Source organism: Gavia stellata, chromosome 3, assembly GCF_030936135.1.
Source record: "Gavia stellata isolate bGavSte3 chromosome 3, bGavSte3.hap2, whole genome shotgun sequence".
Taxonomy (NCBI): domain Eukaryota; kingdom Metazoa; phylum Chordata; class Aves; order Gaviiformes; family Gaviidae; genus Gavia; species Gavia stellata.
In genome coordinates, this window is record NC_082596.1 from 9,331,810 (window position 1) to 9,403,898 (window position 72,089).

A 72,089-nucleotide genomic window follows, 5' to 3' on the forward strand; every position below is an offset into this window, starting at 1 on the left:
CTCAGTGAAGAACCTTTTCCTAATATCCAATCTGAACTTCCCCTGACATGGTTTCATTCCATTTCCTCGTGTCGTATTGCTGGTCACCGGAGAGGAGATCAGCACCTCCGCCTGTGCTGCCCTCCTTGAGGAAGGTGTAGACTGCGATGAGGGCACCCCTCAGCTTTCTCTCCTCCAAGCTGAACAAACCAAGTGACCTCAGCTACTCCTCATAAGTCTTGCCCTCTAGGCCTTTCACTGTCTTGGTTGCCCTCCTCTGGACACACTCAAATGGTCTGATGTCCTTCTTATATGGAGGCACCCAAAAGTGCACACAGGACTTGAAATGGGTTCAGTAACACTCAGATCTTCTTGCGAGGAAGTTTACAAAGAAGTCTAATGAGGACCCACCATTTCTATTCAGGACCTCAACTAAATTCTGCCTTGACTGGTGGATTTGAGTATTAGCCTCTTCCTTTCGTTTTCTTTCTACGATAAAATAGTTTTTAAAGGAGCAGTATGTTTGGATGCAAGATGGGAGACTTGTGGGTTCTAATGGAAGCACTTCTCTTTTCCCCTTGTATGCTTTTCCACTGCTCTTATATATTGATGTGACATTGTACAAAATTCCTCTCAAGTATATTCCCATGTCTACATCAAGTTACATACCAACCAAATTTCCTTCTGAAACCATAAGATCAAAGAGCAAGGAGGTGTAACACAGAGAAGTATCATTGTGCCTTGTAGGTTTGCTTGATTTAGATCCTTTCTAAACACTTTTTGTCTATCTGGACTGTGTCCGTAGTGTAATAGAGGTAGCTGACATAGTAGTATTGCAGGTAAGCTCTTATTGAGATCCAGGCAGCGTGGATGCATCGGCAAGCTCAGAGCTAATTCTGAGTTCTACAGGTCTATGCATTGTACTTCACCATGCAAAACAGAAATGCCCTTTGTTGCCTGTATTGCAGGAGCAATTAAGGTAAAATAAGGAACTTGGAAAAAAAAAAATCAAGCCTGAAACTAAGAAGGTCTTTAATAGGGTGGAGAGGGATTTCCACCTGATAACAGTAAAAATGAATTTGTTCCTCTTTTTAAGTACATTAATCTTTGTTCATACAGCTGACTGGGTAAGGTTATTAAAATAGTATATGATGTGTCAGTTCTGTAAACTGCAATGAAATGCTAACTTTGTGCAGGATCAGCCTTCTCTTGAAATAAAGTGCCTAGATTTGTGAGAAATTTTTTTTAATTAGCAGGATACCTCAAACATTGCTAATTGGTTCTGCTGCATAAAGGAATGCACTCAGCTTAGAATGTTATCATTCACAAAGGTGAATTAAAATGAGTCTTATTTTTCCCTGCAGCAAGATTGCAGGCAGGGAGAGTTTCATAGACCTTCAGTTTGACTCAGCGTGGCTCCTCTGAGGTTCTCATAACCAGCCTGTCCCCTGGTAGTTTTTTGAATGTTTCAATTAATTTTCAGATATCTCAGAATATTTTTTACTTGTTGAGTACTATATAAATAGCATTAGCAAAAAGCCATGATATGGGACAAATGGCCTGTTTTGATGTCACTGAAGCTGGTGGAAAATCTCAAGGCTGTGAGCTTTCCAGGAGGTTCAAAGAGAGTTACAGAAGCGTCAAATTACTTTCAGTTGTATTCAATCAATAATCACTCTACTCCCTCCACCATGGCCACTCAATTCACTCTACCAGGCAAAATACCCTTTCTGAAAATTGTGTGTTTAGCATAACAGTGCACTGCACTGAGTTGCAGCAGATTGCTGAGATGGTGTAATATGTGCTAAAAGCTCATCTGAACACCCACAAAGGAACACAGAGAGACAACAGCTGGAGGGGGACCCCAAATAATACCCTGCCCCAGCTGCTTCCAGGCCCATCCCAGGAGCCATCAGCCCATCAAAGGCCCTTCTGCACCAGCCCGGAGGAGCACAGGGGCACAATGGCGGGTGGGAACCCAAATTAAGGACTCAGAAGAAGGGACACCCTGTCTGGGTCCCTCCCAGGGCTGCCCCAGAGGAGCCTCAGCCCCAGTGTCCAGGCACAAAACCCATCCAGATGAGTCAACACCAGAGCACCTTTGGGACCGAGGCGGTTGCTGCCTGGGGCCATGAGACACACTATGGCCAGGGGTGTCTCTAAGGGCGATGCTATAGGGAGTGGGCTGCTGAGGACCAGGGGAGTCCCAGCCAGCTGTGCCTGTGTGTGATGGTCTGTACCACCAAGTGGAGGCCTCAAATGTCCAGGTGCCAGCAACTGGAGAGACTGGGATCTAGGGGCGGCTACTGGGGAGACTGAGTGCTGAGCCCAGCTGCTGGAGGGATCCAGCTTGTACAGATGTATATAAGTCTGTATATTCTCACTAGTGGAACTCCATCCTGTTCAGCCAGAAATGTGAGAAGGATGCTGTCTGTGAGTGCTCTGTATGTCTGTCTTTGTTATCTGAGTTGCCAGCTGTGTATGTATGTATATATCTGCTGTATACATGTGCTCTGTGTGCATGTGCCTACCGGGTATACATGCTCAGGCTCGATGCTCGTGGGATTTCAGGCATGAAGCTGCCCCAGCCTCGCCTCTCTTGGGCTGCCAGACCCAGCACAATATGTTTTCCACTGGAAATATGCTTTCTCCTTTATTTGTAGTATTGTCAAAAGTAGAGTAAGCCTGGGAGAGGAGTAGAAAGACATGTGGTATTTAGTACTGTAATTTCTCATTTCCTTCCTTTTGTGGGTTGAACTTGTAATGTATGCAACAGGCATAAAACTACTGCACAGCAAGCTTGTTGGTGTAGTCATTTCCTAGAATTTGAAATTTGACAGTTGAGATGGGGCTTGGGGTGGGGTGGGCAGTTTGAAGAGCAACAGCAAGGGCAACAAAAAAAAGCCGTATATAAACCTTTGTGTGTGTGTATATAAACTATAGGCTAGCACCCACCTATAAAATATTCACTAATGCACAATGTTTATGCATCAAAAGCTTGTGGAACAGTGAGTTTCAGATATGAATGGTAGCGATTAAAAAAGAAAACACCTCTAAGTCTAAATATGATATAGACACAATATACTTTAACTATATAGACAAAGATGAAAGGCCAATGTCCTTCAAAAAAGCAACCCAAGCTCAGAATTAACTGCTTCCTGTTGAGAAGAATATGAAAAGAAACCAAAAATACTCCCAAGAAGTAACCTGTGCTGTAAATCAATGTATGTATAGAAATTCTTCAGTAGGTGACCTAGTTTTAAAGACCATTGGTGAATTTATGTCCATTGCCTGTAAAGAAACAGGGTGGCCTGGGAAATCCTACTGTGATGAAGCCCGTGCATCCATGGAAATAGTGTTGGACTAAATTTCCTCATTGGCATAATTCCACTAAATTAAAAGAAGTGACGTGTGAAGAACAAACATGGCCCTATGTTTTCACGTTTGAGCAAAAGGACCTTCAAATATTCATTTTAGTTTAGCTCCCAAATAGAAGCTCTTTCGTAACATCCTAATTGCCTAATTCCTGGTTTTGTTTCTTTTTCTGTGAGGTGAGAATTTTACATTCCTTTGTTATCAGTGGAAGTATTTTTCCTTCTCCAGAAAAAAAAACACCATTAAATCAAAACAAATCAATCATATTTTATTAGATTTATGCTTTCTTTTCATCAGTGATACATACAGACATCAGGAGAGATACCTGCTGGCATATTTTATCTATTTGTCTGGAGATGAAGTTTTGCTTCCTAAGGTTGTATAATTTTTCAGTGCCAAGCAGCTGATTTATACTACTTTTGTGTATAATAGCTCCACAGCCAAATCATTTTGATTGCCAGGACATCTTATTCAGGCTGTTTCTCTTATGTGGATTTGACTTTATTTTTGTATACTTTAAGGTATGATGAATTGATACCTTACATAGTATGAAACATACAGAGTGGAACAATTAATCTGTTTACAAATGGCTTTATTCCTTTATCCTTTCAAAGGAATTTATCTTAACATTGCATGATATGTATTTGCAGTAATGTTTTTGACCATGACACTTAAACAACTCTGAACTCTCACCAAATGCATCTTCTGTATGATAGTGCTTTTGCAAAATGTCTTGTTACTATACACGGACTTTTTTGGTAGCTGGATCATTTTCCTACATCAAAGCCCGTCAGGCTCAAAAGTATTTCAACAAATGGAGTGATTTGGATATACCACTTTAAAGTTTTCTGAGTGAGGTAGAAAAGTAAAGCTGAAACAAAAATCTGTGTCACTGTTCTTTATGAGAAAAGGTTCTGTTTTTGTCCTCCGTATCATCATTGGAGCAAAATGTTATTTATAGTGTATCTTCTCTTTCGCAACAGCCTGCAAGAGCGTTCACTTGGCTAATCTTAATCTTCGGTTTGCTCTTCAAAATGAATGCTTCTGATGTGAGGCTACTTCACAGGAAGCATGACCTCATTCTGTCTCTGTGCCACTGATTGCACGGGCTGTTTTCAAAAGGAAACAGGGGACTTGATAGACCTGCCTTTCCGAAGCGCCAGGGCTGAGCTCTTCCAGCAAGCTGCAGAAGGAGCACCCTCCACTTTTTTGCATACATGTGTTAATAGTGAAATGGATTTTCCAGGTTTGGAAGATTTTACGTGTATTTATCTCTTAATATATTTGTCAGCTGAGGAATAACTAAGCTTTGGATTCATTTCTATACTGCTTTTCAGGAAGTTTTGTGGTTTTGTGAATGCTGTTATCATTACCTGCAGGGAGAAAAGACTAGGCTGCTCTTCAAAAATGACTGATATGTGTCAACAAAGACAACCACCTTTGTAGACACTTGTGTTTGGTAGGTACAAGAGAATAAAGCTGGTTGCCTGGGCTTCAGCTATTTTAATAGTTAGCATTATGTTTTGGTACATACTAATGTAAATATTTACGATGTAAACATGGACAGGGGGTTGCTGGCTACCAATTGAGGGCATCATTGGCTTAAAGATTAATTTGATTTTTGGAGAGAAAGGTGATTAAAACTGACTGTTTTGGACAGTGACTTTTTGTTTATATTACTACATGGGCTTTTGAGTGTTTTGAAATTCAAGGGGGGTTGTTGTCTTAAACTTTTGAGTTCTTGACAAAAAATATTGCCATGTTCACCTCAGATTCACTTTTAGTGAGATCTCTTAAAGCTGTTGGCCTTTTCTCATGTCATAGTTTAAAGGTTCTGTATTGATGCTCATTTTGTGGATTACAGATACGATACTACCGCTTCATCGTACAGTGGTAGTTGAGATGCTTTGTTTTGGCTTGCTTATATTGTTACTATAGCTTCTCATGTTATTAATAGCCCAGAAATGGGACTGAATGAATATTAAATGAAAGCAGAACACTGTGCAGCATTGTCTACAACACGATGTTTCCACGCTTTTCTCCTGTATTGATTGAATTAGGATTTTCAGGAACCGTCTTCATTGACGCATGAGAAAAAAATTTTCATGATCAAGGGTAGCAAAAAAATCCGTTGGACTGCCTGTTCTATGGCTGTTTACAGAAGCTTGGTATTATCATTACTTAAAAGAGTTTCAACGCAAATTACAACTGCTTATTAACTGTTCTTCAAAAGAGAGAAAGTCATCGCCTCCCCAGTGATATGTTTGCATATGTGTATTTCTCACTTCCTTTTATAAATATACGTATAACCTCTATTTTACCTTAAACATTACTTCTGCGGAGGGTGGCGGATAAACAGGGGTCCTGCAGAGACATACCTTGCAAATTTATGAGATAATTCAAATTAGTAACGAAAAGACTGTGGTTTGTTCTACCACTTTGATCAGTATGTGTCAACACGTTCTAATGAAAACACTACCCATATGTAAACTACTATTCTTAAAAGTTATTCTTTTTTAGTGGTTGCTACTTTATATTATCACAACTGAGAAAATCGCTTCTAATACAACTGTGTTATGGGTTTCAGTTGCTGGAAAGTTTCACTCTCAGATTATTAGAGTTGTAGTAGGTATAATTGATGCTGAGGTATACTTCTGCATCCCTTTTCAAACACATTTGCTCTAGAATCAATCACTTTTGTCTAAGCAAGAATATATTCTAACTAATAATAATGATATATATTGATGATACTATCTTACCATCCTAATTTTCAAACAAGACAAAATAAAACACACTTCTATTTCTTTTTAAACTCTTTTACAGATAATCTGTATTACCGGTTATCCCAGGGTGTATGAAACAGTCCTTTTCAAGATGTATGGAATATCACATGTTGCATCGACACCAGGAGCAAGTAAATTTGTTCACATTCATCAGAGCTTTTGATTAAAAAAAATCTGTTGTGAAGGGGATTTTGTTTGACTGATAAGATTTGGGATTTTGCAGGTTTTAGTTTATATCCAGATCTACAAACCACCTGTCGAGTTTTTCTTGTATTTTCTTTTAGAGTTTGGATGAATTTCTTGGTTTTTACTATAATATTTTTGCACAATTAAAAATCATGATTTTGCCTAAAATAAGAGAAATTATTTCAGAAGCTAATTGTGTATGAAAAAAATAGGTCTACAACATCTCAGTTTATGAAATGCACCACCACTCCCACTTTTTGTACAACTTGCTGTCTGACATTCTGACCGATGCTACTTGATCTCTTTGTACCTCCACCCAGTTTCTTCCAGTTGTCTCCTCCTCAAGCTGATTTTGCCAGGGTTAGAGCATGATTTTCTCGTGCTAAAGTGAAATGTTTTTCTTCCAAAGTGCAGGGGAAACAGCATGTATGGCAATAGGGTAATAGGACTGATTTGTAAAAAAATACCATAGAAAGTTTTACTTCCCTTCTTTATTGACCCTGCCTGGTCCCAAGGCTCAGTTAGCCTTCACATCCAGGCTGTGACTGACAACTGAGCTCCAAATGAGGATAAACAAGATTACCAAAGTGGAAACACTGACTTTCATGTCTTTTCTTTGCTTGAGATCATAATTGAATGTTAAAAAAAATAATCCTCTTAGATGGGCATGTACTAACAGTGTCATAAGCATGATGCTCTAAAGATACAGGAGAGGTAAGGTTATATAGGGAAAGATCATATCGTTTATCATTCCATGTAATAACAGATATAAATTCTCCCTGTGGATAGCCATTGCTCATATTTCGTAAGATTGATTCTGTCAGATGCTGAACATCTGGCAGCACTTTGCAGACTTGAGCCATGGTAATCCAAACAAATCCTATTTCTTTAGTGTCCTGCCACAATATTATTGTCAAATCTTTGTCACTGTTGCTATCCCTATGCCTGTTGCACTATGTCTGCAATTTTCATCTGAAAAATATATTGTAATGGTAATGGTGGCCCTTCCATTCTACTCTGTAACTATTGCCAGTACAGGTACTATTTTGGTAATGAAGAAGATTTCTGGGAAAACACCATTAAAATTACTGCAGCTATTGCATTTGTGTCTATTTCTCTCAAGGTTGTAAGCTGTGCGGAGTACAAGTATCTGATTAAGATTGGCTCTGATTCTGTGTTGGCCTGGTTGAGATGAGTTTCCTATAAACACTATGTCTCTCCTCCATTCTCATCTGATTTATTTATCTCCTTTAATCTCTCCCTTAATTTCCTTTTCTTTTTTAGCGTCTTTTATGATCTTTTGGATATGCACAAGGTCCCTGTCAGTGAAGAACTGTCAACTTTTTGAGCTGTCAGTGGATATGATAATGACTCCTTCTTATTTGGCATTTGCCTCTGCAGGTTCAACAGCATTTGATGGAGAACATAGACGCAGCCTCCCACAACGTATTTTTCCAAGGTATTAAGGAAAATTATACTTGTTTAATTTTATTTTTATTGTGTTGGAGATTTTGTATATCCTTTTGGACCACTTAGAATTGTAGTGGTGATATTAATTTAATGACTGCTTTAAATGGAAGTTCAGAAGTACTGCTATGGAAATTGGAAGCACTGGCTTTGCAATTACAAGGTTTTGGAGTATCTCTGTTCTACCTGCTTTCCCCTCCACTGAAACCATGGTATCCCTCTGTGACATGCCATATGGGATAGTTAAACTTGCTACTGAAACCCATGTCAGCCACTGAATCAATCCAGTGTCTTCCTTTCTTTCCATGGATGTCACTGCATGGCCACTTGGAACTCAAAGGTGTTGAGGAGAAAGGATTCACCATAAATACAATTTTACTTGAGCTAAGTAAAAGTTCTACAACATTTAGATTCTTTCACCTCTGTCACTACTCACTTCTATTTTAAATACCACATAGTATATTTTTCTGTGCTATATTTAATCTCAAAGTCAATTGTCTTTCAGTGCTGGATGAAGTTATCACCACGTGTAGACTTTATCCCATGTTGTTCTAGCTGCATGGTACTCTAGGATTTGTGAGAATTAGAAGTCATGTATCTTTAAATCTTCATTAAGTATGGCTAGGTTATAGAAAGCAAATAAATCCTGCCTGGTTCAGAGGCACTCAGGCTTCTGCCATGCAGGGTAACTCAGAGAAGCAAAATACTGGAATACCTCTGATGGCTCCAGGTGGCTGTAGATCTGCCAGGACTCCTTAGCCAAGAGCACTGCCACGGAAATACACCATGCACTTCTCAGTTCAAGCTGGCTCCATGTATTCATGAAATGCTCGATCTGGCATGAAGCTCTCCTGTAATCTGAAGCTCTGGAAAGTGTGATGGAGGCACACTCTAGCTGGCTGAAACCCCCTAGGTCCAGAAGTAGTATCATTATAGCCACATATTTTAAATCTATGTCATTACCAGCACCCATCAGCTGGTAATGTAAATTCATTATTATAAAAACATGAGTTTGCACTGTGTAGACATTCACTAAAGTTGAGGGTTTCATTTCTCCTTTTCAGTTATGCTTGTGCCTTTTTGGATGATGGCCCTGCCTACGAGTGTTGTTCCACAAATCCTCTGACAGACTCCCTTTCCACATGTCGCCGCAGCCCTCGACTGCTTTCTAACGGTTATTACATTTTGACAGAAGACAGTTTTCTGTCTGGTGAAGAGGGCAACATAACACTGACACCATCCCAGACAAGTGTTACATATAAAGAGAATTTAGTTCGGTAAGTGAACTATATGCAGATTTTACTCAATGTTGGCAATTGCCTCCACATCTCAGGACTCATCTGGAGGTATCTGTGTGGCTGTCTACATTTTGCTTGGCATAAGATCAGCATTGCTTCTCAATGGGAACATCTCAATTGATTTAGTTTAGAGAGTGCAGTGATGGACTACAAGAAAGACATTGAGGTGCTGGAGCGTGTCCAGAGAAGGGCGACGAAGCTGGTGAGGGGTCTGGAGCACAAGTCTGATGAGGAGCGGCTGAGGGAGCTGGGGTTGTTCAGCCTGGAGAAGAGGAGGCTGAGGGGAGACCTTATCGCTCTCTACAATTACCTGAAAGGGGGTTGCAGAGAGGTGGGTGTTGGTCTCTTCTCCCAAGTGACGAGTGACAGGACTAGAGGAAATGGCCTCAAGTTGCGCCAGGGGAGGTTCAGGCTGGATATTAGGAAAAAGTTCTTTACTGAGAGAGTAGTGAAACATTGGAATAGGCTGCCCAGGGAGGTGGTAGAGTCACCCTCCCTGGAGGTATTCAAGGAGCGCGTGGACGTGGCATTGTGGGATGTAGCTTGATGGGCATGGAGCTGTGTGGTGTTGGGTGGGTTGGTTTTTGGTGTGTTGTGGTTTGTTGTTGTTGTGTGGTGGGTTTTTTGGGGGTTTTTTTTTTTTTTAGGTTGGACTTGATGATCTTACAGGTCTTTTCCAACCTTAGTGATTCTGTGATTCTGTGAAATAACTTGATTTGGCATCACAGTATTCAGTATCACAACGCATGATATGTTGCCGTGCTGCTAAAGCATTACCCAACATTACTGCAGTATGCAGCAGTCATTCTTGGTGACATACCCAGGGTCAAGAACAGAGCTAGGAACAGCACCCAGAAACTGGTTCTTTCATGTCAGTCCTGCAAGCTTTAGAGCTTTGTCCCTGCTCAAGAATAATAATTAACTCTATTCCTTGACAATGCGTCTTTTCTTTCTAGTGTATTCAGGCGAAGGAAGAAAATCCGTCGCTCTCTTGCCAGCTTGTTCAGTCTTGGTGCCTCCAGTTCATGGCTTAGCAGCACCGTCCTCAGCAATATGGATTCCTCCCATGTAGATGATCCTTGGCCTGATGGATGCAATAAACTAGAAGCCAGTCAGAGTGATATTGGTAAGCCCTGACCAGGTACCAAGCAATCGAACTACAACATTACAGTGTATATGTAGTGGGACTTGGGTATCTCTTTCCATAGGTTTTGCAGGCCAAGATGTGCAGGTAAAGGATGAACAACAGAATTGTAAGTGGTGAATTGAGCTCCTGGCATTAAAGTTTGCAGAATCCACAAAGACCTTTGTGCCAAAAAGGCATTTTTAGACTGAGTTTGAATCCAAAGTCATCACCAGTGATGTTTGTGCTGGTGTCATTAATGTCTGGCACTGTCTCCTTCCACCTGGCTGTTGTAATAACTTCACTGTCTTACAGTCTATGCAGTTTTGCCTTTACTCAGCATATTTTCTCCTGCATACATCGAACCTGCCAATTCCGAACCCCTAACAATTTGGAAACCTCCCTGTGATCAAGTAATTAATGGTTTTCCCCCCATAAAATTCATTAACACAAAGTCTCAAAGCTCTTCTTTTGTGTGGTCTCAGTTACATATGCACTTTTTTGTAGGTGATTCAGACTTTTCTGTTGAATATAATAGCCATGTGCCGCAAAGGCAAACTCCAGCATCTAATGGAGCCTCTCTCATCAAAGATGAGGAATTTCTTCAGCCTGGGAAACCACTTTGTGCTTCACAATCCTCCCCTCCATTTATGATAAATGCAAATGAAGAGACTTTGAGCAATGCAAGTATGTTACATTCTTATTTCGATATGCCTCATTTTTAGAGTGAACTGAAAATACTTACATTAGAATGTTGATATGATCCCTTGCAGAATAGAATCTATTTCTTGAAACTTACATTTTAAATGACTGATTAAAAATAATAAAATCTTAAAATTGGTATTTAGTTGTTCACTCCTCCCTGCTCACATCTTTTCCTCTCCTATTTTCAGTCATAAATGCAAAAAGAAAAAAGTGGTGTGAAGAGGAAAATGGAGGAAAGGGCATGGGAACAAAAACTGAAACAAGCAATTATTCAGAAAGGCTTGTTTTCTGAGAGCGTGGAGGGCACAGTGTCTCTACGGTCGTGGGGGAAAAAGACTCCTGAGAGACCCAGAGCATGAAAATTAGGTTTCCAATTTGAATCACTCTAGGCGAAATTGCTTAAAAAGAAACTGAAGAGACTGGCCTCACAGGCTGAAGGTAGTCTGTGCAAACACCTCCTGTCGTATGTTTACTTTCCTGAAAACTCATGGAAATTATTTTCCTGATTTTTGTTTTAGAATCCAGGACAGTGCGAAATGTCCTTTCTCAAATGGTTGCGCTGTTCATGTGTTTAATCGTTTCAATATGTACAAGGTAATTTTTATTTCTTTTATTTGTTGTTTCTGATATTAATGCTAACTCCTTTTCAACTGGTGAATAAAACATAAATTAAGGCTCATAATTTCAAAGTTAGATATATCTTACTGTGAAAATATATTTTCACATGACAGTTGATGCAGGCAAATATCTGAGCTATACAGATATGAACAAAAATAAGAAATATGTACACAGATATGAAAACTACTTTGTCAAGTGTGTTTGGACAGGGGTTTTGAAAGGGTGAGAAGATTCAGAACAGGATCCATGTCTTTCCAAGTGAGCAGTATGGGTGTCTGCCTCAGCCTGGGAATGTTGAGTTCTTTATTTCTGGAAGATTATCCTCAATAGCTTAAGTAATTTAAAGTTCCAAATTGCAGTTCACCTACCAGAGTTCACCTACCAGAGTTCAGAGGGTTCATCTGCAAGAACCTTCTCTCCTTCCACTGAGGCTTCACCTCTATTAACCCAATATGCATCCCTTGGTTTTTTTCTAACCTTTATGGGTATTGTTATGTTCTCAGATATTTTCTGGGAGGAGTGTCTGCCACTTTGTTGCTGATAATTTTAGTTTGTAAGTACAGACTTTCTTTATATTCAACACACAATGTTTTACTAAGTCACATCTGAGGACCAAAATCCATCCTTGGATGTACATCCACGGCTCTTATTGATGCTAATAAAAGCAATATATGGGCGTATGGGGACAGAATGTAACCTTAATCAGTTACAGGATTTTGCATTTAAATTTCACAGTTCTTTTGTCCCAAGATGCTGCTGTGTTGTCTTTCTTCAGTCTCAACACATCTTTCAAAACAACTAAGTTTTGGTAAGTGGCTCCAGTCTCATATGATGAATAGAGAAATTCAGAAATTTTATATTAAGAAGAGGAAGGAGAGATTCCTTCTGTTGTGTTCATGTCAAAAGATAGAAGGCATGATCTGAAGTTATTGATGGAGGATTTGGCTTTTCCTGTTACTGATTTGTATTCATAGAAACTTTCTGTTTATTTTGAAAAACTGCCTTTTCATAATGTGCAATAAATGTTAGAACACCTATTTGTTAGCAGAAAAGGAAGATAAACCTAATATGTCACAACACAAAGATGCATAGACAGAGCAAGGGTAGTAACTTATTACGAATCAGGAGGTGTGCTTTCAAACCTTGCACTGAAGTGCACTCCCAGCCCACCAAACCGAGACCTTTTTTTTTGACTGGAATAAACAAAACCAGCTAAATATGGTGCTAGTCACATCACCACCTTGCCGGGACTACAGAATTGATATGACTTGGCCTCGCTAACCCAATATACCGTTAGATTCAGGACAGAGCTTTGCTGTTGGCTTATTCTGCAGTCTGATAAATGTCTTAGAAAGAAGTATTTAATCAGTCTGATCAGTTGAATAAAGGTGCTGATGTTGCTGTTTCAGATTGATTTATTTTAAAGTTTTGCACAGAGCTGTAGCTTCTAAATCCTTCTGGAGAAAAGGACTTACATATTGAGAAGGTCTGAATTGTATCTCTAAAGCAGGCTCATACATAGGCCTCCATGCTGCAAGCATGTCATTCTTTCATTTTCTATGCATCAGAAAATTCTTCTGAGTGTGTAAAATTCAAAATGCTGCTAAGACTAAAAACATTTGGGCTTATCTGAATTTTTATGTGGCAAAAGTGAAGCTCAACAAGGACGTTGTTTCTGAAACTGTGTCAAGGTTCCAGAGTTCAGTGGATCCCAAGGGCAGCAAGACAATCTGGCAGACCTCTTAGCCTTTGAATTGAGTACAGTGGAAGTTAGAAACAAGAAGGCACAGCTTGGAGAGCCATATTACAATGATAGTCTCAGATTTTGAGCATCCAAAGATCTTAGCACAACACCTCAGATAGTCAAGGATGGTACATTACACTTTGTCACTATGTCTTTATTCCCAATAAAATCAAAGCCACCAGGTTAGGACTAGTGTTTTGCAACCGCATGCTCCAAAGTACTGCTTTCTGACTTCCTGCATAGCTTAGCCCTGAGTCATACACAAAGCTGTTCTTCACAAGAGGAAAACAAATACTCTCTGAGAGCTTTTCAGTCATCACAGAATCATAGAATAATAGAATGGTTTGGGTTGGAAGGGACCTTAAAGATCATCTAGTTCCAACCCCCCTGCCATGGGCAGGGACACCTTCCACTAGACCAGGGTGCTCAAAGCCCCGTCCAACCTGGCCTTGAACACTTCCAGGGATGGGGCATCCAGAACTTCTCTGGGCAACCTGTGCCAGTGCCTCACCACCCTCATAGTGAAGAATTTCTTCCTTATATCTAATCTAAAGCTACCCTCTTTCAGCTTAAAGCCATTACCCCTTGTCCTATCACTACATGCCCTTGTAAAAAGTCCCTCTCCAGCTTTCTTGGAGTCCCCCTTCAGGTACTGGAAGGCTGCTATAACGTGTCCCCGGAGCCTTCTCTTCTCCAGGCTGAACAAGTGACCGGTATACAGAGAATACTTCTTTTATGCTCATCCCAAGAGAGAAGTTACCTGCTCAAACAAGTAGTCCTACAGCTTAACTAAATTGGGCAAATCAGAATCGACATAAATATTCATTATAACAAACTGTGGTTTAAATCAGGACATACAAAAATGTATGCTTTATTTTTTATCCCCCAGGAAATAATTGGAAAAAAAAGAATAATTGGTGAGTATATGTTTAAGTTTAGAAAAAAATCCGTACTTTTTGTTATAAGCCCTATTAGGAAACAGTGTTCAAGCATGCCAGTAAGGTTCCCTGGACTTTTCATTAAAAGAAGGTTTAGCTGCGGGAGCCTTGCCAGTTTCCACTGCGAATTACTCCACTTTGCTGTCTAAAACTTCTTTTTCATTTTATTTGGATGAAATATTTTTTTATTGTTTGACAACAGTTGCTAAATAGTGTAAGCTGTTAAACAAGTGCTGTTCTTTAGCCCAGAGAAAACATGTTTTTCAGTAACGGGCAAAGAAAGTTTAAACTGAACAGCAGGGCCAGGTGCTGTACTTCTCTAACTTGGTACCATTCCACTGAAGGAGTGAAGCAGCATCAACATCTATCAGTTCAGAATATCTGAAAAACACAGATTCTTCTCTTCTCTGTTCTTTTTCAGTTAAGCCTCATCCTCAGTCTCCAGTTTCTGTTTATCAAGCATTTCTAATTCTTGGTGCAGCTCAGACCCTTAAAACAAGAGCACTGATTTATTTGTACTTGGAGCTGGCCATCCCAGTCCTGGCTTCTGTATTTCCTTTATCTCTTTACTTTGAAAAGATAAAAATGAAAAGAAGGAACTAAGTGGAACTGTGCCCAGATTTGTATTCCTTATAGTGTGGATAAAACAGCCTTGTTCATTAGCTTGCTGGATGAACGCAGTTCAGCTTCTGAGATCTAAAAGCAGCTGCACAGCTGCAGACGCAACCTGGAAAACCTTTCAGTCAGTCCTCAGAAAGAATATGTTCAGCCTGAGCATTTTAGAATGGTATGCAGGCATTTGATCACTTTGCAGACTTACTAAAGCCTACGTCCTACTGATCCGGTGTGCCAAGCAGTGGACGCTAGATATGGTGCTTCTTAAAGTCAGTGGGACTGTTTATGTCAGGGCTGCAACACCAGAGCTTTAAAGATGACTCTGATTTTGAAAGCTGGTATCAGTATTAACCAAAGCAGGTACTACAGGATGGAGTGGAGAACTTGGGACTCGTTGCCTAGCAGGAGTGAACTAAATATATGCTGGCACAGGATACTGTGAGACAGGACCTCCAGAATTTCAAAACAAGCTTGTCTCTTGCCTTTCTTAAAATCTTAAAGGCAGAGTAGTTACTTCTGTATATTTTGAAATGAGTTCACTAACAGTTTTCATTTTTCCTCCTCCTCAAATTTATTTTCCTTAGGTCTTCAGCATCAAACTACTGGATACCTCCTTATGGCTACCGTTAAACATTACTGTGGAAAAAAAATAACAGAATTGTTGGTATTCTTCCTTCAAAATACAATTAATTTTAGCTTTATTTTTATTCTGGTCAAACTGTGGGTGAGGCCATACTTCTTGGTGACTATCTGAAAGCAGTCATGCAAAATGATTGCTGTGTCTCTAGTCTCTTACGTCAATGAAGTGCTACAAGCATGGGGTCCTACAAGCATGGGGTCCTACAAGCATTTTATAGTAAATTGATGGTAAATAGGGTTTTGCAATTCCCATTCAGTTTTTGGTAAACAGCTGATGTCTTCCAGTACTTTATATATTAATTTCTTGTAACAACATGCTGTCAAAGATAATGGATTTGGATAGTGGCTGAGTACATGCAGTAATATATTTCAGAAGCTTTATTGTATCATGTGTGTGCGCTGCCTTTTGGCCTTCATGCTGCACATTAAGAAAAGAGAAAAAAAAAGGAAGGAAGAAATATTATTGGAAGGAAAGCGCTCTTCAGGAAACCAGGAATCAGGATGTGGAGAAGCAATGATGAATCTGAATTATCTGGATTCACGTACAAAAATATGAGACCTGCAGGTATTAACTCTACACTGAGCCCTATTTTTCAGCTTGGATCTTTGCTACAACAGCAAATTACACATAGAACCTGTGGGTAATCAAAAACTGTTACCTTGTGACTCCAAGCTTTTATTAATCTACTTCTTAAAATATCTCCATGTATGCCAGTTTAGCTAGAACAGCATGCATTTCATCTTCCCATGCAACAAAATGATGATAATGTGTGAGGATGCTATTGCCCGCCAAATCATTCTATAACTAGTGCTGCTTCTAGTCTACTTGTCCCCTGTTGTGCTAAAAGCAATGCTAGCACAGCCCCAGCTGGTAAATCAGATGTGAAATGCTGCCTGTGGAAGGGCTAGGTCTGCCCATGGGGTACAATCGGGCTGGCAGGCATAATGACAGAGATTTGAAAACTCTGCAGCGAACGTGCACAAACGAAGGATTCTGGTGGAAGAAAGAATCAACAAAACTGCAACACCACTGTCTGTCCAACTCTGTGTCTAAGCCAAACTCAAGGAGGTTACAGCTGTATTTCTAGCATCAAAAAGCCAAACAAATGATGCAGTGAGGAAAAGGGTACTTGAAAATAAGTTAAAATGTACATTTCTCTTTCAAAGGGTAAATATATGCTGGTTATATTTTGAAGATAAGCATCAATAGCTCAGCATTAAGAGCTCAAAGAGGGAAATTTCACCCAAATTACCAATTTTGCATAGTAATTTACTTTTGCCCAGTGCATTAAATTGACTTTATATGAAGACGGACCATCTGATGTAACAAGACCAGGATTTATAGTTTCAATAAATAGTGACAATAGAATGTTCTTCTTCATAAAACTGATATGTTATGTAACTGTAAAAGTAGTTAAAATAATAATTCTTATATTTACTTGTAGTTAATACACTTGAATAATTTTATCAGTATTAAATAATTCTGCTTCTTTATTTACTCTAACCGGGGAGACAACTGAGAGTAAATATCATTGTGTAATATGTATAAATATTTTGTTACCTATTTTATTGCTACTTATAACAGGTCCTTTACTAAATGCACTTTTTAAACTAAAGGATTATAAAAATCTCTAGTGTTTAAGTAATCTCCTGGAAGAATAATCTGGAAAATGAAATCCTATACTGATAGAAAAGCCTAAGACTGCAATTACCCTGCCGTCACTAAAGCAATTATGCTGAAAACTAGAAAAACCTGAGTTCACTGTAAGCTAGTTAGTTCACTGTAAACTAGTGAAGAAAAAGATGATTCAGCTTGCCAAAAACTTGGTCTAAAATGAGTTGCTATAATCTGTCTATGAATAATAAACTGAAAATTAGAATTGTTCTGATCTGGAGAGGGGTAAGTTCTGGAACAATTTGGCAATTGGAGTTCAAGGGCTAAAAATAAGATGCTTGGGATCTGTTAAGATCTGCCCTCCATGATATTCATTAATGTTGAATTAATGAAATTCTATTCAGTTACCAGACTGGCTGGCTTTGGCAGTTCCCTTCCATATTGTCCATATTCCAATGGACATAAAAGCAAGCTTTGTATTGTTTCTCTGAAAAGAGGCACAATAATATGTTCAATTCTGTTGGATGAAAAATTGATGCCAGGATCTGTCTGATGAAAAACTGAAGACAACATTTTCTAACCTAAATGTTGAAATCCAGCCTTTCAGAGGTAATTAGTATTTGCAGCTTATGTTAACTAGAGTATCAAGCCTAGGATAATGGTGAAATGTAATTCTAGCGAAGTAAAACCACTTGTTAATTAAGGATTAACTGACACATCTACAAACAGAGAAAACAACTAGAATTTTATGTTTCTGTCCCCAGTGATTAAACTTACTCCGCTTTAATATAGCACGTTATTTAGAAAAAGAGAATCAAAGAAGAATTTCAAGATACAGATTTATCTGTATCCTGTGCATTATCTCACACTGTGCGTTACTGTTATTTTTTTTTTCATTACACCTTGTCTTATACTCTCTTATTTCTGGCTGTGTTCAACTGAATTTCAGGCTCATTCTTGAGTATATAACACGTAGTGCTTTATAGTGGGAATATTTGTGTTGAAGGGAACAGTAGCAAGCATGATGATAATATTTATGGCATCCCTTAGCTTATAATGTTCCTGGTCTGTGAGCAAGTCTGTTTTGTATTTATCCTGAAAGCATTACTCATAGAAGCCAAACAATACAAAGATTAACATTTTTTGCTTAAATGATATGGAATAAACTACACTGGTACAGAATACAGGTATGGCCATTTAGTCCAGTTCCACAGAATCTGCTCTTTGGTGTATTTTTTTGTGAATTAGCTGCAGTGTTTTGTAAACCTCTTTGTACATTTTCATATACGCTGAGCAAATCTGTTACTTCATTTTATATTATTTCGTTTTTATGGTTTCTCATGCTGCTTTTTTTTCCCTTATCTCTGGCATTTACATATCAGTAAAGTTGTTCCTGTTTGCATTTCGTCCTGTATTTGAGAGTGTTGTCAGTAATGAAGATTATTATTATTAGGAACTGCATATATTTCAATGAATTTGTTATTCGTGAGCTTATGTCCTGCCCTGTAGATTGTGTGCTCTTTGGGAGAGTATTTATTGGTACTTTGGTGTGAACATTAAAGCCTCATTTGGTTACAGTTACTAAGTAACTGTTACCACCATAGAATAGAATAATAATAATAACAATAACAACAACAGCAACAACAAAACCAAACCCAAAACTGATACAATAATTGAATAGGTAATAAATAGGAAGACATAGGTTCTGATACTGAGTGGGTATCACTAAGATGATTTCGACCAGCTAAAACTCTGACCTGCAGCATTTTAACAGCTAAGGTTTGCCTATGGATATCAATTTGCTGAGGCTGTAGCACTTTACACGAGTATATACTGATGGAGTGAACACATATTCAAAATACTTCTGATGTACTGTAATAATAATGCTATAAAGCTTATTTTTCTTATGACATCATAGAAATATATTTTATATTGTATTGTTTTATGCATTTAACAAATAAACTTGTAATGTATTAAAGCGGTGAAGTGAATTTCTTCAGGGGAGGTATGCCAGATGGGACCCTTTTTCTTCTTTATCAACTCCATTCTCCTGTTTGTAATGTGGCTCATTACATTATCTCTGTCATGTACATTGCTTCATGCTAAGAATTCGGGCTTGTGCTACTTAAAGCTCTTAGTACATAATCTGAGTGAAAAATAACTGCATGAAAATAATGAACACAATAAGGTCAATATATGTAAATATAAAATTTGTATGTAATTTGAAAACGAATGCAAAAGTCTCTTGAGAAGTTGTACAACACCGTATCTGCAAGTTACATCAGAGTTTGTATATGTATATTGTGTTGATGTTGCACCGGCTGCAAACATTTTGTTCAATGAAGTGTATTGTAAGAGCAGGTCACATGTAGGCCTCCATGCTGCAAGCATGTGTGTATGTGCTGGATTTATAAATTATCATTCTTTCATTTTCTATGCATCAGAAAATTCTTCCGAGTGTGTAAAATTCGAAATGCTGCTAAGACTAAAAACATTTGGGCTTATCTGAATTTTTATGTGGCAAAAGTGAAGCTCAACAATGACATTGTTTCTGAAACTGTGTCAAGGTTCCAGAGTTCAGTGGATCCCAAGGGCAGCAAGACAATCTGGCAGACCTCTTAGCCTTTGAATTGAGTACAGTGGAAGTTAGAAACAAGAAGGCACAGCTTGGAGAGCCATATTGCAATGATAGTCTCAGATTTTGAGCATCCAAAGATCTTAGCAGAACACCTCAGATAGTCAAGGATGGTATATTACACTTTGTCACTATGTCTTTATTCCCAATAAAATCAAAGCCACCAGGTTAGGACTAGCGTTTTGCAACCGCATGCTCCAAAGTACTGCTTTCTGACTTCCTGCATAGCTTAGCCCTGAGTCATAAACAAAGCTGTTCTTCACAAGAGGAAAACAAATACACTCTGAGAGCTTTTCAGTCACTCCTATACAGAGAATACCTCTTTTATGCTCCTCACAAGTGAGAAGTTACCCGCTCAAAGAAGTAGTCCTACAGCTTAACTAAATTTGGCAAACCAAGACCTGCCTATATACTGATTATAACAAACTGTGGTTTAAACGTACACTATGTCAGGATACTTCTCTCATTGCTGGATTAGACTCAACTCAAATTGCTGGCCACCAGATCAGGATAAGATGAAGGACTCCATAAAGCTCAGTCATGATGACTTGACATGTAGTCCCATCCAGTTTCTTTGAGGTTGAAGGTGCCATTACTTTGCCCATTGGGAACTTAATCAAGTATGTGAAGCAATGCGACATCATTATATTAACTGCAAAATAGAAAATGTCAGACATGAGAATTTCTGTAGCTGTCTGAGCAGCTGCCTGAGGCTTCCAGCCGTAACGCTCACTCATTAGCTTTGTTAGAAGGTAACTTCACTGAGGGTGAAATTATGGTATGGTAATGGCGGGAGAGAGTCCACAGAAACCTGCAGGAGGGCATAATATCCATGTCCATAGCACGACAAATTTCAGGCTGCTATTTGACCTGATCTATGAGTTAAATATAGTGGTAAGGGATATTTTGTGGTGGCGACCTGCTGGGAGAATCTTCCAGGTAAAAGGTGGAGGACAGGACCATTCCCTGTGAGGAAATGTCCTCAAAAGGACCTGGGGGTGTTGACTGACAGCCGGCTGAATATGAGCCAGCAGTGTGCCCAGGTGGCCAAGAAGGCCAACGGCATCCTGGCCTGTATCAGAAATGGTGTGGCCAGCAGGAGCAGGGAGGTGATCGTGCCCCTGTACTCGGTGCTGGTGAGGCCGCACCTCGAATACTGTGTTCAGTTTTGGGCCCCTCACTACAAGAAGGACATTGAGGTGCTGGAGCGTGTCCAGAGAAGGGCGACGAAGCTGGTGAGGGGTCTGGAGCACAAGTCTGATGAGGAGCGGCTGAGGGAGCTGGGGTTGTTCAGTCTGGAGAAGAGGAGGCTGAGGGGAGACCTCATCGCTCTCTACAACTACCTGAAAGGGGGTTGCAGAGAGGTGGGTGTTGGTCTCTTCTCCCAAGTGACGAGTGACAGGACAAGAGGAAATGGCAACAAGTTGCGCCAGGGGAGGTTCAGGCTGGATATTAGGAAAAAGTTCTTTACTGAGAGAGTGGTGAGACACTGGAATAAGCTGCCCAGGGAAGTGGTGGAGTCACCATCGCTGGAGGTGTTCAAGGAACGTGTGGACGTGGCATTGTGGGACATGGTTTGGTGGTGGACTGGGCAGTGTTAGGTTTACGGTTGGACTCGATGACCTTAAGGGTCTTTTCCAACCTAAGCCGTTCTGTCATTCTATGAATCAGGGGAACAGGCTGCTGCCACAGACAACTGAAAACATGCTTTCAGCCCAAAATGCCTCAGGCAAACTAGTTGATGAATACGCAGGAGGAGGGCGAAAGTGTCACACAAAGGATAGACAAAAGATACATGCCTAAGGAAGAGGCATTTCATATACGATTGCCCAGCCAAAGAGAGGGGTCAGGAGCAGCCAGAGTAGTAGAAATCTTACTTCTGGATTATACAAAAGCCATTTTGCTTCTTGGGCAGCACACAAGCGCTTCTGGCTGCTCTGGCCTAAGGACACGCCAAGGCGGGTGCAGAGGAAGCACAACCCCGGCCGGACCGCGGCGGTGAAGGCCCGGGGGAGGGGGCCGGACCCACACAGCGCCCGGAGCCGCCGCCGCAGCCGCCCCGCCCGCGGCCTCCCGCCCGGCCCCGTTGCCATGGCAGCGCGGCGGCGTCCGGGAATGGCGGCGGCGGCGGGAAGCTGAGGGCAGCCATGGTGCGGAGTGAGTGTCGCCGAGAGCCGTTTTCCTCCCCTCCCGCGGGACCCTTCCCGCCTCTCCAGGACGTGCCCCACTCCCTGGCCTCCCTGTTCCCTCTGCCCACACTTGCTCCCCTCCCCGCCATCCCCACACCCCTTGGCAGCCCTCTCCCCTCCTGCCTCCCTCGCCCTCCTCACCTGGCTGCATTATCTGGTCTCCCTCCTCCCTGGGAATAACAGCCCATTTTATTTCAAGCACAGCGGAGGGGTGCACTTGCTTCCCAAAACAGCCCCTGAGATGCCCAGCAGCAGAGTGGCCCAGGCAGGGCCCCCTCAGTGTGTGGGGCAGCCCTCTGCAAGGGGCGATGCTTGATGGGATGGCTTCTGTCTGGGCCTAGAGCTGTCAGCGCTGCCCTTTCTCTGCAGTTACAAATTTTCAACACCACATAATAATTTATTTTTTTTTAGGTGGAAGTAGCCACTGCAGATGCTTTATCAGAGATGCAAAAAAACCCTGAATGAGGTTAAAATACACCATGCTATTACTTTTGAATCCATAATCTTTTAGAGGTAAAGCAGTATGACCTAAAAGACTGAGTGCTCATACATATCACTCAAGAAAATAGCTACTGAGGATTTCCCTTCATCTGTGATTTTCCCTGTAATGTATTTTGATTGTATACCATCACTGGACTGCCAGTCCCTGCTGGGCTAAAATACTGCTTTAGAAAGAAACTCCCTCTCTCTGCATGAAGCTGGCAGATGCCCGCTTCCAGCAGGCGCTGTCTGAAGGAGAATGGCTTCATCTCCTGAACAGCGTGGTATGAATTTGAGTCTTAAAATAATGGTTGGATACTTCACTTTTCTGAAATGCAGGTTCCCCCACTGTTTCTTGATATACCTGCAGCCGTCCACCTGCTTATTCTTTCCATTTCTTTAATGCTTTTCTTCGTATCTTCTCCTTTTTGAGTAAAACATGTAATTTTTGGAAGCCCAGCTGTAAGATCTTCAAGATCTGTTGTTATCACCAGTTGATTGATGCCATCCCTTACTTCCTCCTGTGTTCCTGGGAACATGGGAGTAGCTGGCGTCTCTCAGGTCACTGGTCTGCAACATCAGACAATCTGGTTAATGAACTTCTCAGTGAGAAGGAATGTAACAATGCGTTTTGTCAATGTCCTGGGAAAGCTTTTATTTAAAATTTGTTGTTTTCTCTTGCAAGTTTGTTTCCCTTGTTCCTCTTAAATGAACTAAATAGCATGCAAAATGTCAAATATTCACTCAGTTCCCTACAACAGGTCCTCAAAACAGGTCTCTAAAGTGTCAGTGTGGCTTCTATTGGGAATGACTGTCTCTGCTTTGTAAACCATCTGGTAATGAAAGTGGACATTTTTGCATAATCACTGCAGCAATCACTTCAATTTTCTTTTCATCAGCAAAGGCATATCTGACTGTAATAAAACTCTGTCCAAAATAGTTTGTATGACTTCTTTCTGTATAAAAGGTATAGAGCATAATGTTGTCTCTAATGTGTACGTATGCAGATTGTAGAATACTGCTGTTTTCTTGCTCAAACATACCTGTTTGCACTGGAAATACTGGCACTGGAAATACTGGCACTGAAAGATCTGCCACTGAACACATTAGTAAGCAGGCCATTTTTCTTTTAATTTCCAGCAGATTTGCCAAGTACTTATTAGAAATGCCAATGTTTTTAATATTTTCTGTGAAGACTAAAATGTTTAGTCACGATTATTGTCATTCTTTTCTGTTTTCTCTATTAATTTAATCAGGTTTAATCAATGGGCTGTTGAAGGGAAAATGGTTGTTCAGATGCAGGAAACCTGCCCAACACGATTAAAAAAGAAACTTAACTTTCCCAATATGCTTTATGTGTGGACAGGATCCTCTCTTACACCAATATCAGTATCACTATTATATAATTCTGTAAATCATGTCAGATGAAACTCCGTTGAATTGAAAGGACATTTAACCCTGGTCATCTGTAAATAATATAATATACACAAAACCAGTTTCACCTCATTCCCAAAGGCTGTAGATAGAGGAGCTGCACTGACATGCGCAAGTTTGGGCTGTGTTTGTACGTAGTTTACCCAGCTTGTAGCAGACCAGTTCATGTTAATGTGTGCAGCCATTCCAGGACCACTAATAAAACTGGATGATTTCACAAAACCTCCCTGAGACAAAGAAGTGATGAAAGAACACTTTTAATTAATGCATGGTAGGAACGATTTGTTTTCACAGATCTCTGTATATTTTGTCTTTTTACTTATTTTTCTTCAGAGTCTTTTTGAAAGGCTTGCTAGTCTGTTTTTGGCATTAACAATCCTGAAAATACCTATTCTAATTTGATAGAAGTCTAGTTTTTTAATCCATACTTCATTGTAGTTCCCTGCTTGTCAAAGAGAGGAAAATGCTAGTGCTTTTTTGGTGCAGTGGGCTGGCAACAAAGTAATAACATCTAGCTCAAGAGTGAGCACTGGTTCTCATTGAATTTCTTTACCTTCGTTATACAGAGCCTTTTCACTGTTTGAAAGATTGCTTGGCATTAAATATTATGTGAAAACTCTGAACCCAGGTCTCTGGTGTCTTTTGGCCACCAAAACTCCTTTGCTGGCTGCTAATGAGATGGTAGTGCTTAAGAAATACCCAGGATTAAATTTCATTCGAACATAAACATTTATAAGCATGAATTAGTAATGGCTTTGCCTCAAGCACTGAAAAAGTAAAAAATATCTGCCCAGTTTTAGCATTCATCCTACTTATTTCTGTGCACACTGTGCTGGCGGAAGAATATGATGACACACTGTAGCTACTTTACTTTTTGTGAACATCTGGCATCAGGAAATAAAGGAGCATAAAACACTCCATTGCTTGTCTACATGAATCAATCTGTAACCCGAGCTATGCTGAAAATAATGGATGCTGGATTAATTTCTGCAAGTGTTGTATCACACTTATGGAAGACTCAGCAGTTTTCATATGGATTTTTCTAAACGTTACAGGTGACATCAGTGTGTTTCACAAACGATGTTCACTGTGGCAGAGTGGGCTGAAGTTACTTGGCACTTGATGTCTTTTCTAGCAGATTATATTTTTGTTGGTGTTCCTACCGGATATGTATTTGGTATGGTGGAACAAAAGGTTTTAATGATTTTATAAGTTATTCATAAGTCAAATGGCAAAAAATTACTAAAGGGAGATATGATATGTAATGTTTCTTTCAGTCACTGAAGATCTTGTTAGAAGACGTGCAGAACATAACAACTGTGAAATTTTTTCACTGGAAGAAATCTCTTTACATCAGCAAGAAATAGAAAAACTAGAGTATCTTGACAAATGGTGTCGAGATTTAAAAATTCTCTATCTTCAGAATAATCTAATTCCCAAAATTGGTAAGTGTTTTGTGGATATGTTTCTTTTTAAATGGATTTACATACATAATTCTGAAATCAGAAAAAAATATCTGTTGTGTTATACTTTAAGGGAATGTAGAGTAAGTAACTACAGAAAAGTTCTTTGTGGATCTGCTCCTATAAGATTTCCTTTCCCTGTCTCTTTAGTAAATTTCTAAGAAGCTCAGAAATTTGCAAGAGAAATTTTAAATGAAAAAGATAGTACTTAGATACAAGTCACTAGAATATGAGTGTGGAACACCTTTTATTCATAAAAATCTCATAAATCAAGATCTAACTTAAATATCCTGTCTTTGTGGCAAAGAGAGACAAACAGTTTAACATATATCTAATATATGTGATACCATAGGACTAGCTCTCCTCATGCTCATTTTTAAATTCAGTTTTTATACAAACAGTATTTTTTGTTTAACATTGAAATAATTTACATTCAGCTAAAATACTTGCGTTTGTGCATAAAGACAGCTTTTTACAGCGAAGTCTCAATGGTCTTCCTGCACCACAGGAAAAGGAATAATTTCATATGGTCTGTCTTTTGTGGTATAGTTTCACATGTTTGCTAGGCTCTCTACAGAAAGATACCACATCACGCCTTGGGCTGGAAAAACTTAGACTCTACAGATAGTGTGTAGATAAAGAATGTAAACTCAGAAGTGCTCAGGAATTATATTAGCATATTTCTTTGAAGTTCCTTAACAGGAAGACAAATAAATCTAGTTTTAGGGTGAAATTCTGTGCTCAGGACTTGTAGGCAAAGGCTTTAAATCCTCTGGAGGGGCTCATCAGGAAGCTCCTAGGGAGTATCTGTACTGATAACATCTGCATTTCTTAGACTGGAGGAGTCTTTTCCCAGAGAGAATAAGGTTTTTGAAACTGCTTTATGCTGCTCTGCCCCATCAAAAATGGGACTAAAATAAGTTGTTTTCTCTCTGTTACTGTGTCCTTAATAAGGCACCAGACTTTTCATTTTTGAGACATTCAATTTTTATCTTGAATTAATCTAACTGTAGGAGTTGGAAAAGTATCCAACTTCCTACTTCATATATTCTTGTATAATATAACAGCTTTCCAAGATAATGCCTTTGTAACAAATGGGTGGGGGCGGGGGGGAAAGGCACTATATAAGTGGTGACCAAAAGCATTGCCAGTAGGGGTTGTGTTACAAAGCACTGAATTTGAGAAGTAATTCTTCCCAGTGGATACCAACATGTCCATGTGGAAGACACAGCAGTTCCAAGCACACCTCAAAATGTCATAGCTGAATGGTTTATATTGACTCTGTTGGGATGTGTCTTTTCTCCTCCTTAAAGAAAACCCTTATGCAGCCCTCAGGATCAGACTTGCCTACTAATCAGATAGCAAGTTGAAAGGCATCCACTATATGGATGAGTCATGGTTCTTTTCTTTTCTAAAATGGAAAATCCCCACAAGATGCCATTGGCTTCAACACTTGTCTCTCTCACATCTTCATGTGTACAGGCACTGCCATTACAGAAATACTGTAAGAAAAATGAGCAGTCAACGTAAGCTGCACAAGTCCTTGCTGAGAAATTAATTTCATCGTCTGTTTGCGAATTATGAAGAAAGTATCTCTCCAAGGTCTTAGTAAACTAAGTGGTAGGATTCATGTCACCAAACTTTTAGACACCTATGTCTTAGGCAGTTACTGTAGCCTCCCTTTATAACCAGTGATGAAGAAAAAGTGTATTTTTGAGCATGATTTGGTTCACTGGTTATAGCCAGCCAATTGAAGATAAGACAAATTGCACCTTGAAGAACCTATTTCTCTTTATTGATTGTAGAGGAGCCTAGGCAGCTAACTCATCTGTAGACATGATCTGTGTTGGTTAGATGAAGCTCCCTCTACTTGAATTTCTTTGTTTGTCTCAGCAGGGACAGTTTGTACAGCAGTTAATCAGTGTGGCTTGTGAATTAGAGTTTGAGGTAAACTTTATGGCTTCATTGGGTAGGTTTTCCAGTCAGATCTTTGAAACATCCGGTGACTGGGGAGAAATTAGTGAACTGTGACACAAGTTATACATGTATCTTGTCTCAGATTTATGTCTCTGACCTGTGTGTCATGTATCTCAAATGCTATTTGCATTTTTCAGACATTTTTAGGACTGGTGAAGATCATTGCTACCCTATTCCCTCTTTACCCCCTTTGTGTATTCAAAGGAGGAAATGCTAGCCATTCTGACACAACCCCACACATTGTGAAGCTGCTAATTTCAATAGTTCATGGTGAAAATAATACAGGTTAGATTCCAGATTGGGGGGGGGGGGGCGGGGTAGGGGAGGTGGCTTTGTTTTGTTCATACCGAAGCCATATAAACCCTTCTTTGCAAAATTTTTAAAAAGGGAGGAGGGGAAGTTTCTTGTATTAACCCTGTAGATAAAAGATCTTTAAAATTTAAATATATACTAAAGAAGCCAATCTTTTCTATATAAGTGAGTGTAAAACTAATTTTATAAAGCTTGACTAAGTACAGCCTGATCCTTTCTGAGTTTCATGACAAATGAAATGTTTCACCATGCTTTTTGGCCAGTCCTCTTACATTATATAGATGTTTTATGGATTTGTGATAAAAAATATCTTTATAACCTTCTTTATTTCTTTCTACTTTTTTATTTTAATTTGTGTTGTCAGAGATTTTTTTTTGTTTTGTCTTTTTATTAGTATTAAAATATTAATGCCCAGTAATCTGATACATATTCTGAATTGTCCTTCCTATTTTTCTGCTTTATTGTTTCTTTGAACTAGAGTGAGCAAGTAAAATGATAATGCCCTTTCCAACAAAGAAAACTGCAATAACAGACATATGGTTTTTTACAGAAAATGTGGGCAAACTAAAGAAGCTGGAATATTTAAATGTAGCTTTGAACAACATTGAAAGAATTGAAAATCTGGAAGGTCAGATTTTAAACAACCATTTTGCCTTTTCTTATTGAAACAGTTAAGTTGTGACTTAGTGTAAAAGAGGGTGGAAGCCATTAAGTATGTCCACCAGTGAAGGTACTTTGTTGATACTCAGAAAGAGCCTTTTTGTGTGCAGCGTTTCAAGAAATGCTTCTTTGCAGCAAATGCTTCCTACTGCTGCAGTTTTATCATTGAACTTCCTTAAATGTATTTTAACTCACTTTTTGCATACCCTCTCACCAGTGTTGCCAGCTATGATAGCTCTACTCTTTAATACTTTAAAAAGCGGGAATCCAAATTTTTCATGAAATTGGAATTTCCTCACTGTAAAGATAAGATAACTGGTTATGCAAGCTGGCTGGAGCAATGCAATTTTTTTTTAATGCTATGCAGGCTGTAAAAAGTTTCTCCTGTAATATTTCAGCAGTCATCTTCACTTTAGCAATCAAGTGTCACATGCAAGAAGGTTCTACTCTGGGCACAGGTTGCATTGGCAGTCAGGGGTATTTTTAAAGTTTTTCAGACGATCATTTTCTCTCTCATTGCATGAAGTCCTGTCTGTTTTATCTGTGTTTAATCCTTTATCCTGTCAGTATAATTGCATGTGCAAAGATCTAGCATTTTCCAAGATCAGAATCTAAGACCTAGAGCTACCCATAAACACATTCTATATTACTTGAATAATTTCTGACTTGATTTCTTTCTCTTTCTTGATTGTGACTAGACCAGTTGTTGAACCTTTAAAATGTCCACCTTGACAAGGGAACAGTAAAAAAAAAAGCTGGGTTTTTTTTGTTTGTTTTGTTTGTTTTGGGTGTTTTTGTGTTTTTTTTAAGTCTACAAGCTGATTCAAGATGATGTCTTAAATCAAATAAAAAATAAGCAAATAGGCTAAACACAAATTTGTAAAAGTTGAAGAAATAGGTAGTACATTACATGTTTGGCAGTTTGTTGAGAAACTAGCATCTGTTTTCATGTCAGTAAATTTTAACTTCCTCTATCAGGCTGCATTATTTATTACTGTTATTTTACTTAGGAGTCTGAAAGTTTGGGAGTGAGCCTTGCAAAAATATGGGTTATTTAAATCCCCTAATAAATCATTTTGAGTTGTTTATTTTCTTTCAGCTCCATTATGCATAAAATACTTGCCAAATAGACCTGCAAAGGAAAAGAAGTGATTACAATGATCACCATGGAAGTTGAGGTTTCTCTTAGCTAAACTTTTTTACTCTTAGAGTCAAGGTTATGATTTATGGACAGACTATGATAAAAGGAGAGGCTGACAAATTTTGGATTCATATTTCCCAGAGCATTTTGTTAGCTAATTTAGAGTTTCTGTTTATAATGAATTGTTTTGGTTAACAAACAACATTTTCTCACTGGTATTTGCAATTTAACCAGTGACAAAGTATTCACAACGATACCTGAGTCCATAGAGTGGAAAATCTCATCTTGACTTGGAGTGAATTTTTAGAAAACCTTATCTTTACACTTCAATAATGTTCGCTAAGATTAACAGTACACAGAAATGAAACCCATAGTTGTTCCTGCGCAATTAGACACTCTTTTAGCCATTTGGTGGAGACTCAGTTGAGGAGGGGTACCAAGGCAATCAGACTGTTAAAGCTGAAGTCCAGCTTATCTGGAAATGAAACATTTACTAGTATACAAACACTGACCACAAGATTTTGATAGTGATAAAACCAACAGTAAGTTTTGATATTTTGGTTTTTATTGAGATTTTTTTTTTTTTTTCTATAAATATTGTGACCTCATAAACTTAAGCTGTGAGTCACTCTTTCACTTTTGGCTTGCAAAAGATGTATCCTGATAGGATGAAATTAGTATACAGGCAGCAAATGCAGACGGTTTTATATCCAAGTGTGCACATGTGTGTGTTTGTGTGTGTGTGTATGCCGTGTGTACATTTATGTTATGGACAAATTGAACTAAGGTTTTTTCAAACAGGCTGTGAAGAACTGAAGAAGCTTGACCTGACAGCAAATTTCGTTGGTGAACTCTCCAGTATTGAAACCCTAAAATATAATATACATCTGAAGGAACTGTTTCTAGTGGGTAACCCATGTACTGAATTTGAAGGTTATAGACAGTTTGTGGTGGCAACTCTTCACCAATTAAAAGTAAGATTTTAAAAACTAAATTTATATCCAAATCAATAACAAACATTGTTGACTGAACATAGTAATCCCAAACAAAATAAAAGCCTGTGGTAGGAAAACTAGGAGCATTTTTCTTACTGTCTGCAGGAAATTAAATTCTATTCTGAAGAATAAAGGACTACAGTAAATAATGTGATAATAAATTGGTTCTGTTTTGACTAAACCACATGCATTTGTTAACTTTTCTGTCATTTTCATTGGAGATCCTTAAACAAAGTTCTGAAAAAATAAATACACTGTACAGCTCTGGCTTTTTTTCTCGTTTGTTTTTATATATACAGTGCATTTTTAAATTATTTTCATGACTGCAGAAAGTTACCAGGTTGTTGGTACCATACCAACAATAGGTACCAAAGGCAGTAGAAAGATAGAAATTGATGTAAAAATGCACTATATTGCATCAACTGTAAATAGATAGTTTGAGATTGAGGGTTTGTGCAATGATGTACTGATGTAATGACTTCCTGCCATGGAAATAGGCAGTCCCAGTCCTGAAATATGCTCCCGCAATTTCCCTTGGAGAAGCACAGATGCTTACTTAACTTATTTAAGAGTAGATTCAGCTCACTTAGTTGGCAATAAACTAACACATCAAAAGAAATAATTTTGTAATAGTTTCATGAGCTGAATCAAGTTCAGACAAATATCAGAAATGGCTGAAGGGACTCTCTCTACTACCTAGTCTAGTAAGACCAACTGAAATTCCTGGAAAATGCAAAAAAGGAGCGCTCAGACACACAAAACCATTTTCAGATCTGAATAACAACTTATTGTTAATTCTTTTTACTATAGTATAACTTCCCTAGTCCTATGGAAGTTTGAAAAGCCTATTTTTAATTTTATACAGAAAGTAATTTATCAAAATTAACCTACATTTTAATGGATTTATTGGTTTGAATATGTTTAAAATTTCTCACATATCTATATTGATTTTTTTCCCCTTTGGGAAGTGTTTGGATAGTAAAGAAATAGAACGTTCAGAGAGGATTCAAGCACTTCAAAACTATCCAGAAGTGAAACAGAAAATCAGAGAACAGGAACAAGCTTACCTTCTCAAACGGGCCAGAGAAAAAGAAGAGGCTCAAAGAAAGGTGCGGGAAAGAAAGGACAAGAAACAAAACCAAATGGAATCTAAGCTTGGATTTGACAGGTAACAGTAAGCAACAACAGTTTGTGAGTAAACATCATGCTTCTCTTTTTTTCATCAAAAATTTTGGGTTTTGTCATTAAATAGTTTATATAATTCCACTTAAATCTTTTTGTTTGTTTTTATTGTTGATTCTAGCAGAATTATTTCTCCACATGCATGTTATCTATAATGAAATATATATTTAATTACAAACATAATTAATTACTGACCTACAGACAGTGCACTAGAATTTTTGTCCCAAAACTCCAAACTAAATTGTCTAAATAGTGTAATTGATAGTATCTTTCAGGAGAACAGCTGGATATTGTTATCTAAGGTGATTCAGGCGTTCCAGAGAAAGCAGGTGTTCATCTATAATTTCTTTTGCCTTACAGTTACTAGATATGAAGACTGAAATGGCATATTGCAGATCTTTTGAGATGTAAAAGGCTATGGAATGTTGATTTCTATACTTCTTCCACCTAATATTACTGAGATTACAGTAGATAGCAGAAGGATTTTTGTCTGGGGTCATCTTCCACTGCAGTTGCCATCCATCTTATTTTTAATCCAATAGAGACTAAGTTCCATGGAGCTGGCTGTGGAACTTTGTCCTCATAGATCACAGCTGTATCATAAACTTAGTTTTCTCTCTATATTGATAGAGAATTTCTGAAGATTACAGAGGTTTAGGGCTATGGGGAAAAATGATTCAGGTTCTAAGATGGCACTTGAGGAGATGCCTAAGTAAAATGTTGCTACCCTATAAATTTCTAATCTGCTGCTGCCTGATATTGAGAATACTTAAACATCACACAGACTGAAGGTTTTCTTTTACCTGAAAGTTGTGAGGGTATCTGAAAATTCTGCTCCTGAAATTAAATCTGTTGAACTATCTATCAGGGTTTACAGAGGGTTAGGCATAACCATAGTATCACTTCTTAGTTGAGTAAATGAAAAACATTATGTTGAAATATGTTTTGTTGATTGATGAAAAAAGCAGAGCAGAGAACGTTGTCCAAATCTACAAGATACTGTTCTTGGTAGAAATTATACAGCTATTAGTATTGGGTTAAAAAAAATATTATTGTAAGAATTCATTAGCAAGTGCTCTTCCTTCATTTCATTGGGATAATATTTCATGTGATTTTGTGTAGCCCAGTCTCCCTACAGAACAAAGAAGACCATCAGGCAGAAGGAGACAGAGAACAAGAAATGTGGAGAACAGTTGAAGATGATGAAGAGGACAGAAGATTTTGGGAGGAGCCTACACCATATACTCCAGAATCTAGATTGGAAACTCACAGATACATTGAAGAAAAACGGAGAACTAAAGACAATATAAGGTATGGTTTTGTTTTAATATATTCTATGAATTGAGGAAGGGAAAATTTTCAAATGTACAGAGTAGAGGTAGGCGACTGCCTCACATTAAATATTACTGAGAACTGGCAGCTTAAATCCCTGTTGCCTGTGCAAATATGCTTATAAAATCTAAATAAAATATTCAGATTGTTCATTTTGTTTTGTTTCATTTTCTGAAATTTATTTATGATACCCTTTATCTTGTTTTTCCTCAAATAGAGTTTTAAAATATAATTTCTCTTTTCAACTCTGTTTTATGGACTTTAGAAGTTTCACTTTTCTGTCAGCTAACATGTTTTGTGTAGTTCAGTGTTTAATATCCTTGCTAAAAGCATTTATCCAGAGTGCAGGTTGCACTATATAAATGCCCTACAGGCCACGCTACAAAATTTTTGCACAAGTGGCATTTCAGGCACCTTTTTTATGTGACTTAGACATTTTTCCACATACTTTATCAAAGATATTCTTCCTGAGTAATAAGATTCTTCATGCTATCTATGCTATTTGGCATGGTGAATTTGAAGATGTCTGGTCCCTGAAAAGCCTTTAAAACTTTCTAAAGTTGCCACTGGTTTTGCTGACCACAGAAAATTAATGCAGATACTACCAAAAAAAGTTATTTTATTGCTGCTGGCTTATCAGTTCCACAAACATTGTAAGCAATGACATCCTTTTTTTTTTCCTTTTGCTTATATAACAGCATTTGTGCCAGTTTTTTCTAGCTGTTCTTTTTAAGGGCATGCTTTTTAAAAGATTTATCAAGCCTAAGTATTGAAAAAGTCAGTCCTAGAGAACTCTCCAAGAAATCTGGAAATCTGTATAACTTGTTGCTATTATTAATTCAAGGTCTAGCACTTTCCCAGAAGAACTACTGTGAAACCCAGATTCTAGCTAGTAAGAATTTTGCTGTGTTTCAGGATGCCTTGCTCTAGTCAAAACCAAATGTGTTCCAAATGCTTCCCTCTAAATATTCAAGGAGAGTCCAAATAGCATTATAATAAAAATGGAATAATTCCTTTCTGGATTTTTCTAAATTTCCAAAGCATTTAAAGGAGTTGAAAATCCTTTCATGGTTCATTTTGGTTTGGTGGTGAGATTTTTGTCAGGTAGCATGAGAAAGGTGAGAACAGAAAAGTACCCCTGACAACTTCAAATCATCCTTGCTGGTGGACAGGAGCTGAAATGCAACTTTAATATAAGTTACTCAGTATGAAAGTATGTTTATTTTATTATAAAATTGACATGAACTCAATCAGACCAATGCTAAATTTTATCCTATCATCTATGACATGTTATCACACATTAAATTTGCCAGCTGGCTATAGTCGGACAGTTGATAATAAACTGAGCACCTTTGGCTATTGCCAAATGAGTGAATACTTGCAGTTTCATTCAAAGAAAATTCAGACAGGTGTAAAATTAGTTGCAGCTGAAAGTTGCACAGGCTGTCCTTTAGCTGCTTGTTGCCAGAACATGGCCTTTCAGCTCATTTCAGCACAAAGTTAAACAAGTCATCTTAAACCCTGATGATTATGACATGACTGAATTTGCCTTAAAATGGTTCACATGAGCAGACAGATTTCATCTAGAAACAGATTATTAACTGCTAAGATGTGGTAGGATATAATTTCCTGAAGCATTTCTGAGAACTGGATCTTTAGAACAGAGTGGTGGTTTGTTCACTTGGCATTTAAGTGTCAAGAGTAGGGATTCAGGTGTAGAAACTACTAGCCCATGAATCCCACATTAAAGCTCTGATTTATACTATAGAATAGTACTTAACACATGGATAGTTGTGAATCTTTCTTAAACAGAAGTTGGTTTTATGTAGTCATTCCAGTAGCTCCACTTGAATGTTTTTGTTTCTTCTTCAAATCCACTGTATTTATAGACCAAATCTTTTTTTATGCTTTTTTCCCCCAAGAAGGTCTAAATCTTAGATGCTTTATTTCCCTCATTAGTGATTTACCTTTAGCGTTTTCTTAATCTTAAACTTATAGTAAGGAACTGGTTCGGGAACACAAAAGCAATGTATTGCTGTTGTCTTTTTGAGAAATGTGCGTTTTTTATATGCCAGCTGAAGTAGCCATACACTATTGACCAGCTGAAGAGCGGATTAATGCAAAGCGACAATTACAGTGTTGTATTTTTAAAAAAAGCGTAGCCTTTTTTTACCCAGGTACAAGCAGATTTTTCTTTTTCATGTTACTAAGATTCCTTACTCTTTCTTTCCTTGCTCATGATCTAAACTTTTATACAGGAAAGTATCACTACTGCAATGCTTAATGATCTTACAGTGCTCTGCTTGGTTTTGACAGATAAATTTAAGGTAGCTTGTTTTTTGCACTAAATGAAAGTCAGATATAGTTTAATTGCTGATAGCTGGACATGGATAATGAAGACTAAAGTTTCCATCAGTAACATGTATTGTATTATTTGAAGGAAGAACACAATAAAAATGTAATAGATGCATCAACAAATCTATATATGTGAACTTTGGTCATACTGTATCCTATTTGGTGCTGCTTGTAATCTTTTGATCATTAAAATTCTTTTTACTAGTGCCGAATAGTGCCTGATAGACATGCTATTTAGAGATATGCCAAGCATTTGTTCAACATAAGTAATTAAGTTAGCATGAATAAAAAATTTCTTTAAAATTGTTTGCCCATACATCAAATCAGTTAACAGTAATGATACCTCATGAGTAGTATGACCATTCATAACTAGAAAAAAGTCCCATTTCATATGTTTAAGCAATCCACTGATTTCTTAAGATGTACCAGATAAATTTGGTATATTACTGTTTGTTAATGGACATCGTGACATGCAGAAGAAGTTATTATCAATGTAAGACATGATACTACAAAGCATTTGCTCATCTTTAGATGATGCTTTTAATGTGCATTTGGATATTTGATATAACTGGTTTTGTTCCTGAAGTAAGTTGCATCCTTAACATCAAATACCAGATAATTCTTACCTCTTGCCATCATCTTCTTTCTTCTTGGCTATTAAACATAAAATACCAGAATGTGAAATTACAAACCATTTTTCTTTCTGTTTTGTTAAGGGGATCGAAAAAGAGAGAGAAGCCTCTTCATACATTGATCACTGCAGAAGGAAAAGTTCTGAATGTGAACGTGCCTAAGTATGTAAGGTTAAGAAGTTAAACAGGCTAACCTCTTTGTAGTTGAGGTTTCACTATTTCAAGATATGTGACAATACAAAAACAAGAGGGCTGACAAATTCTTGTTAAGGTATTGTGTTCCTGGTGGGGAAACTGACTTCTAAAATTCTGATGCTGGAAAAAGAATTAATTTTCAGTGAGTAAAGTGTTGAAGGTTGTTTAATTTAACATCCTGGTCTTTCATGATTGAAGAACTTGTTTTTCTGTAAAAGATATAAGACGTTTTACTCTTTTCCCTTCTATGGTAAGGCTCTCTTTCTTTGAGCATCTTGCCAATAGTGGAAAAAGTTTAACCTGTTTGAGTATTGAAGGTAAACGTGTATGAGTAACCACTTTAAATGTGGAAAAATACGTCCAAGTAATATTTCTGGACAAAATCATTCTATCCTCTGGTGGCAGACGTAAAACTGGCAGAATTGGGAGGGATATGTAATTTATTTCTATGGCATAAGGTCCTTCGACACCAAATGAGGTCTCTAGCAACAGAGGCTGGTGATGTGGGGAAGGCTCTTGTATTTTATCGTTGACAAAGGCACCTGGGTATTCAAGTGTTTTGGAATGAGTTTCCAGGGATATCAGCCATGCGTTACCATTGGTTTCACTTGAACCACTCCTTCCTTTTCTAAGGGAAAACAGGAGACAGAGAGTGCAAAAAATGTTTCCTTATAAACGGCTCCCCAAAGAGCCTCTCCCACAGGAGACTGTGATCAAAAAGTGGCCTACAAAGGGCCACTTACCTGTGTGCTGTCCTCTGAATAAATTTTTCCATCTTAAGAATGATTTAGCTTCAAAATCAAAGCTAAGAACATGCTTATCGTTAGCATGAAGAATGCTTTCTAAATCTTGGAAAATTATAAATCCATGCAAATTCAAGGAATTTGAAAACCTACATTATAGGATCAGTGCATAATTTCCAGTGGTATGGGGAAAATTAAAGGTAGTGGCAGAAGAGCTCATGTTTTTTCCATCTGTACCAGAAGATACTTACCATTGTATTGATGTACTTTTTTGTAAAAATGTGTTGACTGAAAAGAATTTTAAATAATTTTCTAGTTCAAAGAGGACAAGTCTAAAATAGTTTAAATCTTGTGTTAACAGAATTTGATTATTCCCCTAAAAAACAGAAACATTTAGAATAAAGCTCTAGCTATCTTTTAGAAGAAATACAGTCCCCTAGAGTTCACTGTTAGCAGCAGTCCTGTTTGCGTCACCCAAGTTTTCTGGGTTAGAATTTAGTCTGTGGATGTGCCCACGTAAAGCCAGATCAATGAGCAGTTTTTGTCATGGCTTCCACAAGAATATCACAGCTCTTCAGTGCAATCTGGCAGTGTATCGGAGAGACATAAATAAAGAGACAGAAGTAGACAAATGGTGTTCTCCAAAGTTTTTGCTTCAATGCGAAAGTCTAATGTCTGTAGGAATGTCCAGGCTTCTCTGATGTTCTTTTGGAAGGTTAGCAAGAGGAATCAATGCATGCTGCTAAGAACAGACTATTTCTCTTCCTCAAGTCTGATTAAGTTTCCCCCTAGAAAATTTTATAATTCTTTTCTCTCTTTCACCCTTCATGTTTTAGTGAATTCTCAAAATTTGTGATGCAGTAAGAGAAAAAAGCATGAATGGGAAACAAAGCTATTTTGTATTCTTTGCAGCTTTCCACTAAAAAATACCTATAAATTAAAAGCTCCATAAGCTTTCTGCAAGTTGACTGTGTCAGAATACAGGAGAGCAAAGAGTTAAAAAGTATATCTGGCAAATATTTTTATTGCTGAAAAAATGTACCACCTAAACTGTTAACATTTGAGCTTCTTTCTGTTACCTGAACCCAAAGCATCTAAGTATTATAATGTCACTGAAATATTCCAGATAAATTACATTAAGCAAAACCCTCTCATTTTATATCAACAACTAATTTATAAAAATCTTCTCATTTATAGGTAGGCTTTATTCTGTTTTTTCTGTACTTCAATACACAGGAAATGTTTGAGTATATGAGCAGAACTTGTAAGTCTAGACTAGATCTCCTTACAGTTGTAGCAATAGATGTTGTTTTCAATTTATAACTGGTAAGATTCTTTCACAATTTTAAGAACTCAGCCAGCAGATCACAAACACGCAACTAATGCAATCTACAGTCTCATTTTCAACAAATATTATAAAGCTTGTAGAATAAAGGGTATTGTGCAAATCATGTTTTACTTTGGAAATACACAAGCAGATATTTATACTCTAGGCAAATTAATTGCTATAAATGAAATTGCAATTTTTTTAATACATAGGATAAGGTTAGACTTAACAAGTTGCAGGCTTTTCATGCTGTTCATGAACTGCTTTTTCTCTGCAGATGTTAACAGAGCAGGCAGATTTCACCAGCAGATGTCTCTCTTTCTGCATTGACAGACTGATCTTAATTTTATCTGACCTTCAGCACTATTTTTTTTTGTTCTTTCTTGCGGGTTGGGTGGGGAGAACAGAAAACAAACATGAGAATGACTTTGGTTCAAATGCTAGTATTTTTTTTCTGTTCACGAGGAAAATTGCAACTGTTTCTAAAATGGTCATGTGACATATTGTCTAAATGGTATTTATATTCATCTAAAATTGCTAGCAGTTGAATTTGAAGTATGCCGTAATGTTTGCTTATTCACTCTAATTGTATTTATCCTGGAGGTGTTTCTTGTCATTATTATTAGGCTTCATTTCTCTGTGAAAGATGATGAAGAAAACAACCAGATCATCTTGGATCTTGCAGTTTACAGGTCAGAATATTTTTTTTCTCTTAATTTTTGTCATTCTTAAGTTCTAATACACAGTGATTCAAATTGGGAGTGTTGATCTGCTTGAGGGTAGGAAGGCTCTGCAGAGGGATCTGGACAGGCTGGATCGATGGGCCCAGGCCAATTGTATGAGGTTCAACAAGGCCAAGTGCCAGGTTCTACACTTTGGCCACAACAACCCCAGGCAACGCTACAGGCTTGGGGACGAGTGGCTGGAAAGCTGCCCTGCAGAAAAGGACCTGGGGGTGTTGATTGACAGCCAGCTGAAGATGAGCCAGCAGTGTGCCCAGGTGGCCAAGAAGGCCAACGGCATCCTGGCCTGTATCAGAAAGAGTGTGGCCAGCAGGAGCAGGGAGGTGATCATGCCCCTGTACTTGGCACTGGTGAGGCCGCACCTCGAATCCTGTGTTCAGTTTTGGGCCCCTCACTACAAGAAAGACGTTGAGGTGCTGGAGCGTGTCCAGAGAAGGGCGATGAAGCTGGTGAGGGGTCTGGAGCACAAGTCTGATGAGGAGCGGCTGAGGGAACTGGGGTTGTTTAGCCTGGAGAAGAGGAGGCTGAGGGGAGACCTCATTGCTCTCTACAACTACCTGAAAGGGGGTTGCAGAGAGGTGGGTGTTGGTCTCTTCTTCCAAGTGACTAGTGACAGGACTAGAGGAAATGGCCTCAAGTTGCGCCAGGGGAGGTTCAGGCTGGATATTAGGAAAAAGTTCTTTACTGAGAGAGTGGTGAAACACTGGAACAGGCTGCCCAGGGAGGTGGTGGAGTCACCCTCCCTGGAGGTATTCAAGGAGCGTGTGGATGTGGCATTGTGGGATGTGGCTTGATGGGCATGGTGCTGTGTGGTGTGAGTGGGTTGTTTTTGGTGTGGGTTGTGGTGTGTTTTGTGGTTTGTGGGTGGTTTTGATTTTTTTTTTTTTTGTGGGTGTGTGGTTGTTTGGTTTTTTGGTTTTTTGGTTTTTTTTTTATGGTTGGACTTGATGATCTTACAGGTCTTTTCCAACCTTAGTGATTCTGTGATTCTGTGATTCTGTGAAATATACTCCTCTCTGTAATGGGGCTTTTCAAGAGGAAAACAAATGACATAAGTGGTAATGGAATCAATCTTGAAACCTGTGCCAAAGAAATGAAGCTGAATAAACTAAAGACCCTTCAGACTGTTCTCTTACTCCTGAATGAAGACTGTGTCTAATATTCCTTTTTGGAATTGATGTTTTCTGCAGTCCACAGGCAGGTTTCCTCCACACCTGTCCTTTTATACTTATATAAAACAGGGGAGGTCCCAGATGACTGTAAGCTTGCCAATGTGATGCCCATCTACAAGAAGGGCCAAAAGGAGGATGCGGGGAACTACAGGCCTATCAGCCTGACCTCGGTGCCGGGGCAGGTTATGGAGAGGTTCATCTTGAGGGCGCTCGAGGGGCATGTGGAGGACAACCAAGGGATCAGGCCCAGCCAGCACGGGTTCATGAAAGGCAGGTCCTGCTTGACCAACCTGATCTCCTTCTATGACCAGGTGACCCGCCTAGCAGATCAGGGAAAAGCTGTCGACGTTGTCTACCTGGACTTTAGTAAAGCCTTCGACACTGTCTCCCATAGTATTCTCCTGGAGAAACTGGCAGCTCGTGGCTTAGATGGGTATACTCTTTGCTGGGTAAAAAACTGTCTGGATGGCCGAGCCCAGAGAGTCGTGGTGAATGGAGTGAAATTCAGCTGATGGCAGGTCACAAGTGAAGTCCCCCAGGGACCAGGTTTGGGGCTGGTCTTGTTTAATTATTTATCAATGATCTAGATGAGGGGATTGAGTGAACCCTCACTAAGTTTGCAGACGACACCAAGTTGGGTGGGAGTGTTGATCTGCTTGACGGTAGGAAGGCTCTGCAGAGGGATCTGGACAGGCTGGATGGATGGGCCCAGGCCAATTGTATGCGGTTCAACAAGGCCAAGTGCCGGGTCCTGCACTTGGGTCACAACAACCCCATGCAACGCTACAGGCTTGGGGACGAGTGGCTGGAAAGCTGCCCTGCAGAAAAGGACCTGGGAGTGTTGATTGACAGCCGGCTGAATATGAGCCAGCAGTGTGCCCAGGTGGCCAAGAAGGCCAACGGCATCCTGGCCTGTATCAGAAAGAGTGTGGCCAGCAGGAGCAGGGAGGTGATCATGCCCCTGTACTTGGCACTGGTGAGGCCGCACCTCGAATCCTGTGTTTACTTTTGGGCCCCTCACTACAAGAAAGACATTGAGGTGCTGGAGTGTGTCCAGAGAAGGGTGACGAAGCTGGTGAGGGGTCTGGAGCACAAGTCTGATGAGGAGCGGCTGAGGGAACTGGGGTTGTTCAGTCTGGAGAAGCGGAGGCTGAGGGGAGACCTCATTGCTCTCTACAACTACCTGAAAGGGGGTTGCAGAGAGGTGGGTGTTGGTCTCTTCTTCCAAGTGACTAGTGACAGGACTAGAGGAAATGGCCTCAAGTTGCGCCAGGGGAGGTTTAGACTGGATATTAGGAAAAATTTCTTTACTGAGAAAGTGGTCAGGTGTTGGAACGGGCTGCCCAGGGAAGTGCTGGAGTCACCCTCCCTGGAGGTGTTCAAGGAACGTGTGGACGAGGCACTCCAGGACATGGTTTAGTGGGCATGGTGGTGTTGGGTTGATGGTTGGACTTCGTGATCTTACAGGTCTTTTCCAACCTTAATGATTCTGTCATTCTGTGATTCTGTGACCTTTTCATTTTCCACAAAGATTTTGAATTCTTGCAGTTATACAATAACTGATGTGGTGGACTTTACAGAATTTACACATTACCTTAATTGGCATTCTGTGAACAAACAGGAAGATGGTGGTTTTTTTCCAAAGACATTAAATCCTAATAATATTTCATCTAACTTAATAACTGAAATTTAAGTTTGCATTTATAAACTATGAAATCATCATTAAAGTGTTACATGGTCTGCACTACTTATTTACTGGACTGTATTGTAGATTGATTCATTTATTTATGTTTTATTCTAAAGACATTTGGACACATCTCTGCTTGATGTTGATGTCCAGCCAACTTACATACGAGTACTGGTGAAGGGAAAGGTTAGTGTTTTCTTACTACATTAATTTCAAATCAAGAGTTAATGCTTACCATAGTTACTCAGTGGACTCTGGATCTGACTTTTATGAGTTACCAACTGTGTGCACCTATGCAGAAAAAATGTTCTTTCATACTTGCATTATTTTGGACCACACATAAGCTGTGGAAGTCCTAAGCAGAAGATGTGCAAAGCCTGAAATGAAATTTCACTCTCTCTTTCTCTCCTTCTCTCTTCTTATTCCCCCCACACGGTGTACTATAATTCACTGAAGAAGAGAGCTTGCTAGTTGCCCTAGGCTAGAATTTAGCAATTTCACAATCTGGAATTTATATCTGACAGAAACAAATGGATGTATATTCTTTTGAAAGGGCATTTAAAATGTCATGCCAGTTTTCTCTCTTCTCAGTGGTTTTAATTTTATCATCAGTTTTTTGAAAAATTCAGAGTACTTTAAAAGTAAACCAAAATCCCTATTTTTGACTGTACCAACTGCATAAACAAAACTTCAGAATTACTTTACATCTAAAATAGACAGGATAATCTTTCTCATTTAATTGCTAATATAAGTCAAGCATCATTTCATAACCTTCTTTAGAAATGTCACTTGAGGAATAACAGCAATTCAGGAATATACATATGACTATACTTGTAAGTAAAAGCTGTTTAGCATGCTAATCATTTATTAGGATTAGTAATACTATATATAAAGTGAGAGGATTTAGACCTAAACTGTTCTTAGGATCAAAGGATGTGATAGTGATGTTTCTCCATGTGTTCTGTCCAGGTCAAAAAAAAAAAAAGAAAGAGATATTTTAGCATGATGTACTTCAATCTCTTATTTTGTCATAGCCTTTTCAGCTTGTGCTCCCTGAGGAAGTGAACCCAGACAGCAGCTCTGCTAAAAGATCACAAACAACTGGTCATTTAGTTGTCAGCATGCCAAAGGTATGTAAAATAATCTGAGGAGGCATTATACAAAGATACTTAAAATGTTGTGAGTACTCTGGGAATGTTTCTGAGTTACAGGTAACATCTGGCTAGCTCAAGTTATTCAGTCTAGCCTTTCTCATCAGGACATATTTTCTAAAGAAGGAACAGTCCAGAAAGACTATTTAATCATAGAGCCAAACCTTAGGATTTAAGATCCCTTTAAAGGAACATTATGAAAATCAGTATTAATTGAACTATTTCTATTTCCTTTCTTTTCAACAAAACCAGCTTTTTATATACGAAAAGGGACTCTGCAAAACATGCGGTATTGTGCAAATGTGTAAGAAGATGGATTTTTTAAATAACTGAAAATAAGCAACTTACTTTCTTTTTCCACCTGTGAAATAACAGAAACAAATCAATTTTTCAAAATTTGTGTGGCACACATATGTATGAAGATTACATTTTGGTTCAAGGACAGGAATGATGTACTACTCTCACATCTCATGATCAGAACAAGAATTGCTTAATTCATTTTCCCTTCATGCTCTCCCTGGCTGGAAAGGATCCACTGACCAGCTGTACAAACTGTATGTAATCACAGAGCAAGAAGGTTGTGGCAACGTGGTGTTTCAACTGAAAATTGCTGCACATCAGTCCCTAGTACTTAAAGAAGCCTGGGTAGAAGTCATATTCCCCTTACATTCCTAACTCTGTGCTCTCCTATCTCACCTGTGCTCTGATTGCATGTATGGTGATCAGGTTTCGAGTCAACTGAGAGTTCTACTGGCAAGTAAAAGCAAATTGTCTTAAAGTGGGTTTTGTATTCTCTCTCTTCCTTGCCCAGCCCAGTTCTTGCAGTGTAAATGAGAGCAAACTGATAGGTATGCCCACTTTATTTCCTCTCCACTGTGTGTCTTCCTATGGTTTCAGTAAATGTAGCTTGTACTCTGGATACATAAGTGGTATTGTGATTTGCGGGATGACATAATGCGTAGATGAGGTAGAATCAAAGGTGGAATCAGGACATCTCCTACCCATTCCCACACATCCACAAAAAAATTAGAGAATAGGGAAGGAATGACCAGTAATTAGGAAAAGTCGAAGACATGGAGGTCAACTTGCCTTACTGAAGTAGGCAGTGAGAGAGGTAATGGGTGGCCAGCCAGCAGCCAGTGGAAGTTTAGAGTGCATTAGAGCTTAAATATAGGGAAGATGCAGCAGTGTGAACCAGAATAGAAGACAAGGGGCAGAGGGAATCTGAGTGGCAGAGGTATCTTCAGGTTTGAGGCATAATGGGTATGATGGTGGCAGAAACAGGAAGGCATTTAAGGTGGGACTTGATGTCGTCTGGTGCAAGACTGGGGTCTTGGACCTGCAGGAAGAGCAGAGATGGATTGAAGGGCTTGGAGCAGACAGGGACCTGGAAGTTTTACGAAGGTAGAGTTCTGGAGATAAGAATGGATTATATGGTGGGGTTCTGGGAGCTGTGGGAGAGGTTAATCAAATTCAGCATTTTGCTCTTCTGCCACTATGCCTCTGGAGGGTTGGGCTGCTTTTAAGGCCTCTAGGACTACATCATATATTTTTCGCTTTCAGAAATAGGGTAACCCTGCCCAAGGATAGTTACAGGAAAAAAAAAATCTTGGTGCTCTAGCCTTACCCTTCTGGCCTCTAGTAAGTTTCTCTGCTGTGTGGGAGCAGTGGGACATGGTGCTACATATGAATCTGCCAGGTATATCAATTACAACATTTTCTTCTGAAGGAGGAACCTTCAGCTGCTATTTGGGGTCGTTTCTTTCTCTTTATGTCTTTATGCTCTGATTTAATTCTAAGACTATGCAACTAGTAGCTGTAACTAAAAGTTATTTTTCAGCTTTTGGCTTTTTCCACTTGTGGTTCTATACCTTCTATGTTTTCTTCTGTGCTCCAGTCCCATACCATCTGTCTTTCCCTACGTGGACAGCCTCTCATTAAATCACAAACTGTCACTCCAGCATCAAGCATGCAGTTTCATCAGGAGCTTGAAAAATGCTGAAAATCGTACTCATTTGGTTAAGATCCATATTTTGTTAATGTTCAAAATTCACTCATATGAGAATTTATGCTTTTCTAAATTTATTTCTTTGAAACTGAGGCCTTGACACTTGCCATTTTGGATAATATCATTTTCAAATATTTCTGAACAGTTCTGTTTACTATTTACTTGTCTTTTGGATATTTTAATCAGTTTTCTATCCCATAACCTGCTTTTATTACTCATACATCTTGCTAGTCTCTTTGTGGATGATCAGTGCCTTAGAAAATGTAAATATTTCAGAGTCACTGGATATATTCAAATCTGCTGCCTGCCTAGAAAGTCATACCTAAATCAGCAAAATGAATATTATCGCGTCATATGGTGATTGAGAACTGCCTTTATTCCTTTATTAACTTTGTATTTCACTGACATTTCACCTACATCATTGATATTTTAACTACATCTGCATATTTTACCTAGCCTGAGGGTCTGGAGCCTGTTTCATCTCAGAATGCCACGATTCACAGATATTTGTGAGACTTGAGGAGAAAGAAGCTCTACAGAATAACTGAGTTGATGTTCTGAGCTTTGCCTTGGTTTGGTTAAAAACTACTTGTGTGTCTGGGACACAGAGAGATATGCATGAATGGAATGCTGCATGGTGTAATACCTTCATTGTCAATGGACCCAAAAACTTGCAGCTTTGCAGAAAAGGACCTGGGAGTCTTGGCAGACACCAAGTTGAACATGAGCCGGCAATGTCCTCTTCTGCAGAAGAAGGCTAATTATATCCTGAGTTGCATTAGGAATGTTGCCAGCAGGGTGAGGGAGGGAATCCTTCCCCTCCATTCAGCATTGGTGAGACACACTTGGATTACTGTGTCCAGTGCTGGGCTCCCCAGTACGAAAGAGATGTGGACATATTGCAGAGAATCCAGCAAAGGGCCACAAAGATGATTAATAGACTGGAGCATTCTTCTCCCGTGAAGAAAGGCTGAGAGAGCTGGGACTGTTCAGCCTGGAGAAGAGAAGGCTCGAGGGGATCTTATCAATACATATAATTACCTGCAGGGAGGGTGTATAGCAGGATGGAGCCAGGCTCTTTCCAGCAGTGCCCAGTGACAGGACCAGAGGCAATGGGCACAAACTGAAACACAGGAGGTTTCCTCTGAACATCAGGAAACACTTTTTTACTGTGAGGGTGACTAAGCACTGGCACAGGTTGCCCAGGGAGGTTGTGGAGTCTCCGTCCCTGGAGATATTTAGAAGCTGTCTGGACATGGTCCTGGGGAACCTGTTCTAGATGGCCCTGCTTGAGCAGGGGCTTTGGACCAGGTGACCTCCCCAGGTCCCTTCCAACCTCAGCCACTCTGTGAGTGTGTGATCCTGTGAACTTCATGGATTTGTTAACCAAAGATGGATTTGTGCTACTTTGCAGCAATTGCACATAGCAGGTACAAAACCTATTGTGCTTTGTTCTATATTACAGTCACGGAATCTGTTCCCTTCCACCCAGACTGAATTAGAGTGCATAAGCTGTATTTTTGGGATACATATCCTTTTCAGAAGCTCTCTATCCATACAAATTTTATTGGTATTAATAGGATGTATTCTAGGAAGCAAAGTATAATGAATAAAGACTACCAACAACTGGAAGTCCAATAGGTATTTTTTTTACAGAATATTATGGCTCAGGTTATCAACAATGTTTGAGAATACTAATTTGATATCATCAATGTAATATGAATTCCTTTTGGTAAGATAATAGGAAGAACAAAGTTCATGCAACTTCTTCCAGGCTGTATCAGTGATAAGACAAGCCTAATGACTATATTGCACTATATTTAACTTTTTTGTTCCTGATAAACAATTATTATCAAAATAAAATTATTGACAAGTAGATAAATGGCCTAGCACATTCCTTAGGTAACTGAAATGTTAAAAATGCTATTAACCTAAAAATAGTCTCCTATAACATGGTTCTTGCAATACTGTCCTGAAAAGATATCTCTCTTCTCAGTTACAGAACAGAAAGCTAACTGAATTTAGTAAGTGTTTTTCACTTGCTTTAGTGAGTTTCTGATCAGGTTACTAAACTTTCATCATTCATCTTCCAGCCTGTTCATAGTTCCCTAGCCTTTAAAATGAAAACAAAACTTCTTTCCTTGCCTCTCCGATGACTTTGCCTTGCCACAGATGTTGGAGATAGTAAATTCCACATGAAGTAAAAGAAAGGAAATAATTTTCACTTTCTTTTCTGGAAACATTTTTCTTAAATGTACTATTTACTGCACAGCAAATCACTGCAGAATGGGTGTCCTTCTAAGGCAGTGTCTACCAACATTTTTTGGAATCAAAACAAACTGAAGGACATAACATTCATTGAAGTGATATAGTGACACTTTTAAAGTTTAGTGTTTATTCTGCAATAATCATCTGTACGGAGATTTTGCATGAGCAAGGAGTTGATAGGGACTATGTTGTACATGCTTCACTTTCTGGAAAAAATATTTGTGACATGAAGCTTTTCAAACGTTGAACCTCTATGCTCTGGCAGTGTCATCTTTGCAGATGATGCAGGAAAATTAAAACCTGAGAATTTCTTTAATAGACTTTGACCAAAACTGGCATATTAAATCAGTGATTTTATAAAATATCCTCAGTAGATTACACCAGTAGCATTTTAATTAATGTCTGAGAAATAGCATCAAAAAACAGTGTTATTAGCAAGCAGTTTTTATTTAGGGTTCTGAGACATCCTATGTCATGTTTTAAAACTTCACTTTCCTTATTTTAGTGAATCAGAGAGCAAAATTTGGACTTTTTGATTAATTCTTTATTACATGAGCAGTCACAAATGAATTCTGACAGCTTTTTATTGTCTGGGCTTTCAAAAGCATTTAGAAACTTAAAGATCCATCAGAGTTAGATTCCTTAATTAATTTAAAAATAAGAGTGGTATATATTATGCATGTCAGTGTAAATGTTATTTGATAGAATTTCATTATGTAATTCTCACTTATCTAGGTATGGTAAATGCAGTAATATTTCATTACCGTCAAAGGCATGTGGAGACATATAGCTGTGGAACCCTAGAAATCTATTCATCCTTCAGAATAAATGTGTTTCAGGGAAACTGTTACTTGGTGGAATTCCCATGTAGAAGAAGAAAGCCACTGTAGGAAAAAATTGGGGACTGAAAAGATGACTCAGCTTAAAAATATTGTTTTCCCATATTCTTTCTGTTTTCTCAAATATATTCCAGATTCTATTTAACACATCCATTTCTAGAATTCTCTGATAATGATCTTAAAAGGGCTCTCCTTTCTGTTTTCTGATTAATACAAGTATTAGCAATAGTTTCATAGAATCACTTTCCGAAAGCTTCATTATATTAATTTAGTCCATCTTCCTGTATACCACAGGTTTTAAATTTCATACAGTTATCTTTCTACTGAGCCCAAAGTCTTATTTTTGGCCACAGTTGAAGCTATGGCAGTTCTGTTTTCCAGAACAGTTATCCTCACTTGATCACCGTCACTGAGATGGACAGTCACCTACTGGCTTGCTAAAGCTCACATACCATTGTTGCATATGGAGTTGTGTTTCAAAAAGAAGAAAAGTTAGAGAGTATCACTTACATTTTTTCTTGAACAGAAGTAGGAGAACATCTTTTGAGCAGAAGGGCTTTTATGTCAAATAATATTTGATAATTGATAATAGATGGTCTAGTAGGCAAATTTTAAGCCTTTCCTAAGTTCCAGGATCACTTCTTGTCAAGGAAGCCTTTTCTGTTGATTGCAGAATCAGCAGATTTCCTTACCATCCTTGATGATGTGCTCTGAGGGCAAAGTAAGGAACGTTAGTCTCAAGGGGATCAAAGGAATAAATTATTGTTAAAAGAACAGAACACTAGAGGGCCTCCTGAGGAGAGAGGGAAGTTCCAAAGAAACAGACTTCCCTTCACCAGAGTATATGTATAATCAGAGGGGATCAGCCCCTTCCAAATGAATTTCAGAAATGAACAACAGAAGCTACAGGCTCTGTCTTATTTCTTGCAGATTTTAGAATGGAGACTTTAAGTTTACTGGGCATCTGGAATAGACTACTTTCAAACCAATTGCACCAAGAAACAGTCAATAAAATGAACTGTTTGGTATAGTACCTGTTCTCCTCCTTCCTTTCAAATGCTTAAGGGATCCCTCTCCCATGATGTTGCTAAGAAGGGAAAGAGAGACCCTTTTGCCATGAGATACCCTTATGCCTTATGCCAATTCCAAAAAATGGTGATGGACATGTTTCCCTTGAGAAGGGGAATTCACTTGGACTGTGAACTTGAGATTCTGTTTTAGCAAAAGAGCTGAGGAAGTTTGTGGTGACTTGTCCCTTCTATAAAGAGTGAGGAGAAGTCCAGACTGCAGCAGATTCTTTAATAAAAATGTCTGAACTAGCACATGGACACCATAACTGCAATGCAAGTGGGAGGCACATCATGAACCAGTTGATTAGCTATGGAGAAAATCAGTAATGTGCATTATTAACGTGGTACTAAGCAAGACAGCATATGTTTAAATACAAATAGATGTATATATTTAAAAAATTTTTTATATAAATACTCATATATATATCTGAATATAATTGCATTCAGATAATTTGGTTAAAATTGCCTTTTGCATGTGTTTCATGCTGACTGAAGTGTTAAAATCTAACAGAAAGAGTAAATGTCACAAGAGAACATTATTCAGACTCTTAATTTTCTATTTTTGAAAGATTATTTAAATGCTTGTGAACATAAGTGTCAACTTTTATGAGACTTATAATTCTGTCTATTTTTATTTTAGGCTAAAGGAATAATCCTGGCTAAGCAAAAAGTATCAACTTCAATTAAAGATTCCGACTGCAATACACTGCAAAAAAGTGCAGGAAGGTAATTCCCTTTTTTCTTTTGCATTAGTTTCATTTTTTGTCCATTTGTTGTTCACATGCCAGAATATATGCTTCTTATTATGTTATTGTTGAAAGTACGAAAGTATTGATTTGCTTTAGACTAATGGCCTGTCTAGTGCTGTTTATAAAGTGATCTGCTCCAATAGCAGAGCCAAAAAAGCACTTATTTCTGACGATCAGTTTTGTTCTGTCAGCTCATTCAGATTATTAAACTGGTATATACTAAAACCAAATCACTTACTGAGAATTGCCTCTGCAGAGCTCCTTGCTATGTAACCCAAGTCTGAAAACCATTTAAAAAGCAATGATTTTGAATCTCTCTCATGAATGTATTTGCTCACTGGTATACAGGTTGAGCTACTGCAGTAATAAAAAGGTTCAAAAAGCAATTCTGCAAGTTTTTATGACATAGATCCATCCTATTAAATGTGATATCAACTCCAGCTCTTGAAATCTTGCAGTGAATGACTGCCAGAAGCAAGAAAGTATCAGTGATGCACTATTTTTCATTTTTACTCTTAGCAAGTGTTACTAGCCATTGCTGTAGATAGACACTGAGGGGGATGGACACTTGGCCTAAGTACAAGTACTATGATAGATCTTCTAATCATAGCTTTTCCTTTTGCTATAGGCAATGGTATTCGTACCAAAATAAGGCATAGTAACAACAAGGTTTGTTAAGCAGTTTATCTGTTTATATTTGAAGTGTTGCATATGTTTCCTTTTTTGATTTCATTGTGGTGCATGTTGATGGAAAGGCTGAGCAGTTTGTAAAAAATAGCGTTATGGATCATGGGTATTCTTGGTCTCAATACTTAGGACACTGGCAAAATGGCTGTTGTCATTAATTCTGGGGGTTTTTTTTATTTTTAATAAGGATCAGTCATGACTCCTTTTCTTGAATGACCTTCATGATGAGAAGACGATAGGACAACTGCAGGAATTTGTTGAGATTCCTAACGGTCCACAAGCACTGCATCATTTCCTTAGGTAGCAGTGATTACAACAGTGCACCATCTTGATTACTGAGTATTTAAAGTATTTTTTAAAAGGTCCAAGCCAAATGGTGGATACTTACTTTGCAAAAGGAATGGTTCTTTCCCACAGAAGTACAGCTAAAGCTTTTGATACATTAAAAGAAATCAGTTAAAAGAAATATCTTAACTTTTTTTCAGGAGAAAATTAGTTCTTCCTTTGTTAAATAACTGACATTATCTCTCTTCCAAACAGATTCTGACAAACAGCAAAACAGTTGGCAACTGGTGGATTAGGAATATATATTTCCTTAAGAAACCTCTGTGTGCCTTTAGTTTTGGCTACACAGTAAATGTTTAAATAGAAGTAATAATGGGGACATGGAAGCAATGGAAGTAATGATAGGAAATAATGTAAGTAATAAGGGAAATGGAAGTAATAATGGGAAATGGTGCCCTTTCCTGCTAACTGATGAACTAAAGGTACTCCATGGCATAGCAGAAATCCAAGAATTTGTGTTTGATTTCAATGCAGTTTTAAGTAATTATGAATGTGCTTACTTACTGCAGATTTTGAAAGAAAAATACATATTTTACTGTTAACATATTACAAGAATACATATCAGAAAAGTAGAAGTAGGAAAAAAGTATTTTGAATTACAGTTCTTACTAAAAATAGTAAGTTTTGACCTCTTCAGTTGAAAAGTCGCTGACTAGTCAGATGTTAAAAATTTGCTGAATAGTTGTCTCTTAGATTACAGAATAACATTCATTACAGTGATTACACTTGACAGCTACAGATGTCTTAGCTAAATGCTGTCAGACATATAATCTGCTAAACTATAAAGTAGTGCTTTAAATCTCTTTAACTCTTGTTAACTAGATTACATGATGATACTATCATTACTTCTGCCACGTAAGAGAGATTTCTTCTGTGACTGTATACAAAACTGTATTTCAAACCTTCAAAGAGACAAGTTTCTATGGGAGGAATGTGAAATACTAATTCATTATACTTATAAAGCCTCTATTAATATAGTAGCTGAGTAACCCAGTCTTTACTGTAACTGGCCTCACAATTCATCTGTGAGGTGCAGAAGTTGAGTTCGCCACAGCTGCATAGATGAAATTCAGATGTAGGTAGGAACTGACTTTTCTGAAGTCATACTGGAAATTTCAAGAGTAACAGTTACACAAAGTCAATAATCCTTGTCTCATACCCTTAGCTTTAGACTATTCTTCCTTTAACAGGTTGGAAAAGAAAAAAAAAAAAAGAAATAAAACTCAAAATGTCTCTAAATGTAAATATACACACACTTGAATTCCTCCAGTAAAGAAAGAAGGCATATATGGGAGATACATTTTTCTGTGTTTATACCATAGATCTTTATATACAGAGGTTGAGAAATACAGCCAGTGAATGAATTAATTTAAAGAGGCAAAGGAATGGAGCAGCAATTTCTAGGGTACTTCACAAAGCAAGTTCTGGTCTATACACATCTTTTATAATGGAATAAGGAATGTAAGGTAGAGGTGATTTCTATCTGAGTAGTTCAAGCATTGCAAATCTTACTGCTATAAGTGTCTTTCTCCTCATACCTAAGGAACATTGCACTGGTTGACTAAGCCAAGAGGTGCTATATAAAATACTGTGTAATGCATTAGATTAGAAATATGACATACATTCTGCTGGAATCAGTTCTTAGTGGCAGTATGTAATGTATGGCTTTTCTAAAAATTATTTATTCATTTTTTATTTTTCCATCTGGATTCTTAAGGGAAACCAAAAGAAAAACATATGCTGCTGTCCACCACTGACTGCTGGTACACCCATAAATGCTTTTGAACAGTTTATCCAGTTTCAGCCAAATTTCGCTAGTTGGGAGAGACATCAAATATATAAAAATGTCTGTAAGTTATGTTGAACCTGAGGCCAAGAAAACTTGGATGTTTTTAATTACTGTACTGGATTTTAAGTCCAACCTTTTTCTAGCAAATATGTCATCATAAGACTCATTAGCAGAACTTCTTTTATGGTTTACAATTTTAGTGATGAACAAGCATTAATTTACTTGACTTGGAGAACTTTTTATTTTTAGTTGAGCTTTTTTCCATTTATTAACAAGCAAAGAAAAAAAGACTGATTATTTAAAAAACTCTCTACAGTTGTCTCACTTGAGATGTTAAACTTGAAAGAACTGCAAGAGCATTTATGTGATCTTTCAAAAGCCAAATCCACCTTCACTTTTGCACCTAAACCAAGCTTGAAGAAAGCTAAGTGCATCTGAAGTGTGGCCTGCACGAAAGATGAATAAATGTGTGGAAAGAGCACAAATAGCAGATCAGTTATCAATTCTGTTGAGATGTCATGTTTGCCTTCTATAAATATCTGGGAGTAGATCATAAATCTTGAGAGTTGAATAGATTTACAGAAATAATATTTTTGGGGTACCTAGTTTGTTAGCTGTCATGAAGACATTGAGAATTTTTACAATGCAAGTTACATTGTCTGGGAAAGGAGGAATGTTAGGAGTTGTGATTCAATTGACTTCTTAAACAGAAAGTGGAGTCAAATATGACTAAGCAACATATTGAACAGGCTTTTTACTCAGGTTATTCTCAAAGCATAGATTCATTTGCATTCTCATGGAAGCCAGGACCTAATCAAAGTAGAGGGTATACATCATAGAATCATAGAATCATTTAGGTTGGAAAAGACCTTAAAGAACAATGAGTCCAGCTGTTAACCTAGCACTGTCAACTCCACCGCTAAACCATGTCTTTATCATTTGTCTAATGAGGAGAACAAAAGGTGGGTCGCCTAAGAAGTGATTTGAAAATTAATTTGCACACACAGGCATCTGGTAATCCATAAGTGCAATAAGGGTTGGGAGACTTCGGAAACGTGCCCTTCTGGAGAACAGCATTCTCGAGAATACTGGTCAGTTAACTCTTGATCACTACAATCTAAAGTCATCTCCAGCTCTCCATGTGTGACAAGGACAAAACACTCAGGGCAGAGACATACTTTAAAGTGACTTTGTAGCATTCCATAACTTTGTAAACAAAGTCTTAATACCTTGTTAAAATAAAGTGTGTTTTCAGTGTAAGCCAACGGCATCCTGGCCTGTATCAGAAATAGTGTGGCCAGCAGGAGCAGGGAGGTGATCGTGCCTCTGTACTCGTCTCTGGTGAGGCCACACCTCGAATACTGTGTTCAGTTTTGGGCCCCTCACTACAAGAAGGACATGGAGGTGCTGGAGCGTGTCCAGAGAAGGGTGATGACGAAGCTGGTGAGGGGTCTGGAGCACAAGTCTGATGAGGAGCAGTTGAGGGAACTGGGGTTGTTTAGCCTGGAGAAAAGGAGGCTGAGGGGAGACCTCATCGCTCTCTACAACTACCTGAAAGGGGGTTGCAGAGAGGTGGGTGTTGGCCTCTTCTCCCCAGTGATGAGTGACAGGACAAGAGGAAATGGCCTCAAGTTGCGCCAGGGGAGATACAGACTGGATATTAGGAAAAATTTCTTTACTGAGAGAGTGGTATCACAATGGAACAGGCTGCCCAGGGAGGTAGTGGAGTCACCATCACTGGAGGTGTTCAAGGAACGTGTGGACGTGGCATTGTGGGATGTGGCTTGATGGGCATGGTGTTGTGTGGTGTGGGTGGTTTTTTGTGTGTTTTTTTGAGGGAGGGGGGTTGTGTGTGGTTTTTTTTTTTTTTTTTGTAATGGTTGGACTTGATGATCTTACAAGTCTTTTCCAACCTTAGTGATTCTGTGATTCTGTTATTCTGTGAATGTTTAAACATTAGGACTCAACTTCGACTGACACATTTAACAGTGTTTTTTATTTTTCTGGGTTAATCAAGGAGTGAAAATAAGATGGTATTATAGCCAGACCTAGAAATTCAGGGTCAATTTGCATATTGCAGATGTTGGAGCATATTTCTTGTCAACAGACAAGGTCAGTTTGAAATGTGGTATCTTGAAGTGATTGTGCAGAAGAAGGTAAGGGATGGAGCAGTGAAGTTGAATATGTCACAGTGACTATGATTTTCTGTCTAACTTTTAGAAACTTGGGTGCTAGTATTATACATGTTCTTAGTCTGATGAATCCTATTTGTGAGATGTATTTGTCTTTTAGAACAGAATGACCTGGATATCATCAGTCTTTTATTTACCAGAACTTTTTACCAGTGATTTCTTAGTTCTTCTTGATTGTAGTTTAGTCCTTGAAAAATGAATTTGATTCTACCAGCCATTGTGTGTTCGTATCTTCCCAAAGATCCACTGAATCTGAACACTCCAGTTATAGCTTCATTTCAAATTACACCTATGTAGAGAGCTTTAAAGAGGTATTATTATTCCAAGTATTTATAAAACCATGATTTTTCGCTTAGATTACCTAGTTTTCTAAGCCTGTATTTTCAAAAGTTGAGACCAGAGTATGGCAAGCGTCAGACATTCACCATCATTTTTTAACACACAGAAATAAAGATTTGTCTTTCTTAAAGCTCTCAGATAAGATATAATTCCATATACTGGAATCACTGTTTTCTTATTCAAGAAAAGGATTTATTAGTACTTTTTCTACAATGATAATGACTTTTGTGCTGTTTCATTCACAATGTTAGAAGACTGGAAAAAGTGCCTCTCCAAAGCTGTTGATTGTGACTTGTAAATATCTTTGGAAATCCTGATGCCAGAAAGGAAACTTTCAATCAAATGTCAAAAACCGTATATTCTGAATCAAACGTATGAGAAATCTTTAGCAACCTAAATTTTATTGAAACTCAAAAGATGAAACGGGGGACTGTAACTGTCAAATCATTAAAATATCAAATATGGGGATTAAGAACTCTGTGAACAAAAGTGTAAATTATCAAAAAATATCAAATTATCAGATATGTGCTCTGTCACACACCAGATTGTTCAGCAGGCTGCTATAGTTATGCAAAATGGAAGGACTGACTTTATTGTGAAGTCTTTTCATTTGCTTTTTTAAAAACATTGTTGAACTATGTGGAGATAGAAATAGCCTTTCTTATGGAAAAAATACCAGGAAAAAAGAAAGGATTTAAACCAGTATTATTTAGTTTGTATGACACTCTAATCTTTAGACCATGATTTTCCCTTGACTAGAGAGCACTCAGCAGAAGGTAGCAGTGCCAAATTCTTCATTTAAACCTGAAATTGAAATAATTTGCAAACATTGAGATTTCCAGACATGTGCTGTAGCTGGTCCTGCAAGAAGTATTATTGTTTTCATCACTGTTGTCTTACCGTTGCTCATGCAACAGATTATTTTTATTCTGCTAGGTAGAATTACATGGAAAAAATGTTTAGATGACCTAAAGCTCATTCTTTCTTCCAAAAATTTTCAGATGGTTGGTCTTGACATCATCAATACCCAGCTTCTTTTTGCATAGATTACATGATGAGAGGAGCAGATTCTCAACAGATATATGTGTCATAGCTGCACTGAGTTCACCATAACTGAGTCTTGTCATCAGCCAAATATCTGTATCATGGTAGTTGAGATAACACTGTGAAGCTTTACTAAATAAGTATAGAATATTTGGTCATGTGCATATAAGTACATAAAAATCCACTTCCTTTCAGGAAAAAAATCACCTGTGCTTGATTCTAAGTCTTTCCTATTGTCTGTTGCTAATAGATACTTCTCTATAACATGTGCTGATTAAATTTTGAGAATGACTGATGCATATAATCCTTTCATAGCTTGTTCATATGGATTGTTACTTATGACGCTCACTGTTAATTCATTTCTGGTGTATTGAAGTTTATTCTGCTACTAAGCAATAAGCTATTCAAACTCCGTAGAGTTTATTGTATTTTCATGACTAGCAATTTGTACAACTTTAGAACTGTTGAATAAATGTAAAATACTATTACTAATTAAAATGCTTCAAATGAAGGAAAATCTTTTCCACTATGTGACAGAAGCACAGGCTGAGGATAATTAATTTTCATAGCTATGCTTTTTTAGCTTTTTCTGAGGTGCTTCAGATTAATGATTAGATTAAGATTCTGGACAGGGTGTGCTCTCTTTGGAATCTTTTCAACAGCTACTGATAAAGTGATTCCAGGTCACAGCATGTTTCATAAATTACACAGGAAACAAAAAAGCCTTTTACCTCTTGGTGATGAACATTTTCTAGAATGTTGCCACAAAGTGAATCCACTTTTATTTCAGCAAACTGTGTAGTATAAGAAAAAATCTAGCCTTATAAATTGAAGAACATTCAGGGTAAAGAAATAAGAGTTTTCTCTTATCTGTCTTCACTACCCATAAAATTCTACTCTGAGCAGTTTTTGTTTGTGCCACTTTTTGGAAAAGGTTATCCAGATTATTAAAGCAGGATGCTTCTCTGGTCGTTTTCTGCTCAGTAAAATGAGCAAATAATTCCCATAGCACAAAAAAAATCCAGTGGCATACGGCTGAAACAGGTGGCTAAGCTGATGGCTGCCTCTTCTGTTAGTCATGCTTTCCTCAGCACTAGCATAGGAGGAGAGGAGGAAACCTCCCATAAATCCCTCTGCGTCTCTACTCCACTGGGACAGAGATCCTGCACATGGATGTGGGCTGAGATGTCTGCTCAGACCCCATAGAACATTGATGGAGAAGCACTGGCAAAATTCGGAAGCTCCTTGGCAAAACTCTCTCTTTGTTTTAACAACGAAAGATGGTGATTTTCAATTAAAAATCTTTTCATATACTTTATTTACATATTTTCATTGCCTATGTTCTCATCAAAGAGATGCATTATTTCATTCAGTGACTTTTTGCTACTTTTTTGTTTGTTCTAGACCTAATGAGCCTTTCTGATCTCCTGGGTAAACACGTAGTTTTCTCACACCTTTGAAGAATGACAGACTGTCTTCTGTAATGCTGACCTTGGAACTTTGACTCAAAGTAGCACTCAATATAAAATGAAAATTTGTATGAAGATGTACAAATTGTGTTGGAATTTGCAGAAATTAGAACATCATTGTACAATTAAATTTCCATTTTGCCATTTTTCCCGTAAACAGTTACAAATTACTTAAAAACAGGCTAGATTTTTCCATTTAATTGTTGAGTTCCTCTATTAGAAAAGAACAGTGGCTTTAAATGTTGCAAGACAGAAAGTATAAGAATATTTCAAATCTTTGATCATCATGTCATGTGGATAGCTTGCCTTAATGAGTGGACTGTACACATTTCTAAGTGTGATCTAAAAGACTATACTTAATAGCAATAGAATCTAGAAATTCTGTTATAACTCTGACCTTTCTTATACTTTAATTTAAATTTTTTTTCATAATACAAATGGTGAGGATTCATAATGCCAAAACATGAGAATTAGCTGATAAAAGCAAATAAATTAGTACAATTACATTTTCTCTCTAAATAAAAGTATTTCTGCTTTCCAAAGATGAATCTGTCACATAGATATTAATAGACAGCTACTGTGAAGGAACTGTGCTAAAAATGAACAGAAAGAAAAAATAATGAAAAAACAATTATACTAAAAAAACCCTGTCTTACATCAAAAGCCAACCATTTGTAATGTGATACCAGCAATCACTGTGTTCTGATATATAGCAAATTACAGATGTTAAAAAATTAACTTTTGAAGTTTGTGGGCTAAGGATTCTTTTATACAAACTCTTAGAGATTTTATAGTACTTTTCTGTGTTTACAATGTGTTTTTATAACAATCAATTTTCAAGTAATAAGAACACTTAATCTTCATTTAATTGGACTCACTAAGTCTTACACTTAAGTCAACAGGTTTATAAACAGGCACCCAAAATAGTTCTGTTATATTTGACACTGAAATTAAGTCTTTTCCATTTGTTTTCCTCTTGTTCCAGGAGTGTACAAGTTGAGAAATTAGAAGTGGATCCCAGTAAATATTCATTCCCTGATGTGACAAAGATAATCCAAGAAAAGGAACTAATTGGACAGGGACCTATTAGGCTACAACCACAGAAGATTAGAGAGACTAAGAAGAGTTATGCTGATTTTGAAAATAATGAAGATGTTCCTCCCTTAATTTGAAACATTCTTAAATAGTCCCTCTATATGTGGTGTTTATGCTTGAGTTGTTTTCATGACCCTAGGTGTAAAGTAAGTATAATATAGCTGAAGTTGGAAATATTATTACAGATCTTATAATAAACTTTGTTATGTCTGTGTTTTCTGTTAGTATATTGCTATATAAATTCTTTTTTTCTCGATAGTTTTCTTAGTAAGTCGCAAATCAGAATGGAGTCATATAAGTCAGGCATTGTCGTTCCATCAAAGAATTTACTGTCTAGCTTGAAAGATGACATATTACTGTAGAAAAAGAAGGAAGGAAGAAAGCACTTGTAACAAGATTTATGATTATTCCGACTAAACTGAAGATAGGAAAAATCTCTATGTATTCTTTCACTGTTTTCTTTTTCATGAAGGACAACAGTAAAAGAAAACAATACATTCTGGGAGTGAGAGGCATTGCTGTACCCTACCATACATCAGTGACTTTTCCAGCATAATGCAGAGCTCCTGGATTCTGGAGCTGGTATAACAACGCCACTCCTTGAAGATTTTGCGAGAGAATAATGCTGAACACAGTATCTCAGAGTGGCACCATCGGGAAGCTGGGAGAAATCAGCCAGGACATTCTTGTTCCTCTTCATACAGCTATTCTAAACTGTTCCATCTTTTTCAGGATCTACTAAAAATACCAAGGCTAATTTTTAGCTGTGGGATGAAATAAGATTGAGCAGCTGTAATGGGATGAGCTGCTCCTTCCCTACTCTCCAGTACTTTTTGAGCAACCAGAGGCTCCATTATCACTTTTTTTCCCTCGGCTTCTGGATTGCCGCCTGAGTGCAACAGGCAGCATCAAAGAACAAATGTATACTTGGTTACATCAGAAAATTATTGCAATATGGCAAGACCAAATTTCTTTTTGGTTTTGGTTTTGGTTTTTTTGCCTGGTTTCCTGAGAAAACAAGGCTCGTGTCATTCTTAGCTCTGCTTTTGAATTCCATTTCTGTTATTTTCACCCTATTTCACAGAAGAGAAAGGTCAAAGAAATACTCAGCTCCTCTAAATTTAGTGAAAACCATCACTGAGTAGTAAAAAGGGATTCTCTTGATCCAGCTGCTGTTTGGAAGAGAGAAGTCAGATGTTACCTATTCTAGCAGTAGTCACTCAGCTAATCAACATGTTGGTAATTGAACTCCTTGTGCATGTTAGCATTCTTGCCTAGGTCGTAGTTAAAGAAACTAGAAGTCATGGTGGCAGAGCTCTGGGAACCTGGGGGAAAGCTGAGGACAGTGTGGCAAGTATTTAGGAAATATGGTTAGACCTTGAGTTACTATGGAAGCAAAAGTTGGATATTGAGAAGGCAGTGGAATTTTGCAGAGGGACGGTCATAAAAAATATTTCTCGGTTCAGTGGTTGTTGAAATGAGGAGTATGTAGGGGACATACAACATAAAACCATAGGAAATCAAGCCTCCTTAGCTCTGTTGTCTACAAAACAGTTGATGTAAGGATACACATGTTCTTGAGCATCTCTTTTGGTCTTTTAGTTGGGCAATTAGCATTCAATTCTATAGTAAAAAAAGATACCTTTGTTTTTTTACCAATTTTAAGGCGACTGGTATTTCAAAAAAAAACCAGAGGAGCTCCAAGCAAAAAACAAGTTGAGTGACCTACATTACCTTGCTAATCAATTTGAGACTGTTTCTCTGTAAAGGAAGACTTCATTTGGTCCTGCAGAAAGAAAATGCTTCTGATTTAAACCAGCTTTTGGTTCTAGCCAAATGGGATAGAGCAAGCAAATTCAACTCAGGAAGAATCAAAGAATATTTTATGGTTACATCTTGTTTTCATCCTTAAGATAGAGAATTAATGAGCTGCACTTATAACTGAACCACTAAAACTCCACTTAAAATATGTTGTTTAAGTAGCAATCTATGTTGAGATAGTGCCCGTAATATCCCTCAGCACACAGCAAGTTCATGATACGTTCTTTGGAAGTGCTGTTTCCTTAATTGTGAAAAACATCATGCAAAAAACTCAGCAGTTAGTTAGAAAGAAAACATTGCTATTGAATTCTGGGATTTTTTAGCCACTCTGAAGTGCTTTATGATTCTCCACAGATGTTTAATGTAAGGTAAAGATAAATAGTCTATCTTAAAATGCACTGAAGAGAAGCAGAATATATCCATCAACTTAGGCTGATGGGTTGAACGGATGCATTTTCTTTGGTTGCAATTTGAAATGACAGAGGGAAAAAAATGAAGCTTCATACCAATGCTGCGTATACTGAGAGCTGAAAAGAAAAGGTATATATCACAAAGACATAAACCAAAGTTGTATTTGGGCATAATCTGATTTATTGTAGTATCATCTTGGATTTTTCTTTTCCCATCTTGTGCATTGACTTGATTTTTCCAATTCCAGAATAAATTACTCCATGATATAAGCCACTCAGTCCTGAAATCTGCTTAATCAGCTCTACTCTGGTAAATGGAGTATAAAAACATCAACTTTGCAATATACCCATATTCACTATAAATTCCTAATCATGCCAGCTGACTATGGAAAAGATGGTATTATGTTTTACCTCTTGATGTCACCAGTCTTTTTTCAGTGGTGCCCAGTGACAGGACAAGAGGTAAGGGGCACAAACTTGGTCATCGGAAGTTCCATCTAAACACGAGGAGGAACTTCTTTCCTTTGAGGGTGGCAGAGCCCTGGAACAAGCTGCCCAGAGAGGTTGTGGAGTCTCCTTCTCTGGAGATACTCAAAACTCTCCTGGACGCATTCCTGTGCAACCTGCTCTAGGTTAACCTGCTCTGGCGGCGGGGATGGACTAGATGATCTCCAGAGATCCCTTCCAACCCCTGTCAGTCTGTGATTATGTGTGATTTGAGATCGTATTGGGTGTCCGTGCCCAGGTGTTGGTAGCATGGGGGCTGCAGGACAGGCTCTGTGAGGAGAGGCCGGGGCTGCCCCATGCCGGACACAGCCGGTCCCAGCCGGTCCCAGCCGGCTCCACGGGCCCCAGCGCAGGACACAGCTGAGCCCCTCAGCCAAGCTGGGGGCGCCGGGGGGAAGAGAGGCTCCAGAAAGGGCCAAAGGCGGCAGAGGCAGAGGAGGAGGAAGCCGAGGAGGGAGCAGCAGCAGAGGGAGCCCGAGGCCGGAGCAGGAGGAGGGCAGGAGGTGCTGCAGGCCCGGAGCAGGGATCCCCTGCAGCCCTGGAGAGAGCCCGCGGGAGCAGAGACCCACCCTGCAGCCCGGGGAGGGCCCCACGCCGCAGCCGCAGCCGCAGCCGCAGCCGCAGCCGCAGCCGGGGGATCTTTCCCGCAGGAGCCGCGGCCCTGGAGGGAGAGCCCAGGCGGGAGCAGGTTGTCCCGGCAGGACTGCAGCCCGGGGAGGGCCTGGTGGTCCTAAAAGCTGGTGCTGTTTTATGTAACTGTGTAGCCCTAGTAGGACAACAGGCACTGTCTCCCCAGTTAAGAACATCACAGCTGGTCAAAGCTGTTGTGCATCCGCAGCAGGCTGCTCCTACCTACAGCAGAAAAAAAAGTGCTGCTTTTTGATTTGCCACTTGCCTCATTCTGCCACTGCAGACTCAGCAATTGCATTTACAGCATTATCTCTTACTATGTAATTGGGTTAAGTAGATTAAAATTTCAGAGAGCACTGTGTGTGCATGTGTGTGTATTGTGATATTTCACCTCTAACTAGATGACTGGGTGAATTTAAGCAGTATGCATCATTTATGCAGTATGCATTCATCGTCCAGTAGACAGGAGATGGATGGGGTTAATAACAAATTCTACCAGTACTGAGAGGAAAGAGGATGTACAATGGTTCAGGAAGGCCCTTGGATTTGCCACAAAATCTTCCCCTTGCTCTAAAACGAGGCAATGGATGTAAGTTTTGGATTTGCCCAGTCAGAACAAGAGAGTTTTGTTGCTGATACACAAGACAGGAGTCCGGTTCCTCTGAGAGCTAAGTTGATTCAGCTGGGTCAAAAAAACCAAAAAGCAGAAGAGAATCTATGACACTATTACAGTGTAATGCTATACTGCACTTACAATTAGAGCTGTATTGCAGAACAACACGCACGAAAATAGCAAAGCTTGATTCATAACTGCCTTTTGTCTTACAGTCTTAGATGCTCAGTGTGGATATCTGAATATAGCCAGTATGGGTAACAGTATTGGACATGCAAAATGCTTTCCCACTGCTTGTTTCAAATGATAATTCCCATAAGGGCAAGCTGGTGAGTAGCAAATACATTTCTTACTGGTTAATGAATAGTGAAAGCAAGCCATAGGGTAGCTGAGCATTATTCTTCTGAACAGTTGCTAAAGACCAGGTATTAGCTGTCAAAGCTAGGCTGTGTAACTGTAACTTCACCCAAACAAAATCAGAGGACCACAGAATCACAGCATGGTTGAGGTTGGAAGGGACCTGGGGAGGTCACCTGGTCCAAAGCCCCTGCTCAAGCAGGGCCACCTAGAACAGGTTCCCCAGGACCATGTCCAGACAGCTTCTGAATGTCTCCAGGGATGGAGACTCCACAACCTCCCTGGGCAACCTGTGCCAGTGCTTAGTCACCCTCACAGTAAAAAAGTGTTTCCTGATGTTCAGAGGAAACCTCCTGTGTTTCAGTTTGTGCCCATTGCCTCTGGTCCTGTCACTGGGCACTGCTGGAAAGAGCCTGGCTCCATCCTGCTATACACCCTCCCTGCAGGTAATTATATGTATTGATAAGATCCCCTCGAGCCTTCTCCAAGCTGAACAGTCCCAGCTCTCTCAGCCTTTCTTCACAGGAGAAATGTTCCAGTCCCTTCATCATCTTCGTCGTCCTTCGATGGAGTTTCTCCAGTATATTCATGTTTCTCGTATATTGAGAAGCCAAGAAGTGGACATGGTACTGAACTTTATGAAACTTTATGAAGTTTATATGAATTTTTAAACTTTATGAATCATACTTTCAGAGGATAGCATTTACTGCTACGCTTTTGACTTACTTGCCCGGCTCTATCCTTTAAAATATACCATTGTTGATACCATCCTCTGTATGGAGGTGAAATCAACAACACAAGATACAAGACACTGACAGAAATTACTGTGATGGCTAGGATCTCAGCTGGACTGCCGTGAAGGCCACAGTCAGAAGTGAGCTTTAGAAGGACTTGTGGAAGAGAGGTGGCAGTAGAGAGAAACACTTGTGTAATAGGGATCAGAAGTATTTGCCTGCAGGGCTAATAACATCCATGCACCTTGTGGTGTTTGTTGAAAAGCAGCTTTTCACACAAAGATGTAATAATTGCTTTTGTGATTGAAAACTAATCATAGCAGCTGACATCCATCCCCCAACCTAATTATATGTACACCCTTTGTAGGGTGAAGAACTTTGTCATGAGCCCAATCAACCATTGACTTGGATTGAGAAAGAACTTGTTTTCAACAGCATCTTGTGAGATAGAGCAGAAGACCAGAGTGCCAGGTCTCTGGGCGCAAAAGACCAGGTAGATGGATAGTAAACGATTGGAGTCATGGCACAACCCTTTCCCCTACCTGCCAGCACATAGGTCCTGTTAGTCACTGTTGAATTGTAAATTATTTGAGAATAAGTGTATTTCTTCTGTTATAGAGTCATCTGTAGCATGTTGAAGCTTATTGCTTTCATTTGCACCACCTGAGCAACACTGACAGTATACAACCTATCTCTGATACACCCAGGCAGAGTAAAAGCCCAAGGAAGCTAAAACTGGGAAAGCAACATATAAATTAGTAAGGACAAAAGGTATGACATAATTTAGAAAACACAGCTTACTCTCAGAGTGACAGTTTATGGTTTATGTTTCAAAAAGCAGAAATGATAAAATAGATTATTAGTAGCAGTAGTGCTGCTGTTGGTTGCACAGTCGTGCACTGGAACTATCTAATAATCAACTGGGATGTCTCTGAGCTAGGTTTTGTACAAACTGTTCCTGCATCAAACCTGTCCCAGTCAAAACATTATGAAAACCACAGAGTGCATCAGGCCTCAAGACTGTTTACTGTATTGGTTTTAGAATCATCATGAGTTAGCTGAGCTGTTTTTAAAACTTACTGAAATTAGAAGGAGCAGGGAAGGAAGGGAAATAATGTCCCCCACTAACCCAGCCATTGGAAATGTTACTTCTGCTCCTTGTTTCCTTTTACATAAAGTCAGTTAGACAGACTGGACATAATCTCTTCTGTCTTACAAGCCCTTCCTATAGAAGCAACAACCATGCCCTTCCACAGAGCAGAATCTCTAACAGAAAGCTTCCATGAGAGCCACACATTCGTTTAAGGAAACTACCCCTACAGCTCCTCCATAGAAAAGCCCTGACTTGGTGGGAATTGGTCAGGGATCAAGAGTCAGAAGTCCATTCGCTTAAGGAGATGGTATACTACAGGACCAGCCCTCTACTTTTTCTAGATGTTAGCATAATAGTTTGCCCTTGGGCAAGTTCAGATCGGCACACAATGGCAATTTTTCCATATAGGGCACTGTATGGAGGTATCTCAACCTGTAAGAGACTTTCCTCCTATTTGACAACAGCTTTTCTAGCATGAAGCACAGGAAAATCATAATAACCAAGTCCACAGTGGGAGTTGTACTGCTGTTACTGGGAATACAACTTTCAGTATAGTACAGCCTTAGTGCCTGGGGAAAAAATCTCTGATGTTATAGCAGGTATCATATGAACAAAAGCACTCAAAAGCTCCATGGCTCTAAACTGCAAGCATCTTTCTCCTCAGAAACTTCACAGAAAATATGTGCATAGAAGAGGAGACTGGTGAACATTTGGTTAGAAAGATGTGAGCTGCGGCTATGCTTTGACCCTTGTTTTTGTGCTCTCAGTGCTAACCATCTGCAAGTCTACCGGCAGCATAATTATGCCTGTTTTACAGTGTACATAAATTAGTGTTGGCTCCTCTGGTTTTGCAACCAGGCAGGCAGCCATCTGACTTTTTAATTAAGGATTTCACTGAGATTGATAATAAAGTTCCAATATGCTTCCATATTTAAATGAAAGTGCATCAGCAGTATAAAATTTTCAAAGGGAAAATATCCACAGAGATTTATCAGTCACCTATGAAGTATAGCTGAAGTGAAGCATGACATCAGCTATGAAAGAAATCCAAGCTGTCTGGTTTTCCTGCACAGAACTTCATTCTGCAGTGGAAATCCTCTAAGGGAATCAAGTCCATTTTTTTCACTCATTTTATTTTAATTTCCATGAACCTGAGACTTTGTATTGGACTTCTGAACATTTAAAGATGCTGATATCCTGTATCATTTTCAGAACTTCCTGTGTACTTATTCTCAGCATCTAGCTACAGCTTCAGATATTTAAATGCTTAAAAAAGTATCATCACCCTCCTTTATGTCTATAGTAAAAGCTGTATTCATCTCACTAAAATTATTTTTCATTATTGTAAATAAAAATATATGTCTGTTTAAATTTATGCTTACAGTTTAGCTTAATCTGGTAATACATGCATGAAACTAAGTCACTGTCAAGCATTCTTAAAACTTTTCCAAGTCTGTCTCCAGCACAGATCTATAGTACTTTAGATCAATGAATTCTTCAGTTTCCTTCCCACAAATCTTGAGATTCAGTCTGAACATTCTCAAAGCAGTAGTGACGTGTCAAAGGCTCCTGAGACATGTTAATGCGTACCTTATAGGTGTGAACATGTAGTCAGATTACTTTGTGCTAACTGTGCTGGGGTGATTTCTGGGGGGTTGAAGGTAATTTCTCACACTTTATCAGCTGTGATGAGACACATAATTACATGCCTGTGATCTGTAGAGCATTCTCCCTCTTTATCAGTGTTTGACAGTAGACACTTAACAACCTGGTTAATCAAAACCAGATTATACTGCTAGAATTAATGAGGTATTGAAAGGGTTTAATGACTAATGGAAGATTTTTAAAGCCTGTTCCAAAGGGATTACTTAGTTTAATATTTGCTCCTAAGTTGTATAGAGATGTTTGGCATGGAAGTCATAGTTACTCAGTCAAACAAATTTCCCTGGGTCAACTCAACCCTGACATCTCATCATTGAAAATCTTAGATTCGGTTCATGTTCTTTCAATAGACAAAAAATCTCTTTCTTCTTTCCCATTGTATTAGTTCAGGATTCAGTGTAGAGGTTTCAAGGACAGCTGGCAAAAATGACCATTTAAATCAGCTTGGGACTGAAGCAGAAGAGACTTTATTATTGAGAATAAGCTGGATACAATATCTGAATCACAAGATTAAAGCAAATTACTACACGTAGTTAGAGACAGAGAAGTCAGCCTTTTATATGAGACACTGAATTAGTTTCAGCACCTGCTAGCTCTTGAAATATCAGACTTTAAACTTATCACCGGGTCCTTGAATTGGGAAAAAAATGCGTACTTTAGTCAGGCAGACTGAGATTCCAGGTTTCCCTCCTTGGCTGTAAAGACTTTGTGTGGTATTCTTTGACCTGGAGCTTTTCTCCGATTGGGAGACAGGAGCCAAACTATTGTTCAGTCTGTCCAAGGAATGAACACCTGTGTGTGAACACAAGTATAAATGTTCTGCCCACTGCCTGTGCTGCAAAATGGTCTCACTGCTTCTGTCCTCCCTTGTGCATACTGGGGCATGACAATGAGTCTTTTCAGGTGGTTCTAGGAACCTATTACCTGACATTGCAAACAAGGGCACAGCAAATGGAGACAAGGACACCCACTTCAAAAGTACCATCCAGTTCTGAGCTAAAGCAGACTCCACCAGTCCATTTCCAGGCTATTGTTGCTTGTGAATGTCGTGCTGTTTTGTACCTTTCATGCTGATTTTAGAGTACTTGTTTTATGTTCATAGGAACTTGCCATTTACTTTTGCCAAAGAAATTTGAGTGAATAGCTTGATGTGCAAAGTAACTCTTAAATTCTGCATTCTGGTTTATTGTCAGGATCAGAGTCACTTGAGGTAAAATGCCTTTGCAATAAGAAATCCCAAGCACTCAGACCCACAGGTCCTTTGTTCCAGGACCTCCATACCTCATACCCTGCAGTTTCACAGAAAGGTCTGAGCTTTACTGTTTTACCTACTCTCTACTAGCTTCCTGAGGAGGCCTGGAAGCTTTCCACACACAGCTCATCTTCATTGACATTTTGTGAACCAAAGGTCAAAAGTGGGAAAGTATATCCTCATCTTATGGGTGAGCACATGAAGAATCTTACATAAAGTGACATATCTCAGTCATTCAATCCGACAGTGACAGAGCTGAGGATATAATTCAGAAGCCCATCACTTGAGGACAGGAGCCACGAATACACTGATAAATTTCTTATGCCATTGCCCACAGCAGTAGGTGTAAGGAAGGCCAGATGAAGCTAAAATAGAAGTCCCTTTAGCCCAAGATGAGGCTCAATACCAAGGAGGAAATTTCATAGGCCAGCAAAATGCAGCAAGTGGCAACATACCCACCACTCTGGGCCTTCTAGGGGAGGCAGGACTGAGACTCTGGTTCTCTTGTACACTCCAGCCTATCCCAGTCCCTTCCCCCTCATTCCAGGGGAGGCAAAATTCAATTTTGCATACCCTGCTGGGAAGTATTGACCCTGTTCTGCATAAGAAGTGTTGAAAATAGTGATCCTTCCCTGATACAATCTCAGACAGTCAGCAACTGTAGGATATCCTGACCTAGGGGCTAACATGCAATTATCTTTGATGGAACACTCCTCTGTGAATCTATGTAGTCATTATTTCACACTAACTATGCTTATAAACCTCCATTCTGTATCCTGTGGCCGCAAGCTTCATGCTTCAATTATGCATCTTGTAAATATTGGCCTTTGTTTATTTCAAGCCTGCCAACATTTCCTTGGGGATACCTAGTTCCTTTGATTCTTCCTGTTGTCTTTCTCAGAACCTTTTCTACTATCACATCTAGGAATGACCAGGACAATATGTAACAAGTGAGTGCTCTGTGGTTTTACACAGCAGCATGTTATCTCTCACTTTCCTACAGATTCTTAATGATCTCTTATCTTTTGAATACTGACAAGCACTGAGCCCACATATTTATAAAACTATCTACAGGAAGCTCAAATTTTATTTCCTGAGTTTCAATAGCTAGACAAGAACCTGCCACTATGTACTGACAGATCAAGCTGGCTTAGGTAGAGTTATTTTGTCCTTTGTATTTAGACACATTGAACTATTGTTTCATTCAACCACCTAACCACTTGTGATTTTCAGAAATTTTTGCACTCAGACAGTTTGAGATATGACTACTGCAAGTCATTTTATCACCTCAAAATTCATCTTAGCGAATACTATAATCTCATTATTCATCTCTTTTTCTGGACCGTTTGAGAGTTGAGCAGTTCAACTTTGAGCACAGGTCTCTCTGGGGATCCACAGATAATCCTTCTCCATTGTGAAAAATGACCATTTATTCCTGCTCTGTTTCCTGTCTTTAAGAAATTCTTAATCCTTGAGGTGACCTACCTTCTTCTTATGCCATGACAGCTTAGTTCCCTTCCTAATCTTTCAACCTTGTCAAAAGTTTTTTGAAAAACTGAGTGCATTATATCAACTAGAACATCCTTTTCCACATGCTCACTAAAAATATTTCTATTTGAGTTGAAATATTGACAGTAATACTTTCCAGTGACTAGTGATTTCAGTTGTTTCCATTTTCAGTATCTAACCTGAGATGCCTTTAGAGGACCCTGATTTTTCACTTTTCCAATAAGTGCTGAGACCCTACCTTTAGTCATTCCCTTGGAGGAGTATAAACTTGAACACAAGGGATCATCAGCTCCTGCTTAAAATCTTAGTTTCTGTGTGGAAATACACAAACAGAAAGTAGAATACAGTACCATTTCTGATGATGCTGAGGACAGAAGCTGGTCACAAAACAAAATGGTAAGGAATTTCAAAAAGCACAAAATAAACACTGCTTACTTCCCATCCAGCTTTTGTCAAATTAGATAAGGTAAACACACAAGAGTTTTTTCCCAAGCAGGCAGACAGAATGAAAAAAGATGCTACCACTTGCAGAGAAAGCAGAGGAGAGCACTAGAGTCCTCCCCACTTCTGGACTGGAGTTGAGGAGGAGGCAGAATATGCTGAGATGCCAAAGGCAACAAAGTGCAAAAACTTTTCAAGCACTTTTTTCCATGTCACTTCCTGACAGTAAACAGCTGGGACCTTTGCAGGCAGGTGCCAGGCACCTGCCATCTTCACTTCCACAGCAATCTGGCTGTACAATGTTTTTCAAAAATATCATTTTCAATGGGAATATCATTCCAGCAGAAAAGTTCCCCAACAGCTAGCAGTGCAAATTTTTACTTTTACCTTCAGAAAACCATTTCCAAGTTCCTTTTTCAATTTCTTTCAAAGGTAACGAGCTCTTATTCTACGGTAGAGCTGGAAAGAGCTGAATGTTCTCTTGTTCCATTTAGACTTGAAAGAACATATCACTTGCATGTCAACAGTCTTTAGTAGATCCACTTTGTACATCATTTGCATGCCTTTGACTGTATAACAATTAAGAAATTAGTATCTGCATATGATGTATCTTTCTGGGAAATGTTAAGAAGTCAGTGAGAAGCTTTAACATATTCATCATATTCATTGTCATTTTGGGGAGAAGCAATTACAGTGGCTCCACTAAATTTACTACTGCACTCTGTCAGGGGATTCAGACCTTGACAGTTTACCCTTGGATATTCTGATAGTGTAATATTGAAATACGGCGGACCATAAAAAATGCAAGAGTTTTTTAGACCTTAGTCAAGAAACTCATTGTGAATTCCATTGTAAAGTATTTTGGAGTGAAGCATGACTTAGGAGTCTAAATATAGCCTTTCAAATGGCAGTAGCAAATGCATCAATGAACCTCAGAACATCACTCAGGAGAAAGAGTGGTGATCTGAATACAGGATTTGCGAACAGGTGCTAATCCTTCTTCCACTAAATCCTTAGGAACTTGGGCAGTTTTTGTTGGTCTCCTCCATTCTGGCATTTCAAGACAAGAAAGGCTGCGCAGTCAAGGATCCAACTACATCTCCATGCATAGGTGTTGAATCCTTGGAAACAAGGTCGAATTCTTGCAGCACCTTTGCATATAAATCCACTCACGCAACACTAACTGGTGCTAAGGGTGTGTGTGTCAAACCCTGCACAACTGGGAATAGAATAGAATAGAATAGAATAGAATAGAATAGAATAGTTGAGTTGGAGGGGACCTACAACGACCATCTAGTCCAACTGCCTGACCAAGAGATAAAGCATATTATTAAGGGCATTGTCCAAACGCCTTTTGAACACTGACAGGCTTGGGGCATCGACCACCTGTCTAGGAAGCCTGTTCCAGTGTTTGACCACCCTCTTGGTAAAGAAATGCTTCCTAATGTCAACTCTGAACCTCCCATGACTCAGCTTTGAACCATTCCCATGCATCCTGTCACTGGATACCAGGGAGAAGAGATCAGCACCTCCCTCTCCATTTCCCCTCCTCAGGAAGCTGTAGAGGTTCCTCAGCCTCCTTTTCTCCAAACTAGACAAACTCAGAGTCCTCAGCTGCTCCTCATAGGATGTTCCTTCCAGCCCTTTCACCAGCTTTGTTGCCCTCCTCTGGATGCAAAAGAAGAGGACCTTCATTCCCTTTCACAGATTTGCTTAGAGTTTAATTGAGGACAGCAGCTTTACTCTGTGCCAGTGTAGAGAAACAGAGGCTAGGCTGCAGAAGAGAATTCAACCCTTCTATGAGGTTGATGGGGCCCTGCCTTCTTGGCCCTTGTTTGCTGTCATATCTCAAAAGTTGCACAATCCAACAGAGGCAATGACAGCTAGTGTCTTTCCTCCAGTCTTCATGTGCAGTCCTTCCCATCCATGGCTTGGTGACAAATGCATTTTTCTCCACCACACTTCAAACAAGCAACACCCTAACGACAGGTATTGCCGTGACTATCTTGTGTGTCAGTTCTATTGCCTTAGTCCTCACATTGCCCATCAAGTGATTAATTTAACCCTTAATATGGCCTAGGAGGGAGAAGACTGTTGACTTTTCTTTCTCCTACAGGACACTCTGTCCTTCTCCTGCTTTATCTACCCAATCAGTAGTGCTGCTGGAGGCCCTGTTTCTGTCACCACCACCCTGTAGGCATCCTTCAGGCCTGTGCAGGATGGTGCTGCTTGCAGAGCTCCAGGTGTTGTGCAGGTAGGAACTCACACAGAGCTGA

The 72,089-nt window shown here is 38.8% G+C and overlaps 1 protein-coding gene across 1 annotated transcript; it reads left to right on the plus strand.

Moving 5' to 3' along the window:
* The first annotated feature begins 6,205 nt into the window (after nt 1-6,205).
* DNAAF11 (dynein axonemal assembly factor 11) lies at nt 6,206-58,861 on the plus strand. The gene is made up of 15 exons (XM_059836122.1): nt 6,206-6,268; nt 7,725-7,782; nt 8,855-9,067; nt 10,045-10,214; nt 25,101-25,268; nt 28,126-28,203; nt 30,178-30,350; nt 31,340-31,539; nt 32,676-32,864; nt 35,957-36,034; nt 38,764-38,829; nt 41,856-41,925; nt 42,774-42,869; nt 49,716-49,801; nt 58,675-58,861. Exons 1-15 carry the CDS (start codon nt 6,229-6,231, stop codon nt 58,859-58,861), a joined length of 1,872 nt encoding a protein of 623 aa, XP_059692105.1. The 5' UTR covers nt 6,206-6,228.
* The last annotated feature ends 13,228 nt before the right edge of the window (nt 58,862-72,089 follow it).

What these genes read in the sequence shown, in the direction of transcription:
- DNAAF11 (XM_059836122.1), top strand. Translation starts at nt 6,229, where the DNA reads ATGTATGGAATATCACATGTTGCATCGACACCAGGAGCAA. An exon ending in TCTAAGCTTGGATTTGACAG is followed by an intron (nt 31,540 to 32,675) that starts GTAACAGTAAGC and finishes GATTTTGTGTAG; the next exon opens with CCCAGTCTCCCTACAGAACA. An exon ending in TAGTTGTCAGCATGCCAAAG is followed by an intron (nt 42,870 to 49,715) that starts GTATGTAAAATA and finishes TTTTTATTTTAG; the next exon opens with GCTAAAGGAATAATCCTGGC.